The sequence below is a fragment of the Argentina anserina genome, unplaced genomic scaffold (genome assembly GCF_933775445.1).
Source record: "Argentina anserina unplaced genomic scaffold, drPotAnse1.1, whole genome shotgun sequence".
Taxonomy (NCBI): domain Eukaryota; kingdom Viridiplantae; phylum Streptophyta; class Magnoliopsida; order Rosales; family Rosaceae; genus Argentina; species Argentina anserina.
In genome coordinates this window covers 157,302-229,390 of record NW_026089443.1, presented here as the reverse complement: position 1 = coordinate 229,390, position 72,089 = coordinate 157,302, and positions in this window count along the sequence as shown.

Genomic DNA, 72,089 nt, shown 5'->3' with positions numbered 1-72,089 from the left:
GCGTATCTTTACTATTCCAATTCTGTATCTTTACATCGTTGGCGTATCTTTACTATTCCAATTGTGTATCTTTACATCGTTTGCGTATCTTTACTATTCCAATTGTGTATCTTTTCATTTCTCGTTTGAGTATCTTTCTGTAAGGCTTCTGATGCGAGTTTCTATTGAATTTGAGAGTTTTGCAAGTGTGGGAGTGTGTTTCTTTGAAACTGAGTATCTTTACTATTCTAATTGTGTATCTTTACATCGTTTGCGTATCGTTTCTATTCCAATTGTGTATCTTTTCATTTCTCGTTTGAGTATCTTTCTGTAAGGCTTCTGATGCGAGTTTCTATTGTATTTGAGAGTTTTGCAAGTGTGGGAGTGTGTTTCTTTCAAACTGAGTATCTTTACATCGTTTGCGTATCTTTACTATTCCAATTGTGTATCTTTACATCGTTTGCGTATCTTTACTATTCCAATTGTGTATCTTTTCATTTCTCGTTTGAGTATCTTTCTGTAAGGCTTCTGATGCGAGTTTCTATTGTATTTGAGAGTTTTGCAAGTGTGGGAGTGTGTTTCTTTCAAACTGAGTATCTTTACATCGTTTGCGTATCTTTACTGTTCCAATTGTGTATCTTTACATCGTTTGCGTATCTTTACTATTCCAATTGTGTATCTTTACATCGTTTGCGTATCTTTACTATTCCAATTGTGTATCTTTACATCGTTTGCGTATCTTTACTATTCCAATTGTGTATCTTTTCATTTCTCGTTTGAGTATCTTTCTGTAAGGCTTCTGATGCGAGTTTCTATTGTATTTGAGAGTTTTGCAAGTGTGGGAGTGTGTTTCTTTCAAACTGAGTATCTTTACATCGTTTGCGTATCTTTACTATTCCAATTGTGTATCTTTACATCGTTTGCGTATCTTTACTATTCCAATTGTGTATCTTTTCATTTCTCGTTTGAGTATCTTTCTGTAAGGCTTTCTGATGCGAGTTTCTATTGAATTTGAGAGTTTTGCAAGTGTGGGAGTGTGTTTCTTTTAAACTGAGTATCCTTACATCGTTTGCGTATCTTTACTATTCCAATTGTGTATCTTTACATCGTTTGCGTATCTTTACTATTCCAATTGTGTATCTTTTCATTTCTCGTTTGAGTATCTTTCTGTAAGGCTTTCGGATGCGAGTTTCTATTGAATTTGAGAGTTTTGCAAGTGTGGGAGTGTGTTTCTTTCAAACTGAGTATCTTTACATCGTTTGCGTATCTTTACTATTCCAATTGTGTATCTTTTCATTTCTCGTTTGAGTATCTTTCTGTAAGGCTTTCTGATGCGAGTTTCTATTGAATTTGAGAGTTTTGCAAGTGTGGGAGTGTGTTTCTTTCAAACTGAGTATCTTTACATCGTTTGCGTATCTTTACTGTTCCAATTGTGTATCTTTACATCGTTTGCGTATCTTTACTATTCCAATTCTGTATCTTTACATCGTTTGCGTATCTTTACTATTCCAATTGTGTATCTTTACATCGTTTGCGTATCTTTACTATTCCAATTGTGTATCTTTTCATTTCTCGTTTGAGTATCTTTCTGTAAGGCTTCTGATGCGAGTTTCTATTGAATTTAAGAGTTTTGCAAGTGTGGGAGTGTGTTTCTTTGAAACTGAGTATCTTTACTATTCTAATTGTGTATCTTTACATCGTTTGCGTATCTTTTCTATTCCAATTGTGTATCTTTTCATTTCTCGTTTGAGTATCTTTCTGTAAGGCTTCTGATGCGAGTTTCTATTGTATTTGAGAGTTTTGCAAGTGTGGGAGTGTGTTTCTTTCAAACTGAGTATCTTTACATCGTTTGCGTATCTTTACTATTCCAATTGTGTATCTTTACATCGTTTGCGTATCTTTACTATTCCAATTGTGTATCTTTTCATTTCTCGTTTGAGTATCTTTCTGTAAGGCTTCTGATGCGAGTTTCTATTGTATTTGAGAGTTTTGCAAGTGTGGGAGTGTGTTTCTTTCAAACTGAGTATCTTTACATCGTTTGCGTATCTTTAGTGTTCCAATTGTGTATCTTTACATCGTTTGCGTATCTTTACTATTCCAATTGTGTATCTTTACATCGTTTGCGTATCTTTACTATTCCAATTGTGTATCTTTACATCGTTTGCGTATCTTTACTATTCCAATTGTGTATCTTTTCATTTCTCGTTTGAGTATCTTTCTGTAAGGCTTCTGATGCGAGTTTCTATTGTATTTGAGAGTTTTGCAAGTGTGGGAGTGTGTTTCTTTCAAACTGAGTATCTTTACATAGTTTGCGTATCTTTACTATTCCAATTGTGTATCTTTATATCGTTTGCGTATCTTTACTATTCCAATTGTGTATCTTTTCATTTCTCGTTTGAGTATCTTTCTGTAAGGCTTTCTGATGCGAGTTTCTATTGAATTTGAGAGTTTTGCAAGTGTGGGAGTGTGTTTCTTTTAAACTGAGTATCCTTACATCGTTTGCGTATCTTTACTATTCCAATTGTGTATCTTTACATCGTTTGCGTATCTTTACTATTCCAATTGTGTATCTTTTCATTTCTCGTTTGAGTATCTTTCTGTAAGGCTTCTGATGCGAGTTTCTATTGTATTTGAGAGTTTTGCAAGTGTGGGAGTGTGTTTCTTTCAAACTGAGTATCTTTACATAGTTTGCGTATCTTTACTATTCCAATTGTGTATCTTTATATCGTTTGCGTATCTTTACTATTCCAATTGTGTATCTTTTCATTTCTCGTTTGAGTATCTTTCTGTAAGGCTTTCTGATGCGAGTTTCTATTGAATTTGAGAGTTTTGCAAGTGTGGGAGTGTGTTTCTTTTAAACTGAGTATCCTTACATCGTTTGCGTATCTTTACTATTCCAATTGTGTATCTTTACATCGTTTGCGTATCTTTACTATTCCAATTGTGTATCTTTTCATTTCTCGTTTGAGTATCTTTCTGTAAGGCTTTCGGATGCGAGTTTCTATTGAATTTGAGAGTTTTGCAAGTGTGGGAGTGTGTTTCTTTCAAACTGAGTATCTTTACATCGTTTGCGTATCTTTACTATTCCAATTGTGTATCTTTTCATTTCTCGTTTGAGTATCTTTCTGTAAGGCTTTCTGATTCGAGTTTCTATTGAATTTGAGAGTTTTGCAAGTGTGGGAGTGTGTTTCTTTCAAACTGAGTATCTTTACATCGTTTGCGTATCTTTACTATTCCAATTCTGTATCTTTACATCGTTTGCGTATCTTTACTATTCCAATTGTGTATCTTTACATCGTTTGCGTATCTTTACTATTCCAATTGTGTATCTTTTCATTTCTCGTTTGAGTATCTTTCTGTAAGGCTTCTGATGCGAGTTTCTATTGAATTTGAGAGTTTTGCAAGTGTGGGAGTGTGTTTCTTTGAAACTGAGTATCTTTACTATTCTAATTGTGTATCTTTACATCGTTTGCGTATCTTTTCTATTCCAATTGTGTATCTTTTCATTTCTCGTTTGAGTATCTTTCTGTAAGGCTTCTGATGCGAGTTTCTATTGTATTTGAGAGTTTTGCAAGTGTGGGAGTGTGTTTCTTTCAAACTGAGTATCTTTACATCGTTTGCGTATCTTTACTATTCCAATTGTGTATCTTTTCATTTCTCGTTTGAGTATCTTTCTGTAAGGCTTCTGATGCGAGTTTCTATTGTATTTGAGAGTTTTGCAAGTGTGGGAGTGTGTTTCTTTCAAACTGAGTATCTTTACATCGTTTGCGTATCTTTACTGTTCCAATTGTGTATCTTTACATCGTTTGCGTATCTTTACTATTCCAATTGTGTATCTTTACATCGTTTGCGTATCTTTACTATTCCAATTGTGTATCTTTTCATTTCTCGTTTGAGTATCTTTCTGTAAGGCTTTCTGATGCGAGTTTCTATTGAATTTGAGAGTTTTGCAAGTGTGGGAGTGTGTTTCTTTCAAACTGAGTATCTTTACATCGTTTGCGTATCTTTACTATTCCAATTCTGTATCTTTACATCGTTGGCGTATCTTTACTATTCCAATTGTGTATCTTTACATCGTTTGCGTATCTTTACTATTCCAATTGTGTATCTTTTCATTTCTCGTTTGAGTATCTTTCTGTAAGGCTTCTGATGCGAGTTTCTATTGAATTTGAGAGTTTTGCAAGTGTGGGAGTGTGTTTCTTTGAAACTGAGTATCTTTACTATTCTAATTGTGTATCTTTACATCGTTTGCGTATCGTTTCTATTCCAATTGTGTATCTTTTCATTTCTCGTTTGAGTATCTTTCTGTAAGGCTTCTGATGCGAGTTTCTATTGTATTTGAGAGTTTTGCAAGTGTGGGAGTGTGTTTCTTTCAAACTGAGTATCTTTACATCGTTTGCGTATCTTTACTATTCCAATTGTGTATCTTTACATCGTTTGCGTATCTTTACTATTCCAATTGTGTATCTTTTCATTTCTCGTTTGAGTATCTTTCTGTAAGGCTTCTGATGCGAGTTTCTATTGTATTTGAGAGTTTTGCAAGTGTGGGAGTGTGTTTCTTTCAAACTGAGTATCTTTACATCGTTTGCGTATCTTTACTGTTCCAATTGTGTATCTTTACATCGTTTGCGTATCTTTACTATTCCAATTGTGTATCTTTACATCGTTTGCGTATCTTTACTATTCCAATTGTGTATCTTTACATCGTTTGCGTATCTTTACTATTCCAATTGTGTATCTTTTCATTTCTCGTTTGAGTATCTTTCTGTAAGGCTTCTGATGCGAGTTTCTATTGTATTTGAGAGTTTTGCAAGTGTGGGAGTGTGTTTCTTTCAAACTGAGTATCTTTACATCGTTTGCGTATCTTTACTATTCCAATTGTGTATCTTTACATCGTTTGCGTATCTTTACTATTCCAATTGTGTATCTTTTCATTTCTCGTTTGAGTATCTTTCTGTAAGGCTTTCTGATGCGAGTTTCTATTGAATTTGAGAGTTTTGCAAGTGTGGGAGTGTGTTTCTTTTAAACTGAGTATCCTTACATCGTTTGCGTATCTTTACTATTCCAATTGTGTATCTTTACATCGTTTGCGTATCTTTACTATTCCAATTGTGTATCTTTTCATTTCTCGTTTGAGTATCTTTCTGTAAGGCTTTCGGATGCGAGTTTCTATTGAATTTGAGAGTTTTGCAAGTGTGGGAGTGTGTTTCTTTCAAACTGAGTATCTTTACATCGTTTGCGTATCTTTACTATTCCAATTGTGTATCTTTTCATTTCTCGTTTGAGTATCTTTCTGTAAGGCTTTCTGATGCGAGTTTCTATTGAATTTGAGAGTTTTGCAAGTGTGGGAGTGTGTTTCTTTCAAACTGAGTATCTTTACATCGTTTGCGTATCTTTACTATTCCAATTCTGTATCTTTACATCGTTTGCGTATCTTTACTATTCCAATTGTGTATCTTTACATCGTTTGCGTATCTTTACTATTCCAATTGTGTATCTTTTCATTTCTCGTTTGAGTATCTTTCTGTAAGGCTTCTGATGCGAGTTTCTATTGAATTTGAGAGTTTTGCAAGTGTGGGAGTGTGTTTCTTTGAAACTGAGTATCTTTACATCGTTTGCGTATCTTTACTATTCCAATTGTGTATCTTTACATCGTTTGCGTATCTTTACTATTCCAATTGTGTATCTTTTCATTTCTCGTTTGAGTATCTTTCTGTAAGGCTTTCGGATGCGAGTTTGTATTGAATTTGAGAGTTTTGCAAGTGTGGGAGTGTGTTTCTTTCAAACTGAGTATCTTTACATCGTTTGCGTATCTTTACTATTCCAATTGTGTATCTTTTCATTTCTCGTTTGAGTATCTTTCTGTAAGGCTTTCTGATGCGAGTTTCTATTGAATTTGAAAGTTTTGCAAGTGTGGGAGTGTGTTTCTTTCAAACTGAGTATCTTTACATCGTTTGCGTATCTTTACTATTCCAATTGTGTATCTTTTCATTTCTCGTTTGATTATCTTTCTGTAAGGCTTCTGATGCGAGTTTCTATTGAATTTGAGAGTTTTGCAAGTGTGGGAGTGTGTTTCTTTGAAACTGAGTATCTTTACTATTCTAATTGTGTATCTTTACATCGTTTGCGTATCTTTACTATTCCAATTGTGTATCTTTTCATTTCTCGTTTGAGTATCTTTCTGTAAGGCTTCTGATGCGAGTTTCTATTGTATTTGAGAGTTTTGCAAGTGTGGGAGTGTGTTTCTTTCAAACTGAGTATCTTTACATCGTTTGCGTATCTTTACTATTCCAATTGTGTATCTTTACATCGTTTGCGTATCTTTACTATTCCAATTGTGTATCTTTTCATTTCTCGTTTGAGTATCTTTCTGTAAGGCTTCTGATGCGAGTTTCTATTGTATTTGAGAGTTTTGCAAGTGTGGGAGTGTGTTTCTTTCAAACTGAGTATCTTTACATCGTTTGCGTATCTTTACTATTCCAATTGTGTATCTTTAAATCGTTTGCGTATCTTTACTATTCCAATTGTGTATCTTTTCATTTCTCGTTTGAGTATCTTTCTGTAAGGCTTCTGATGCGAGTTTCTATTGTATTTGAGAGTTTTGCAAGTGTGGGAGTGTGTTTCTTTCAAACTGAGTATCTTTACATCGTTTGCATATCTTTACTGTTCCAATTGTGTATCTTTACATCGTTTGCGTATCTTTACTATTCCAATTGTGTATCTTTTCATTTCTCGTTTGAGTATCTTTCTGTAAGGCTTCTGATGCGAGTTTCTATTGTATTTGAGAGTTTTGCAAGTGTGGGAGTGTGTTTCTTTCAAACTGAGTATCTTTACATCGTTTGCGTATCTTTACTATTCCAATTGTGTATCTTTACATCGTTTGCGTATCTTTACTATTCTAGTTGTGTATCTTTACATCGTTTGCGTATCTTTACTATTCCAATTGTGTATCTTTTCATTTTGATAGGAGCACGAAGTGTGACGTTCTTAATGTATATATGCCCTATTCTTATGCTTTGCTACTTCTTATTTAGTTGTTTAGGTTCATATTTGTCATATGTATGTTCTAGGTAGAGCTATTTCGAATTGAGATGATTTGATGATGAAATTGTGCTAAGTGTTAGAACTCCTGATTGAGCTAGGATTCCTTACTCGACTAGGACTCTACTTTCCTATTTTCATTCTTTCCTATTCCTTAATCGACGATTTCTTTTCAGGAAAGACAAATCATATTTGGAAAGAAAGGAGAGTTGCCGAGTTGCATTCCTAGTTGAACAAGGAAATCATATTCGAGTTGAAGAAGGAGAAGAGGAGGCCGGCCTAGCTACTCCTAGTTGGACCAAGAGATTGCCGTGCAGCCCTTAAAGAGATCTCCCTATTGGACTTGGTTTCCTACATCAAGTTGGATATGGAGTACATAAATCAAATCCATAACAAAGAGGATTTCAGTTTCCCAATTGGATTCCATTTCCTTTTGGCACGCAAGAAGGCTTCCTACACCTCTATATATAGAGGCCGGCCTCTCCATTCAGCAAGATCATCAACCCTACACAAAAACACAGCCATAAGCTCTGCCGAATTCATCCTTCACCATTCCAAGAAATCCTAAAACCGATTCCATCATTCCCCACCTATCAATAGCCTTCAAACACGCTTGTGAAGAAGGTTTCATCCATAGAAGTCTCGGCTACACTTGTGGATTGCTTGATTTATAAAGTGTAACCATGATTCACTCTTGTTTAATTTCGGTTTTGGTTTTGTTCTTGTTCATGGATGAAGTTGCGATTTGGTTAGTGTAGTCTTGTATCAATTTTGTCTATGAAATAGCTACTTGATTCAATTTATATAGAGGATTCGAAAATATGTTTTTGGTTTTATGATTTTCGGTTTTTGGTTTCTGCCGAGTACATGTGTGAACAATTTTCGATATCTATGTGTTATGACTATGCTTGTAGCATGATATTTAGGTTGTTGGATTAAAGACTTATGCTAAGAACATGTTTATTCTTGTTTATGTGATTTTCGAATTGCATGGTTGTTGGTTAAGTAAGTGACATACTTGATGAATTCAATGTGCATGACTTTGGGATTACATGATTAAGATGAACATGTTAGAATTTCGATTATGGCTGCTTGGTTGTGATTGAATGTGTCAAGTGTCTATGTGTTTAGGTTACTGCTTAGAACCCTAAATGCATGATCCATCCATGGTTGCTCAATGTATGTCTCGGCATGATTCTAAGAATGGACATAGAATTGTTCGATTCCCTCTATGTGAGTTGTTTTGGTGATTGTTTATGTGTTGGTTGGTTGATCACATGTATATATTAGTTTAGGTTTTATTTACTGTTTTTATGATTCAATCCAAAATCTATCTCAAACCTTAAAACCTTTATGAATTCGTGTAAGTATTGTGATCCTAAGCCCTGGCTGGATCCCCGGTTTGTGAACGATACCCTCTTGCTTTATACTACTATGATGTGTTCAGGGTTAAATATTGATGTCGAGTAATCGAGCACCCATCACATTTCTCGTTTGAGTATCTTTCTGTAATGCTTCTGATGCGAGTTTCTATTGTATTTGAGAGTTTTGCAAGTGTGGGAGTGTTTTTCTTTCAAACTGAGTATCTTTACATCGTTTGCGTATCTTTACTATTCCAATTGTGTATCTTTTCATTTCTCGTTTGAGTATCTTTCTGTAACGCTTTCAGATGCGAGTTTCTATTGAATTTGAGAGTTTTGCAAGTGTGGGAGTGTGTTTCTTTCAAACTGAGTATCTTTACATCGTTTGCGTATCTTTACTATTCCAATTGTGTATCTTTTCATTTCTCGTTTGAGTATCTTTCTGTAAGGCTTTCGGATGCGAGTTTCTATTGAATTTGAGAGTTTTGCAAGTGTGGGAGTGTGTTTCTTTCAAACTGAGTATCTTTACATCGTTTGCGTATCTTTACTATTCCAATTGTGTATCTTTTCATTTCTCGTTTGAGTATCTTTCTGTAAGGCTTTCTGATGCGAGTTTCTATTGAATTTGAGAGTTTTGCAAGTGTGGGAGTGTATTTCTTTCAAACTGAGTATCTTTACATCGTTTGCGTATCTTTACTATTCCAATTCTGTATCTTTACATCGTTTGCGTATCTTTACTATTCCAATTGTGTATCTTTTCATTTCTCGTTTGAGTATCTTTCTGTAAGGCTTCTGATGCGAGTTTCTATTGAATTTGAGAGTTTTGCAAGTGTGGGAGTGTGTTTCTTTGAAACTGAGTATCTTTACATCGTTTGCGTATCTTTACTATTCCAATTGTGTATCTTTTCATTTCTCGTTTGAGTATCTTTCTGTAAGGCTTTCTGATGCGAGTTTCTATTGAATTTGAGAATTTTGCAAGTGTGGGAGTGTGTTTCTTTCAAACTGATTATCTTTACATCGTTTGCGTATCTTTACTATTCCAATTGTGTATCTTTACATCGTTTGCGTATCTTTACTATTCCAATTGTGTATCTTTACATCGTTTGCGTATTTTTACTATTCCAATTGTGTATCTTTTCATTTCTCGTTTGAGTATCTTTCTGTAAGGCTTCTGATGCGAGTTTCTATTGAATTTGAGAGTTTTGCAAGTGTGGGAGTGTGTTTCTTTGAAACTGAGTATCTTTACATCGTTTGCGTATCTTTACTATTCCAATTGTGTATCTTTTCATTTCTCGTTTGAGTATCTTTCTGTAAGGCTTTCTGATGCGAGTTTCTATTGAATTTGAGAGTTTTGCAAGTGTGGGACTGTGTTTCTTTCAAACTGAGTATCTTTACATCGTTTGCGTATCTTTACTATTCCAATTGTGTATCTTTACATCGTTTGCGTATCTTTACTATTCCAATTGTGTATCTTTACATCGTTTGCGTATCTTTACTATTCCAATTGTGTATCTTTTCATTTCTCGTTTGAGTATCTTTCTGTAAGGCTTCTGATGCGAGTTTCTATTGAATTTGAGAGTTTCGCAAGTGTGGGAGTGTGTTTCTTTGAAACTGAGTATCTTTACATCGTTTGCGTATCTTTACTATTCCAATTCTGTATCTTTACATCGTTTGCGTATCTTTGAAACTGAGTTGTTTTGGTGATTGTTTATGTGTTGGTTGGTTGATCACATGTATATATTAGTTTAGGTTTTATTTACTGTTTTTATGATTCAATCCAAAATCTATCTCAAACCTTAAAACCTTTATGAATTCGTGTAAGTATTGTGATCCTAAGCCCTGGCTGGATCCCCGGTTTGTGAACGATACCCTCTTGCTTTATACTACTATGATGTGTTCAGGGTTAAATATTGATGTCGAGTAATCGAGCACCCATCACATTTCTCGTTTGAGTATCTTTCTGTAATGCTTCTGATGCGAGTTTCTATTGTATTTGAGAGTTTTGCAAGTGTGGGAGTGTTTTTCTTTCAAACTGAGTATCTTTACATCGTTTGCGTATCTTTACTATTCCAATTGTGTATCTTTTCATTTCTCGTTTGAGTATCTTTCTGTAAGGCTTTCTGATGCGACTTTCTATTGAATTTGAGAGTTTTGCAAGTGTGGGAGTGTGTTTCTTTCAAACTGAGTATCTTTACATCGTTTGCGTATCTTTACTATTCCAATTGTGTATCTTTACATCGTTTGCGTATCTTTACTATTCCAATTGTGTATCTTTTCATTTCTCGTTTGAGTATCTTTCTGTAAGGCTTCTGATGCGAGTTTCTATTGAATTTGAGAGTTTTGCAAGTGTGGGAGTGTGTTTCTTTCAAACTGAGTATCTTTACATAGTTTGCGTATCTTTACTATTCCAATTGTGTATCTTTACATCGTTTGCGTATCTTTACTATTCCAATTGTGTATCTTTTCATTTCTCGTTTGAGTATCTTTCTGTAAGGCTTCTGATGCGAGTTTCTATTGTATTTGAGAGTTTTGCAAGTGTGGGAGTGTGTTTCTTTCAAACTGAGTATATTTACATCGTTTGCGTATCTTTACTATTCCAATTGTGTATCTTTACATCGTTTGCGTATCTTTACTATTCCAATTGTGTATCTTTTCATTTCTCGTTTGAGTATCTTTCTGTAAGGCTTTCTGATGCGAGTTTCTATTGAATTTGAGAGTTTTGCAAGTGTGGGAGTGTGTTTCTTTTAAACTGAGTATCTTTACATCGTTTGCGTATCTTTACTATTCCAATTGTGTATCTTTACATCGTTTGCGGATCTTTACTATTCCAATTGTGTATCTTTTCATTTCTCGTTTGAGTATCTTTCTGTAAGGCTTCTGATGCGAGTTTCTATTGAATTTCAGAGTTTTGCAAGTGTGGGAGTGTGTTTCTTTCAAACTGAGTATCTTTACATCGTTTGCGTATCTTTACTATTCCAATTGTGTATCTTTTCATTTCTCGTTTGAGTATCTTTCTGTAAGGCTTTCTGATGCGACTTTCTATTGAATTTGAGAGTTTTGCAAGTGTGGGAGTGTGTTTCTTTCAAACTGAGTATCTTTACATCGTTTGCGTATCTTTACTATTCCAATTGTGTATCTTTACATCGTTTGCGTATCTTTACTATTCCAATTGTGTATCTTTTCATTTCTCGTTTGAGTATCTTTCTGTAAGGCTTCTGATGCGAGTTTCTATTGAATTTGAGAGTTTTGCAAGTGTGGGAGTGTGTTTCTTTCAAACTGAGTATCTTTACATAGTTTGCGTATCTTTACTATTCCAATTGTGTATCTTTACATCGTTTGCGTATCTTTACTATTCCAATTGTGTATCTTTTCATTTCTCGTTTGAGTATCTTTCTGTAAGGCTTCTGATGCGAGTTTCTATTGTATTTGAGAGTTTTGCAAGTGTGGGAGTGTGTTTCTTTCAAACTGAGTATATTTACATCGTTTGCGTATCTTTACTATTCCAATTGTGTATCTTTACATCGTTTGCGTATCTTTACTATTCCAATTGTGTATCTTTTCATTTCTCGTTTGAGTATCTTTCTGTAAGGCTTTCTGATGCGAGTTTCTATTGAATTTGAGAGTTTTGCAAGTGTGGGAGTGTGTTTCTTTTAAACTGAGTATCTTTACATCGTTTGCGTATCTTTACTATTCCAATTGTGTATCTTTACATCGTTTGCGTATCTTTACTATTCCAATTGTGTATCTTTTCATTTCTCGTTTGAGTATCTTTCTGTAAGGCTTCTGATGCGAGTTTCTATTGAATTTGAGAGTTTTGCAAGTGTGGGAGTGTGTTTCTTTCAAACTGAGTATCTTTACATCGTTTGCGTATCTTTACTATTCCAATTGTGTATCTTTTCATTTCTCGTTTAAGTATCTTTCTGTAAGGCTTTCTGATGCGACTTTCTATTGAATTTGAGAGTTTTGCAAGTGTGGGAGTGTGTTTCTTTCAAACTGAGTATCTTTACATCGTTTGCGTATCTTTACTATTCCAATTGTGTATCTTTACATCGTTTGCGTATCTTTACTATTCCAATTGTGTATCTTTTCATTTCTCGTTTGAGTATCTTTCTGTAAGGCTTCTGATGCGAGTTTCTATTGAATTTGAGAGTTTTGCAAGTGTGGGAGTGTGTTTCTTTCAAACTGAGTATCTTTACATAGTTTGCGTATCTTTACTATTCCAATTGTGTATCTTTACATCGTTTGCGTATCTTTACTATTCCAATTGTGTATCTTTTCATTTCTCGTTTGAGTATCTTTCTGTAAGGCTTCTGATGCGAGTTTCTATTGTATTTGAGAGTTTTGCAAGTGTGGGAGTGTGTTTCTTTCAAACTGAGTATATTTACATCGTTTGCGTATCTTTACTATTCCAATTGTGTATCTTTACATCGTTTGCGTATCTTTACTATTCCAATTGTGTATCTTTTCATTTCTCGTTTGAGTATCTTTCTGTAAGGCTTTCTGATGCGAGTTTCTATTGAATTTGAGAGTTTTGCAAGTGTGGGAGTGTGTTTCTTTCAAACTGAGTATCTTTACATCGTTTGCGTATCTTTACTATTCCAATTGTGTATCTTTACATCGTTTGCGTATCTTTACTATTCCAATTGTGTATCTTTACATCGTTTGCGTATCTTTACTATTCCAATTGTGTATCTTTTCATTTCTCGTTTGAGTATCTTTCTGTAAGGCTTCTGATGCGAGTTTCTATTGTATTTGAGAGTTTTGCAAGTGTGGGAGTGTGTTTCTTTCAAACTGAGTATCTTTACATCGTTTGCGTATCTTTACATCGTTTGCGTATCTTTACTATTCCAATTGTGTATCTTTTCATTTCTCGTTTGAGTATCTTTCTGTAAGGCTTTCTGATGCGAGTTTCTATTGAATTTGAGAGTTTTGCAAGTGTGGGAGTGTGTTTCTTTTAAACTGAGTATCCTTACATCGTTTGCGTATCTTTACTATTCCAATTGTGGATCTTTACATCGTTTGCGTATCTTTACTATTCCAATTGTTTATCTTTTCATTTCTCGTTTGAGTATCTTTCTGTAAGGCTTCAGATGCGAGTTTCTATTGTATTTGAGAGTTTTGCAAGTGTGGGAGTGTGTTTCTTTCAAACTGAGTATCTTTACTATTCCAATTGTGTATCTTTTCATTTCTTGTTTGAGTATCTTTACTATTCCAATTGTGTATCTTTTCATTTCTCGTTTGAGTATCTTTCTGTAAGGCTTCTGATGCGAGTTTCTATTGTATTTCAGAGTTTTGCAAATGTGGGAGTGTGTTTCTTTCAAACTGAGTATCTTTACATCGTTTGCGTATCTTTACTATTCCAAATGTGTATTTTTTCATTTCTCGTTTGAGTATCTTTCTGTAAGGCTTCTGATGCGAGTTATAGTATTTGAGAGTTTTCCAAGTGTGGGAGTGTGTTTCTTTCAAACTGGGTATCTTTACATCGTTTGCGTATCTTTACTATTCCAATTGTGGATCTTTACATCGTTTGCGTATCTTTACTATTCCAATTGTTTATCTTTTCATTTCTCGTTTGAGTATCTTTACTATTCCAATTGTGTATCTTTTCATTTCTCGTTTGAGTATCTTTCTGTAAGGCTTTCGGATGCGAGTTTCTATTGAATTTGAGAGTTTTGCAAGTGTGGGAGTGTGTTTCTTTCAAACTGAGTATCTTTACATCGTTTGCGTATCTTTACTATTCCAATTGTGTATCTTTTCATTTCTCGTTTGAGTATCTTTCTGTAAGGCTTTCTGATGTGAGTTTCTATTGAATTTGAGAGTTTTGCAAGTGTGGGAGTGTGTTTCTTTCAAACTGAGTATCTTTACATCGTTTGCGTATCTTTACTATTCCAATTGTGTATCTTTACATCGTTTGCGTATCTTTACTATTCCAATTGTGTATCTTTTCATTTCTCGTTTGAGTATCTTTCTGTAAGGCTTCTGATGCGAGTTTCTATTGTATTTCAGAGTTTTGCAAATGTGGGAGTGTGTTTCTTTCAAACTGAGTATCTTTACATCGTTTGCGTATCTTTACTATTCCAATTGTGTATCTTTACATCGTTTGCGTATCTTTACTATTCCAATTGTGTATCTTTTCATTTCTCGTTTTAGTATCTTTCTGTAAGGCTTCTGATGCGAGTTTCTATTGTATTTCAGAGTTTTGCAAATGTGGGAGTGTGTTTCTTTCAAACTGAGTATCTTTACATCGTTTGCGTATCTTTACTATTCCAAATGTGTATTTTTTCATTTCTCGTTTGAGTATCTTTCTGTAAGGCTTCTGATGCGAGTTATAGTATTTGAGAGTTTTCCAAGTGTGGGAGTGTGTTTCTTTCAAACTGGGTATCTTTACATCGTTTGCGTATCTTTACTATTCCAATTGTGGATCTTTACATCGTTTGCGTATCTTTACTATTCCAATTGTTTATCTTTTCGTTTCTCGTTTGAGTATCTTTCTGTAAGGCTTCACATGCGAGTTTCTATTGTATTTGACAGTTTTGCAAGTGTGGGAGTGTGTTTCTTTCAAACTGAGTATCTTTACATCGTTTGCGTATCTTTACTATTCCAATTGTGTATCTTTTCATTTCTCGTTTGAGTATCTTTCTGTAAGGCTTTCTGATGTGAGTTTCTATTGAATTTGAGAGTTTTGCAAGTGTGGGAGTGTGTTTCTTTCAAACTGAGTATCTTTACATCGTTTGCGTATCTTTACTATTCCAATTGTGTATCTTTACATCGTTTGCGTATCTTTACTATTCCAATTGTGTATCTTTTCATTTCTCGTTTGAGTATCTTTCTGTAAGGCTTCTGATGCGAGTTTCTATTGTATTTCAGAGTTTTGCAAATGTGGGAGTGTGTTTCTTTCAAACTGAGTATCTTTACATCGTTTGCGTATCTTTACTATTCCAAATGTGTATTTTTTCATTTCTCGTTTGAGTATCTTTCTGTAAGGCTTCTGATGCGAGTTATAGTATTTGAGAGTTTTCCAAGTGTGGGAGTGTGTTTCTTTCAAACTGGGTATCTTTACATCGTTTGCGTATCTTTACTATTCCAATTGTGGATCTTTACATCGTTTGCGTATCTTTACTATTCCAATTGTTTATCTTTTCATTTCTCGTTTGAGTATCTTTCTGTAAGGCTTCACATGCGAGTTTCTATTGTATTTGAGAGTTTTGCAAGTCTGGGAGTGTGTTTCTTTCAAACTGAGTATCTTTACATCGTTTGCGTATCTTTACTATTCCAATTGTGTATCTTTTCATTTCTTGTTTGAGTATCTTTACTATTCCAATTGTGTATCTTTTCATTTCTCGTTTGAGTATCTTTCTGTAAGGCTTTCGGATGCGAGTTTCTATTGAATTTGAGAGTTTTGCAAGTGTGGGAGTGTGTTTCTTTCAAACTGAGTATCTTTACATCGTTTGCGTATCTTTACTATTCCAATTGTGTATCTTTACATCGTTTGCGTATCTTTACTATTCCAATTGTGTATCTTTTCATTTCTTGTTTGAGTATCTTTACTATTCCAATTGTGTATCTTTTCATTTCTCGTTTGAGTATCTTTCTGTAAGGCTTTCGGATGCGAGTTTCTATTGAATTTGAGAGTTTTGCAAGTGTGGGAGTGTGTTTCTTTCAAACTGAGTATCTTTACATCGTTTGCGTATCTTTACTATTCCAATTGTGTATCTTTTCATTTCTCGTTTGAGTATCTTTCTGTAAGGCTTTCTGATGTGAGTTTCTATTGAATTTGAGAGTTTTGCAAGTGTGGGAGTGTGTTTCTTTCAAACTGAGTATCTTTACATCGTTTGCGTATCTTTACTATTCCAATTGTGTATCTTTACATCGTTTGCGTATCTTTACTATTCCAATTGTGTATCTTTTCATTTCTCGTTTGAGTATCTTTCTGTAAGGCTTCTGATGCGAGTTTCTATTGTATTTCAGAGTTTTGCAAATGTGGGAGTGTGTTTCTTTCAAACTGAGTATCTTTACATCGTTTGCGTATCTTTACTATTCCAATTGTGTATCTTTACATCGTTTGCGTATCTTTACTATTCCAATTGTGTATCTTTTCATTTCTCGTTTGAGTATCTTTCTGTAAGGCTTCTGATGCGAGTTTCTATTGTATTTCAGAGTTTTGCAAATGTGGGAGTGTGTTTCTTTCAAACTGAGTATCTTTACATCGTTTGCGTATCTTTACTATTCCAAATGTGTATTTTTTCATTTCTCGTTTGAGTATCTTTCTGTAAGGCTTCTGATGCGAGTTATAGTATTTGAGAGTTTTCCAAGTGTGGGAGTGTGTTTCTTTCAAACTGGGTATCTTTACATCGTTTGCGTATCTTTACTATTCCAATTGTGGATCTTTACATCGTTTGCGTATCTTTACTATTCCAATTGTTTATCTTTTCATTTCTCGTTTGAGTATCTTTCTGTAAGGCTTCAGATGCGAGTTTCTATTGTATTTGAGAGTTTTGCAAGTCTGGGAGTGTGTTTCTTTCAAACTGAGTATCTTTACATCGTTTGCGTATCTTTACTATTCCAATTGTGTATCTTTTCATTTCTTGTTTGAGTATCTTTACTATTCCAATTGTGTATCTTTTCATTTCTCGTTTGAGTATCTTTCTGTAAGGCTTTCGGATGCGAGTTTCTATTGAATTTGAGAGTTTTGCAAGTGTGGGAGTGTGTTTCTTTCAAACTGAGTATCTTTACATCGTTTGCGTATCTTTACTATTCCAATTGTGTATCTTTACATCGTTTGCGTATCTTTACTATTCCAATTGTGTATCTTTTCATTTCTTGTTTGAGTATCTTTACTATTCCAATTGTGTATCTTTTCATTTCTCGTTTGAGTATCTTTCTGTAAGGCTTTCGGATGCGAGTTTCTATTGAATTTGAGAGTTTTGCAAGTGTGGGAGTGTGTTTCTTTCAAACTGAGTATCTTTACATCGTTTGCGTATCTTTACTATTCCAATTGTGTATCTTTACATCGTTTGCGTATCTTTACTATTCCAATTGTGTATCTTTTCATTTCTCGTTTGAGTATCTTTCTGTAAGGCTTCTGATGCGAGTTTCTATTGTATTTCAGAGTTTTGCAAGTGTGGGAGTGTGTTTCTTTCAAACTGAGTATCTTTACATCGTTTGCGTATCTTTACTATTCCAATTGTGTATCTTTTTGATCGGTTCGATTACTCGAGATCAATATTAACCCTGTAAGCATCGTTAGTAGTATAAAGCAAGAGGGTATCGTTCACAAACCGGGGATCCAACCAGGGCATAGAATCACAAACATTTAACAACGAATTCATACGAGTTTAAAAGAGTTTGATATATAGGATCGGGTTGAAAGATAAAAACAGAAAATAAAACCTAAACTAATATATACATGTGATCAACCAACCAACACATAAACAATCACCAAAACAATTCACATAGAGAAATCGAAACAAGTCCTATGTCTCCCTTTTAGAGTCATGCCGAGATTAGCTCATGAACAACTAAGGTTGGATCATGCAATTTAAGTTCCAAATCAGTAACCTATATGCATAGACACTTAACACATTCAATTCTTGCCACTCGGCTTCATTGAAATCTAACATGTTCATCTTACCATACAATCCCAAAGCCATGCATATCGAATTCATCAAGTATGTCACCTACTTAACCCCCAATCATGCAATTTCGAAAATCATATAGAAAAGAATAAACATGTTCATAGCATAAGTCTTTAATCCAACAACCTAAATATCATGCTACAATCGCATACATAACACTTAGGAATCGAAATTGTTCATACATAGTACACGGCAGAAACCAAAAACAGAAAATCCATAAAACCAAAACATAAATTCGAATCTTTATATAAATTGAATCAAGTAGCAATTTCATAGACAAAATTGAAACAAGATTACACTACACAAATCACATACTCATCCAAGAACAAGAAAACCAAAAACCGAATTGAAACAAAGAGAGAATCATGGTTACACTTTATCAATCAATCGATTCTACAAGGTGTAGCCAAGACTTCTAGGGGAATGGAACCTCTTCTCAATCGTGCTTGAAGGCTATAGATGAAGGTGAAGAATGGTGGAATCGGGGTTAGGATTTCTTGGAAGGGTGAGGGATTGTTTGGGCAGAGCTTTGGCAAGTCTTGTGAGCAAGGTTGATGATGTTTTTCTGTGGAAATGAGGTGCTATATATAGAGGAAGAAACCCAAGGGAGGATGGCCACAAAGTCCACAAAGTTGAAACCAAATTGGTTGAGGTTTCCTAGATTCGGCAGATCTGACCTTTGTCCCTTGTTGTGGCCATAACTTTCTCTAGAAAATAGATATTGAGATGATTCCAACTGGTAATTTCAACTAGACTTCCGTGGCTTTTCATCCATATATCATGCACGTTCTCAATCATTCTGAGCTGTCCAGGGGAGCTCGTCAAAGTTGGATGACCTGCAGTGCTAGAATTCTGATTTCTATAAGGATTGCATATCTTCTTCCTCCTTTAATGCTGATTTCTTTTGCACAAATTTCTTCATTTGAATTAGGGAGGCAGCAAAAGTCTTAATTGTTACAGCCATGTTTGATTTTTCTTAGCTCTCCTCATTAAATTTGCTGCATGCCTTCTTTGACTTTCTTGCCTCTTCTCATTTAATTTGCTGCATGCCTTCTTTGACATTCTTTGGTGCTGGGATTTATGGAGATTCTGATCATATTTGTGCTCTATATGCAGGACAAACAAGGTCCCAAGTTTCCCTCAATACCCTTGGATCAAAAGCAAATCAATGGCTGAGATAATTCCGCCGAGTTCACTGGACCTCCGAGTAATGATTTGGTCATATCTCCCTGCAGGAATAAGATATTGATTTGATTCCACATCCTACAGAAACTAGACTCAAAATCTTTTTATCCATATAAGGTACGTCTTCTAACACAATCGGAGCTATCCAGGGGAGCCCGTCGAAGTTGGACTACGAATCTTGACAGCATTTTCATTCTTGCATTGATTGGGCTTTTAAGTGCAAATCTTCGCTTTCCTTGTGGAACTAGGATTGCTTTCCTTCTCCAACATGGATTTGTATTTCCTAATAAGAATAAGTATGTTAGAAACAAAGAAATATGAAAGGATGAATCCTACTCGAACAAGGAATCATATCTCAACAAGGATTATTAACACTTAGCACGATTTCATCATCAATTCACTCATAATTGATATAAGCTCTACCTAAACACTTATTCTTACAAAAGAAACTAAAACATAATAAATAAGAGGTAACAAAGAGTAAGAATAGGGCATAATCACATTAAGAACGTCACACTTTGTGCTCCTATCAACAACCCCACACTTGAACTTTGCTAGTCCCTTAGCAAATAATAGAAAAGGGAAACAAAAACATAAAACAAAAATCAAAACAACTAAACTAATGACTCAACTATAATGCCTTCAACATTTTGTCTCAACGATTTTCAAACTCATAGCATCAAGAATAACACTTAATCGAAATAGATAGAATGAATTTAATGGTTAATAAACATGTGATCTCGCAGAACAAGTAAGACATGGCAGAAACATAGGTGATATTAAGCTCAACATGTTCAAAACAAGTTCAAATTCAACTCACAAGGGATATGCACTCCAAATATTTTCTCTCAAGAACATGGCATATGCTTAAAAGCTTTTCACACATAAGAGTTATGAATACATAGTGAATTCGAAAACCTCATGAAAGATACCAATCATATGCACAAATGAACCCAAACCATATGCTTACTCATGAAACAAACTCCACAAATCAAGAGCTACTCATTATAAGAATCATGCGGATCTTTATAAAATGTACGCTTAGGCTCGGTAAGGATATCATTTTTTAGGTAAAAGGAATCACAAAGGTCATCCTCAAGACTTAGCAGAGCAATAATCATCCACCTTATGTCGCCATACTTCATAAAACAAGGGCCAATTTTATCATGTTGGACCCATTCTTCACTCTAAACATTGTGAAAACGAACAAAGGCTAAAGTACAACATTATTGAGCCTTCAACAAATATATCACAACTCCAAATTCACATCAAACATAGCTATGCCGTAACTTCTTTGTATATATATATTTTTTTTTTCTTTCAAGTCGTGTTCATGTATTTTTTGCTTTTTCTTCTCACGACACCTTTCTATTTTTTTTTCATTCTTTTCACCCTTTTTCATACGGCATAAGTACATACATAGCATAACCCCACACTTGAATTGAATCATCACTCCATATTAACCTCCAACAATCGGCTCTGCCAAGCTTTGAGAATAAAGTAGAGATATAACTATACTAAGCAAGGATATTAACATGTTGGTAATGAAAGAAAAGGTTTAACGTAGGCTCAAAGGGGTTCATACTAAGGTGTCCCAAGCAGGGCTCAAATAAGGCATACGGCTTTTTCGTATAAGTGGTGGAATTCCTAAAAAGATCCAACAGTCATTTTCAAAATCAGAGTATATTATGATAAAAGTTTTGAAAGTTTCACAATGTAAGTTCTAGCATTCTCTAGTTCATTGCAATTCTATGGCATATGAATTAATCAAAATAGATGTAATGAGGTTATATAGCCAAGAAACGATAGATTAAACTCTCCAAAGAAAGGCACATATATGGCTCGAAACTCACATAGGTTACATGAATTCAAACAAGTAGGGAACATGCTCATTATGTACCTAAGTTTCAAAATCCTCATCTACTACATGTTCGTACAATTTCTACACATTGATTAACCATCAAATTGCAATTAAGTTCAATTTCCAATCTTGTGATCATCTTTCAACCAATCATTCAAAGATCAACTCATCCTAGACAGTTAAAGGCATACCTATGACTCAAAACAAAACAAAAAATACAAATAAAATTTTATTTTTTTGATTTTATGACTCTAACATGTAAACCTTCCCCCACACTCGAATCATGCATTGTCCTCAATGAATGTCAAAAAATAAATAATGCAATGAAAGACTCATAGTGGAAAGAAACAACAACAAAAATAAAAACATGGGAAAAAGATGAGAAAATCTCCCCCATGTCGCGGTCCAACAGCTTGCATTCCATGCTTCATAACGTTTGAAAGTAATCTTCAATCAGTAAGACAACAGTGGGAATTGAAAGCTGATATTCTAGCTTTCCAAGCATATAAAGTACGTTTGCTAACTCCAAATGAGGAGAAAGTTATGCCCCTGCAAATTTGTCACGAAAAACAAGTTCATAGAATCAAAAACTGGAATGACCTTTACCTCTTTGTACCTGAATTCCATTAACTTAAGCAGCTGGAATGGAAACGTGGCCTGAATAAAAGTTGAAGATAACACAACAAGCTTTCAATCCATATATGGCACAACTGCCCAGTTAGGCCGAAAGTGCTCGCTGTTTTGCTGTTTCCGGACTGCAACTGCACGAGTTCTGAATTTCTGACACGACCTTGCTGCCTTCAAATTGCAACTGGGAATGATGTAGACCTCTAAATCCAGTTTTGTAAAAAGCTACAGAAACTAGACTCAAAGACCTTTGTTTCCATATAAAGCACATCTTCCAACGCCCTATGAGCTGGGAGATACAGTATGCCGAAGTCGACGGACTGTTTCTGCCAGATTCTGTTGAACGAAAATGTTTTGCTCCTCTTCACGTTTTCTCAAAAACTAACCTACACACGCACAAAACAAATCAAAAAGAAAAAAAAAACAATAAAACAATAACCAAAGAAAATAATAAATATAAAAGAAAACATATTGGGTTGCCTCCCAACAAGCGCTTAAGTTTAAAGTCTAATAGCTTAGACCGAGTTTTCCTTTCAATCATTTTGTAGGTGACACATTATGGGGTTTCTCTTCCGCCATTTTGTTGTCCAACCTTGTAGTATATTCTCGAGCTCATTGTTGGTCACCTCACTATAAACCTGTAGAATCTCAATTAAAATCATTAGTGTAAGTGGAAACTTACCAAACATAACATAGGACGTGAGATCCTTAAGAGACTATGTTCCTCTAGCCATATGATATTCCGTGGAATTTTAAAATGCAACATGAATGAGATGCAAAATGAATGCAATTAGAATGATATGATTAGGATGCAATGCAAAGGTTAGAGAAAACAGTTAGGAAGTTATTGATATACAAGTCACAAACATGTCAAAAGTCATTCAAATATAATAAGCACATGTTAAGGGGAAAAAGAAACAAAAACAAGCTTAACAACCAATCCAACATAATGTCAAATCTTATGTTTAAGTTCGTTTTAATTTCTCAACTCAAGAACCTAATAAAGTATCCACAATTACAATTAGTATATGTTACAACAAAATAAGATAAGGTCTCACAAGTTAGTTATTTAAGTTTATAAAGTTCACACAATTCACAAGTTCTTTTTGCTATTTCAATGATTGAATGAACGACTGATTCTAAGTTGTAAACCGAGGTGGACGTGCGGCCTAAGTATGGATGCCTATACACAAGTTTGAATCGTTGTTTCAGAAGGCCGGATAGTTAATTCAGAGATAGTGAACATGGTAGGACTCATTTGTTGAACTACGGAGGGTAAGCCCCCTATCGACTCCATCACCGAGATGTATGTCAGTCAATAGTTCTCTGAGATCCAATTTTGGTCCCATGCACCAGGGTAATGAAAGAGTGTACCCCTTACTCAGCTGGAAACAAACTTGTGTGTTAGACAAATTTCCAAGTGTTAATAAAAGCCGCCCTCAACCTCATGCAAAAATTTGGAAGAAAACATGAGGGGTTAAGGCTAATATTAACAAAATGGACTTTACCTATTCCGTTCGATTTACAACCTACAACAGTCATTCATTCAATCATAAAAAATAACAACCTAAAATAAAATTACTATATATTAGAACAAAGTAAGAAAAACATATACAAATTTACAATATGAACAGTAATTCGAAATTAAAAGATTGGGATCCATAATGATGAATCCCCGGCAACGGCGCCATTTGGCCGGTTTCGATTACTCGAGATCAATATTAACCCTGTAAGCATCGTTAGTAGTATAAAGCAAGAGGGTATCGTTCACAAACCGGGGATCCAACCAGGGCATAGAATCACAAACATTTAACAACGAATTCATACGAGTTTAAAAGAGTTTGATATATAGGATCGGGTTGAAAGATAAAAACAGAAAATAAAACCTAAACTAATATATACATGTGATCAACCAACCAACACATAAACAATCACCAAAACAATTCACATAGAGAAATCGAAACAAGTCCTATGTCTCCCTTTTAGAGTCATGCCGAGATTAGCTCATGAACAACTAAGGTTGGATCATGCAATTTAAGTTCCAAATCAGTAACCTATATGCATAGACACTTAACACATTCAATTCTTGCCACTCGGCTTCATTGAAATCTAACATGTTCATCTTACCATACAATCCCAAAGCCATGCATATCGAATTCATCAAGTATGTCACCTACTTAACCCCCAATCATGCAATTTCGAAAATCATATAGAAAAGAATAAACATGTTCATAGCATAAGTCTTTAATCCAACAACCTAAATATCATGCTACAATCGCATACATAACACTTAGGAATCGAAATTGTTCATACATAGTACACGGCAGAAACCAAAAACAGAAAATCCATAAAACCAAAACATAAATTCGAATCTTTATATAAATTGAATCAAGTAGCAATTTCATAGACAAAATTGAAACAAGATTACACTACACAAATCACATACTCATCCAAGAACAAGAAAACCAAAAACCGAATTGAAACAAAGAGAGAATCATGGTTACACTTTATCAATCAATCGATTCTACAAGGTGTAGCCAAGACTTCTAGGGGAATGGAACCTCTTCTCAATCGTGCTTGAAGGCTATAGATGAAGGTGAAGAATGGTGGAATCAGGGTTAGGATTTCTTGGAAGGGTGAGGGATTGTTTGGGCAGAGCTTTGGCAAGTCTTGTGAGCAAGGTTGATGATGTTTTTCTGTGGAAATGAGGTGCTATATATAGAGGAAGAAACCCAAGGGAGGATGGCCACAAAGTCCACAAAGTTGAAACCAAATTGGTTGAGGTTTCCTAGATTCGGCAGATCTGACCTTTGTCCCTTGTTGTGGCCATAACTTTCTCTAGAAAATAGATATTGAGATGATTCCAACTGGTAATTTCAACTAGACTTCCGTGGCTTTTCATCCATATATCATGCACGTTCTCAATCATTCTGAGCTGTCCAGGGGAGCTCGTCAAAGTTGGATGACCTGCAGTGCTAGAATTCTGATTTCTATAAGGATTGCATATCTTTTGCATTAATTGCATATCTTCTTCCTCCTTTAATGCTGATTTCTTTTGCACAAATTTCTTCATTTGAATTAGGGAGGCAGCAAAAGTCTTAATTGTTACAGCCATGTTTGATTTTTCTTAGCTCTCCTCATTAAATTTGCTGCATGCCTTCTTTGACTTTCTTGCCTCTTCTCATTTAATTTGCTGCATGCCTTCTTTGACATTCTTTGGTGCTGGGATTTATGGAGATTCTGATCATATTTGTGCTCTATATGCAGGACAAACAAGGTCCCAAGTTTCCCTCAATACCCTTGGATCAAAAGCAAATCAATGGCTGAGATAATTCCGCCGAGTTCACTGGACCTCCGAGTAATGATTTGGTCATATCTCCCTGCAGGAATAAGATATTGATTTGATTCCACATCCTACAGAAACTAGACTCAAAATCTTTTTATCCATATAAGGTACGTCTTCTAACGCAATCGGAGCTATCCAGGGGAGCCCGTCGAAATTGGACTACGAATCTTGACAGCATTTTCATTCTTGCATTGATTGGGCTTTTAAGTGCAAATCTTCGCTTTCCTTGTGGAACTAGGATTGCTTTCCTTCTCCAACATGGATTTGTATTTCCTAATAAGAATAAGTATGTTAGAAACAAAGAAATATGAAAGGGTGAATCCTACTCGAACAAGGAATCATATCTCAACAAGGATTATTAACACTTAGCACGATTTCATCATCAATTCACTCATAATTGATATAAGCTCTACCTAAACACTTATTCTTACAAAAGAAACTAAAACATAATAAATAAGAGGTAACAAAGAGTAAGAATAGGGCATAATCACATTAAGAACGTCACACTTTGTGCTCCTATCACTTTTCATTTCTCGTTTGAGTATCTTTCTGTAAGGCTTCTGATGCGAGTTATAGTATTTGAGAGTTTTCCAAGTGTGGGAGTGTGTTTCTTTCAAACTGGGTATCTTTACATCGTTTGCGTATCTTTACTATTCCAATTGTTTATCTTTTCATTTCTCGTTTGAGTATCTTTCTGTAAGGCTTCAGATGCGAGTTTCTATTGTATTTGAGAGTTTTGCAAGTGTGGGAGTGTGTTTCTTTCAAACTGAGTATCTTTACATCGTTTGCGTATCTTTACTATTCCAATTGTGTATCTTTTCATTTCTTGTTTGAGTATCTTTACTATTCCAATTGTGTATCTTTTCATTTCTCGTTTGAGTATCTTTCTGTAAGGCTTTCGGATGCGAGTTTCTATTGAATTTGAGAGTTTTGCAAGTGTGGGAGTGTGTTTCTTTCAAACTGAGTATCTTTACTATTCCAATTGTGTATCTTTTCATTTCTTGTTTGAGTATCTTTACTATTCCAATTGTGTATCTTTTCATTTCTCGTTTGAGTATCTTTCTGTAAGGCTTCAGATGCGAGTTTCTATTGTATTTGAGAGTTTTGCAAGTCTGGGAGTGTGTTTCTTTCAAACTGAGTATCTTTACATCGTTTGCGTATCTTTACTATTCCAATTGTGTATCTTTACATCGTTTGCGTATCTTTACTATTCCAATTGTGTATCTTTTTATTTCTCGTTTGAGTATCTTTCTGTAAGGCTTCTGATGCGAGTTTCTATTGAATTTGAGAGTTTTTCAAGTGTGGGAGTGTGTTTCTTTCAAACTGAGTATCTTTACATCGTTTGCGTATCTTTACTATTCCAATTGTGTATCTTTACATCGTTTGCGTATCTTTACTATTCCAATTGTGTATCTTTTCATTTCTCGTTTGAGTATCTTTCTGTAAGGCTTCTGATGCGAGTTTCTATTGTATTTGAGAGTTTTGCAAGTGTGGGAGTGTGTTTCTTTCAAACTGAGTATCTTTACATCGTTTGCGTATCTTTACTATTCCAATTGTGTATCTTTTCATTTCTTGTTTGAGTATCTTTACTATTCCAATTGTGTATCTTTTCATTTCTCGTTTGAGTATCTTTCTGTAAGGCTTTCGGATGCGAGTTTCTATTGAATTTGAGAGTTTTGCAAGTGTGGGAGTGTGTTTCTTTCAAACTGAGTATCTTTACTATTCCAATTGTGTATCTTTTCATTTCTTGTTTGAGTATCTTTACTATTCCAATTGTGTATCTTTTCATTTCTCGTTTGAGTATCTTTCTGTAAGGCTTCAGATGCGAGTTTCTATTGTATTTGAGAGTTTTGCAAGTCTGGGAGTGTGTTTCTTTCAAACTGAGTATCTTTACATCGTTTGCGTATCTTTACTATTCCAATTGTGTATCTTTACATCGTTTGCGTATCTTTACTATTCCAATTGTGTATCTTTTTATTTCTCGTTTGAGTATCTTTCTGTTATGCATCTGATGCGAGTTTCTATTGAATTTGAGAGTTTTTCAAGTGTGGGAGTGTGTTTCTTTCAAACTGAGTATCTTTACATCGTTTGCGTATCTTTACTATTCCAATTATGTATCTTTACATCGTTTGCGTATCTTTACTATTCCAATTGTGTATCTTTTCATTTCTCGTTTGAGTATCTTTCTGTAAGGCTTCTGATGCGAGTTTCTATTGTATTTGAGAGTTTTGCAAGTGTGGGAGTGTGTTTCTTTCAAACTGAGTATCTTTACATCGTTTGCGTATCTTTACTATTCCAATTGTGTATCTTTACATCGTTTGCGTATCTTTACTATTCCAATTGTGTATCTTTTCATTTCTCGTTTGAGTATCTTTCTGTAAGGCTTCTGATGCGAGTTTCTATTGTATTTGAGAGTTTTGCAAGTGTGGGAGTGTGTTTCTTTCAAACTGAGTATCTTTACATCGTTTGCGTATCTTTACTATTCCAATTGTGTATCTTTTCATTTCTTGTTTGAGTATCTTTACTATTCCAATTGTGTATCTTTTCATTTCTCGTTTGAGTATCTTTCTGTAAGGCTTTCGGATGCGAGTTTCTATTGAATTTGAGAGTTTTGCAAGTGTGGGAGTGTGTTTCTTTCAAACTGAGTATCTTTACTATTCCAATTGTGTATCTTTTCATTTCTTGTTTGAGTATCTTTACTATTCCAATTGTGTATCTTTTCATTTCTCGTTTGAGTATCTTTCTGTAAGGCTTCAGATGCGAGTTTCTATTGTATTTGAGAGTTTTGCAAGTCTGGGAGTGTGTTTCTTTCAAACTGAGTATCTTTACATCGTTTGCGTATCTTTACTATTCCAATTGTGTATCTTTACATCGTTTGCGTATCTTTACTATTCCAATTGTGTATCTTTTTATTTCTCGTTTGAGTATCTTTCTGTAAGGCATCTGATGCGAGTTTCTATTGAATTTGAGAGTTTTTCAAGTGTGGGAGTGTGTTTCTTTCAAACTGAGTATCTTTACATCGTTTGCGTATCTTTACTATTCCAATTATGTATCTTTACATCGTTTGCGTATCTTTACTATTCCAATTGTGTATCTTTTCATTTCTCGTTTGAGTATCTTTCTGTAAGGCTTCTGATGCGAGTTTCTATTGTATTTGAGAGTTTTGCAAGTGTGGGAGTGTGTTTCTTTCAAACTGAGTATCTTTACATCGTTTGCGTATCTTTACTATTCCAATTGTGTATCTTTTCATTTCTTGTTTGAGTATCTTTACTATTCCAATTGTGTATCTTTTCATTTCTCGTTTGAGTATCTTTCTGTAAGGCTTTCTGATGCGAGTTTCTATTGAATTTGAGAGTTTTGCAAGTGTGGGAGTGTGTTTCTTTCAAACTGAGTATCTTTACTATTCCAATTGTGTATCTTTTCATTTCTTGTTTGAGTATCTTTACTATTCCAATTGTGTATCTTTTCATTTCTCGTTTGAGTATCTTTCTGTAAGGCTTCAGATGCGAGTTTCTATTGTATTTGAGAGTTTTGCAAGTCTGGGAGTGTGTTTCTTTCAAACTGAGTATCTTTACATCGTTTGCGTATCTTTACTATTCCAATTGTGTATCTTTACATCGTTTGCGTATCTTTACTATTCCAATTGTGTATCTTTTTATTTCTCGTTTGAGTATCTTTCTGTAAGGCTTCTGATGCGAGTTTCTATTGAATTTGAGAGTTTTTCAAGTGTGGGAGTGTGTTTCTTTCAAACTGAGTATCTTTACATCGTTTGCGTATCTTTACTATTCCAATTGTGTATCTTTACATCGTTTGCGTATCTTTACTATTCCAATTGTGTATCTTTTCATTTCTCGTTTGAGTATCTTTCTGTAAGGCTTCTGATGCGAGTTTCTATTGTATTTGAGAGTTTTGCAAGTCTGGGAGTGTGTTTCTTTCAAACTGAGTATCTTTACATCGTTTGCGTATCTTTACTATTCCAATTGTGTATCTTTTCATTTCTCGTTTGAGTATCTTTCTGTATGGCTTCTGATGCGAGTTTCTATTGTATTTGAGAGTTTTGCAAGTGTGGGAGTGTGTTTCTTTCAAACTGAGTATATTTACATCGTTTGCGTATCTTTACTATTCCAATTGTGTATCTTTTCATTTCTCGTTTTAGTATCTTTCTGTAAGGCTTTCTGATGCGAGTTTCTATTGAATTTGAGAGTTTTGCAAGTGTGGGAGTGTGTTTCTTTTAAACTGAGTATCTTTACATCGTTTGCGTATCTTTACTATTCCAATTGTGTATCTTTACATCGTTTGCGTATCTTTACTATTCCAATTGTGTATCTTTTCATTTCTCGTTTGAGTATCTTTCTGTAAGGCTTCTGATGCGAGTTTCTATTGAATTTGAGAGTTTTGCAAGTGTGGGAGTGTGTTTCTTTGAAACTGAGTATCTTTACATCGTTTGCGTATCTTTACTATTCCAATTGTGTATCTTTTCATTTCTCGTTTGAGTATTTTTCTGTAAGGCTTTCTGATGCGAGTTTCTATTGAATTTGGGAGTTTTGCAAGTGTGGGAGTGTGTTTCTTTTAAACTGAGTATCTTTACATCGTTTGCGTATCTTTACTATTCCAATTGTGTATCTTTACATCGTTTGCGTATCTTTACTATTCCAATTGTGTATCTTTTCATTTCTCGTATGAGTATCTTTCTGTAAGGCTTTCTGATGCGAGTTTCTATTGAATTTGAGAGTTTTGCAAGTGTGGGAGTGTGTGTCTTTCAAACTGAGTATCTTTACATCGTTTGCGTAGCTTTACTATTCCAATTGTGTATCTTTACATCGTTTGCGTATCTTTACTATTCCAATTGTGTATCTTTACATCGTTTGCGTATCTTTACTATTCCAATTGTGTATCTTTACATCGTTTGCGTATCTTTACTATTCCAATTGTGTATCTTTTCATTTCTCGTTTGAGTATCTTTCTGTAAGGCTTCTGATGAGAGTTTATATTGAATTTGAGAGTTTTGCAAGTGTGGGAGTGTGTTTCTTTCAAACTGAGTATCTTTACATCGTTTGCGTATCTTTACTATTCCAATTGTGTATCTTTTCATTTCTCGTTTTAGTATCTTTCTGTAAGGCTTCTGATGCTAGTTTCTATTGAAAACTGAGAGTTTTGCAAGTGTGGGAGTGTGTTTCTTTGAAACTGAGTATCTTTACATCGTTTGCGTATCTTTACTATTCCAATTGTGTATCTTTTCATTTCTCGTTTGAGTATCTTTCTGTAAGGTTTTCTGATGCGAGTTTCTATTGAATTTGAGAGTTTTGCAAGTGTGGGAGTGTGTTTCTTTTAAACTGAGTATCTTTACATCGTTTGCGTATCTTTACTATTCCAATTGTGTATCTTTACATCGTTTGCGTACCTTTACTATTCTAATTGTGTATCTTTACATCGTTTGCGTATCTTTACTATTCTAATTGTGTATCTTTACATCGTTTGCGTATCTTTACTATTCCAATTGTGTATCTTTTCATTTCTCGTTTGAGTATCTTTCTGTAAGGCTTTCTGATGCGAGTTTCTATTGAATTTGAGAGTTTTGCAAGTGTGGGAGTGTGTTTCTTTTAAACTGAGTATCTTTACATCGTTTGCTTATCTTTACTATTCCAATTGTGTATCTTTACATCGTTTGCGTATCTTTACTATTCCAATTGTGTATCTTTTCATTTCTCGTTTGAGTATCTTTCTGTAAGGCTTCTGATGCGAGTTTCTATTGAATTTGAGAGTTTTGCAAGTGTGGGAGTGTGTTTCTTTTAAACTGAGTATCTTTACATCGTTTGCGTATCTTTACTATTCCAATTGTGTATCTTTACATCGTTTGCGTATCTTTACTATTCCAATTGTGTATCTTTTCATTTCTCGTTTGAGTATCTTTCTGTAAGGCTTCTGATGAGAGTTTATATTGAATTTGAGAGTTTTGCAAGTGTGGGAGTGTGTTTCTTTCAAACTGAGTATCTTTACATCGTTTGCGTATCTTTACTATTCCAATTGTGTATCTTTTCATTTCTCGTTTTAGTATCTTTCTGTAAGGCTTTCTGATGCGAGTTTCTATTGAATTTGAGAGTTTTGCAAGTGTGGGAGTGTGTTTCTTTTAAACTGAGTATCTTTACATCGTTTGCGTATCTTTACTATTCCAATTGTGTATCTTTACATCGTTTGCGTATCTTTACTATTCCAATTGTGTATCTTTTCATTTCTCGTTTGAGTATCTTTCTGTAAGGCTTCTGATGCGATTTTCTATTGAATTTGAGAGTTTTGCAAGTGTGGGAGTGTGTTTCTTTCAAACTGAGTATCTTTACATCGTTTGCGTATCTTTACTATTTCAATTGTGTATCTTTATATCGTTTGCGTATCTTTACTATCCCAATTGTGTATCTTTTAATTTCTCGTTTGAGTATCTTTCTTTAAGGCTTCTGATGCGAGTTTCTATTGAATTTGAGAGTTTTGCAAGTGTGGGAGTGTGTTTCTTTCAAACTGAGTATCTTTACATCGTTTGCGTATCTTTACTATTCCAATTGTGTATCTTTTCATTTCTCGTTTTAGTATCTTTCTGTAAGGCTTTCTGATGCGAGTTTCTATTGAATTTGAGAGTTTTGCAAGTGTGGGAGTGTGTTTCTTTTAAACTGAGTATCTTTACATCGTTTGCGTATCTTTACTATTCCAATTGTGTATCTTTACATCGTTTGCGTATCTTTACTATTCCAATTGTGTATCTTTTCATTTCTCGTTTGAGTATCTTTCTGTAAGGCTTCTGATGCGAGTTTCTTTTGAATTTGAGAGTTTTGCAAGTGTGGGAGTGTGTTTCTTTCAAACTGAGTATCTTTACATCGTTTGCGTATCTTTACTATTTCAATTGTGTATCTTTACATCGTTTGCGTATCTTTACTATTCCAATTGTGTATCTTTTAATTTCTCGTTTGAGTATCTTTCTGTAAGGCTTCTGATGCGAGTTTCTATTGAATTTGATAGTTTTGCAAGTGTGGGAGTGTGTTTCTTTCAAACTGAGTATCTTTACATCGTTTGCGTATCTTTGCTATTCCAATTGTGTATCTTTACATCGTTTGCGTATCTTTACTATTTTAATTGTGTATCTTTACATCGTTTGCGTATCTTTACTATTCCAATTGTGTATCTTTTCATTTCTCGTTTGAGTATCTTTCTGTAAGGCTTCTGATGCGAGTTTCTATTGAATTTGAGAGTATTGCAAGAGTGGGAGTGTGTTTCTTTGAAACTGAGTATCTTTACATCGTTTGCGTATCTTTACTATTCCAATTGTGTATCTTTACATCGTTTGCGTATCTTTACTATTCCAATTGTGTATCTTTTAATTTCTCGTTTAAGTATCTTTCTGTAAGGCTTCTGATGCGAGTTTCTATTGAATTTGAGAGTTTTGCAAGTGTGGGAGTGTGTTTCTTTCAAACTGAGTATCTTTACATCGTTTGCGTATCTTTACTATTCCAATTGTGTATCTTTTCATTTCTCGTTTTAGTATCTTTCTGTAAGGCTTTCTGATGCGAGTTTCTATTGAATTTGAGAGTTTTGCAAGTGTGGGAGTGTGTTTCTTTTAAACTGAGTATCTTTACATCGTTTGCGTATCTTTACTATTCCAATTGTGTATCTTTACATCGTTTGCGTATCTTTACTATTCCAATTGTGTATCTTTTCATTTCTCGTTTGAGTATCTTTCTGTAAGGCTTCTGATGCGAGTTTCTATTGAATTTGAGAGTTTTGCAAGTGTGGGAGTGTGTTTCTTTCAAACTGAGTATCTTTACATCGTTTGCGTATCTTTACTATTTCAATTGTGTATCTTTACATCGTTTGCGTATCTTTACTATTCCAATTGTGTATCTTTTAATTTCTCGTTTGAGTATCCTTCTGTAAGGCTTCTGATGCGAGTTTCTATTGAATTTGAGAGTTTTGCAAGTGTGGGAGTGTGTTTCTTTCAAACTGAGTATCTTTACATCGTTTGCGTATCTTTACTATTCCAATTGTGTATCTTTTCATTTCTCGTTTGAGTATCTTTCTGTAAGGCTTTCTGATGCGAGTTTCTATTGAATTTGAGAGTTTTGCAAGTGTAGGAGTGTGTTTCTTTCAAACTGAGTATCTTTACATCGTTTGCGTATCTTTACTATTCCAATTGTGTATCTTTACATCGTTTGCGTATCTTTACTATTCCAATTGTGTATCTTTTAATTTCTCGTTTGAGTATCTTTCTGTAAGGCTTCTGATGCGAGTTTCTATTGAATTTGAGAGTTTTGCAAGTGTGGGAGTGTGTTTCTTTCAAACTGAGTATCTTTACATCGTTTGCGTATCTTTACTATTCCAATTGTGTATCTTTACATCGTTTGCGTATCTTTACTATTCCAATTGTGTATCTTTTCATTTCTCGTTTGAGTATCTTTCTGTAAGGCTTCTGATGCGAGTTTCTATTGAATTTGAGAGTTTTGCAAGTGTGGGAGTGTGTTTCTTTTAAACTGAGTATCTTTACATCGTTTGCGTATCTTTACTATTCCAATTGTGTATCTTTACATCGTTTGCGTATCTTTACTATTCCAATTGTGTATCTTTTCATTTCTCGTTTCAGTATCTTTCTGTAAGGCTTCTGATGCGAGTTTCTATTGAATTTGAGAGTTTTGCAAGTGTGGGAGTGTGTTTCTTTCAAACTGAGTATCTTTACATCGTTTGCGTATCTTTACTATTCCAATTGTGTATCTTTACATCGTTTGCGTATCTTTACTATTCCAATTGTGTATCTTTTAATTTCTCGTTTGAGTATCTTTCTGTAAGGCTTCTGATGCGAGTTTCTATTGAATTTGAGAGTTTTGCAAGTGTGGGAGTGTGTTTCTTTCAAACTGAGTATCTTTACATCGTTTGCGTATCTTTACTATTCCAATTGTGTATCTTTACATCGTTTGCGTATCTTTACTATTCCAATTGTGTATCTTTTCATTTCTCGTTTCAGTATCTTTCTGTAAGGCTTCTGATGCGAGTTTCTATTGAATTTGAGAGTTTTGCAAGTGTGGGAGTGTGTTTCTTTCAAACTGAGTATCTTTACATCGTTTGCGTATCTTTACTATTCCAATTGTGTATGTTTTCATTTCTCGTTTGAGTATCTTTCTGTAAGGCTTCTGATGCGAGTTTCTATTGTATTTGAGAGTTTTGCAAGTGTGGGAGTGTGTTTCTTTCAAACTGAGTATCTTTACATCGTTTGCGTATCTTTACTATTCCAATTGTGTATCTTTTCATTTCTCGTTTGAGTATCTTTCTGTAAGCCTTCTGATGCGAGTTTCTATTGTATTTGAGAGTTTTGCAAGTGTGGGAGTGTGTTTCTTTCAAACTGAGTATCTTTACATCGTTTGCGTATCTTTACTATTCCAATTGTGTATCTTTTCATTTCTCGTTTGAGTATCTTTCTGTAAGGCTTCTGATGCGAGTTTCTATTGTATTTGAGAGTTTTCCAAGTGTGGGAGTGTGTTTCTTTCAAACTGAGTATCTTTACATCGTTTGCGTATCTTTACTATTCCAATTGTGTATCTTTTCATTTCTCGTTTGAGTATCTTTCTGTAAGGCTTCTGATGCGAGTTTCTATTGTATTTGAGAGTTTTCCAAGTGTGGGAATGTGTTTCTTTCAAACTGAGTATCTTTACATCGTTTGCGTATCTTTACTATTCCAATTGTGTATCTTTTCATTTCTCGTTTGAGTATCTTTCTGTAAGGCTTCTGATGCGAGTTTCTATTGTATTTGAGAGTTTTGCAAGTGTGGGAGTGTGTTTCTTTCAAACTGAGTATCTTTACATCGTTTGCGTATCTTTACTATTCCAATTGTGTATCTTTTCATTTCTCGTTTGAGTATCTTTCTGTAAGGCTTCTGATGCGAGTTTCTATTGTATTTGAGAGTTTTCCAAGTGTGGGAGTGTGTTTCTTTCAAACTGAGTATCTTTACATCGTTTGCGTATCTTTACTATTCCAATTGTGTATCTTTTCATTTCTCGTTTGAGTATCTTTCTGTAAGGCTTCTGATGCGAGTTTCTATTGTATTTGAGAGTTTTGCAAGTGTGGGAGTGTGTTTCTTTCAAACTGAGTATCTTTACATCGTTTGCGTATCTTTACTATTCCAATTGTGGATCTTTACATCGTTTGCGTATCTTTACTATTCCAATTGTGGATCTTTACATCGTTTGCGTATCTTTACTATTCCAATTGTGGATCTTTACATCGTTTGCGTATCTTTACTATTCCAATTGTGTTTCTTTTCATTTCTCGTTTGAGTATCTTTCTGTAAGGCTTTCGGATGCGAGTTTCTATTGAATTTGAGAGTTTTGCAAGTGTGGGAGTGTGTTTCTTTCAAACTGAGTATCTTTACATCGTTTGCGTATCTTTACTATTCCAATTGAGTATCTTTACATCGTTTGCGTATCTTTACTATTCCAATTGAGTATCTTTACATCGTTTGCGTATCTTTACTATTCCAATTGTGTATCTTTACATCGTTTGCGTATCTTTACTATTCCAATTGTGTATCTTTTCATTTCTCGTTTGAGTATCTTTCTGTAAGACTTTCGGATGCGAGTTTCTATTGAATTTGAGAGTTTTGCAAGTGTGGGAGTGTGTTTCTTTCAAACTGAGTATCTTTACATCGTTTGCGTATCTTTACTATTCCAATTGTGTATCTTTACATCGTTTGTGTATCTTTACTATTCCAATTGTGTATCTTTTCATTTCTCGTTTGAGTATCTTTCTGTAAGGCTTCTGATGCGAGTTTCTATTGTATTTGAGAGTTTTGCAAATGTGGGAGTGTGTTTCTTTCAAACTGAGTATCTTTACATCGTTTGCGTATCTTTACTATTCCAATTGTGTATCTTTTCATTTCTCGTTTGAGTATCTTTCTGTAAGGCTTCTGATGCGAGTTATAGTATTTGAGAGTTTTCCAAGTGTGGGAGTGTGTTTCTTTCAAACTGAGTATCTTTACATCGTTTGCGTATCTTTACTATTCCAATTGTGTATCTTTTCATCGTTAGCGTATCTTTACTATTCCAATTGTGTATCTTTACATCGTTTGCGTATCTTTACTATTCCAATTATGTATCTTTTCATTTCTCGTTTGAGTATCTTTCTGTAAGGCTTCTGATGCGAGTTTCTATTGAATTTGAGAGTTTTGCAAGTGTGGGAGTGTGTTTCTTTCAAACTGAGTATCTTTACATCGTTTGCGTATCTTTACTATTCCAATTGTGTATCTTTACATCGTTTGCGTATCTTTACTATTCCAATTGTGTATCTTTTCATTTCTCGTTTGAGTATCTTTCTGTAAGGCTTCTGATGCAAGTTTCTATTGAATTTGAGAGTTTTGCAAGTGTGGGAGTGTGTTTCTTTCAAACTGAGTATCTTTACATCGTTTGCGTATCTTTACTATTCCAATTGTGTATCTTTACATCGTTTGCGTATCTTTACTATTCCAATTGTGTATCTTTTCATTTCTCGTTTGAGTATCTTTCTGTAAGGCTTCTGATGCGAGTTTCTATTGTATTTGAGAGTTTTCCAAGTGTGGGAGTGTGTTTCTTTCAAACTGAGTATCTTTACATCGTTTGCGTATCTTTACTATTCCAATTGTGTATCTTTTCATTTCTCGTTTGAGTATCTTTCTGTAAGGCTTCTGATGCGAGTTTCTATTGTATTTGAGAGTTTTCCAAGTGTGGGAGTGTGTTTCTTTCAAACTGAGTATCTTTACATCGTTTGCGTATCTTTACTATTCCAATTGTGTATCTTTTCATTTCTCGTTTGAGTATCTTTCTGTAAGGCTTCTGATGAGAGTTTCTATTGAATTTGTGAGTTTTGCAAGTGTGGGAGTGTGTTTCTTTTAAACTGAGTATCTTTACATCGTTTGCGTATTTTTACTATTCCAATTGTGTATCTTTTCATTTCTCGTTTGAGTATCTTTCTGTAAGGCTTCTGATGCGAGTTTCTATTGAATTTGAGAGTGTTGCAAGTGTGGGAGTGTGTTTCTTTCAAACTGAGTATCTTTACATCGTTTGCGTATCTTTACTATTCCAATTGTGTATGTTTTCATTTCTCGTTTGAGTATCTTTCTGTAAGGCTTCTGATGCGAGTTTCTATTGTATTTGGGAGTTTTGCAAATGTGGGAGTGTGTTTCTTTCAAACTGAGTATCTTTACATCGTTTGCGTATCTTTACTATTCCAATTGTGTATCTTTTCATTTCTCGTTTGAGTATCTTTCTGTAAGGCTTCTGATGCGAGTTTCTATTGTATTTGAGAGTTTTGCAAGTGTGGGAGTGTGTTTCTTTTAAACTGAGTATCTTTACATCGTTTGCGTATCTTTACTATTCCAATTGTGTATCTTTACATCGTTTGTGTATCTTTACTATTTCAATTGTGTATCTTTTCATTTCTCGTTTGAGTATCTTTCTGTAAGGCTTCTGATGCGAGTTTCTATTGAATTTGAGAGTTTTGCAAGTGTGGGAGTGTGTTTCTTTCAAACTGAGTATCTTTACATCGTTTGCGTATCTTTACTATTCCAATTGTGTATCTTTTCATTTCTCGTTTGAGTATCTTTCTGTAAGGCTTCTGATGCGAGTTTCTATTGTATTTGAGAGTTTTGCAAGTGTGGGAGTGTGTTCCTTTCAAACTGAGTATCTTTACATCGTTTGCGTATCTTTACTATTCCAATTGTGTATCTTTTCATTTCTCGTTTGAGTATCTTTCTGTAAGGCTTCTGATGCGAGTTTCTATTGTATTTGAGAGTTTTGCAAGTGTGGGAGTGTGTTTCTTTCAAACTGAGTATCTTTACATCGTTTGCGTATCTTTACTATTCCAATTGTGTATCTTTTCATTTCTCGTTTGAGTATCTTTCTGTGAGGCTTCTTATGCGAGTTTCTATTGTATTTGAGAGTTTTCCAAGTGTGGGAGTGTGTTTCTTTCAAACTGAGTATCTTTACATCGTTTGCGTATCTTTACTATTCCAATTGTGTATCTTTACATCGTTTGCGTATCTTTACTATTCCAATTGTTTATTTTTTCATTTCTCGTTTGAGTATCTTTCTGTAAGGCTTCTGATGCGAGTTTCTATTGTATTTGAGAGTTTTGCAAGTGTGGGAGAGTGTTTCTTTCAAACTGAGTATCTTTACATCGTTTGCGTAGCTTTACTATTCCAATTGTGTATCTTTACATCGTTTGCGTATCTTTACTATTCCAATTGTGTATCTTTTCATTTCTCGTTTGAGTATCTTTCTGTAAGGCTTCTGATGCGAGTTTCTATTGTATTTGAGAGTTTTGCAAATGTGGGAGTGTGTTTATTTGAAACTGAGTATCTTTACATCGTTTGCGTATCTTTACTATTCCAATTGTGTATCTTTTCATTTCTCGTTTGAGTATCTTTCTGTAAGGCTTCTGATGCGAGTTTCTATTGAATTTGAGAGTTTTGCAAGTGTGGGAGTGTGTTTCTTTCAAACTGAGTGATAGGAGCACTTTGTGCTACGTTCTTAATATGTTTTTACCTCCATTTGTACTTTGCTTAACCCTTATTGTTGTAATATTGAGTCATTGAGTCACAATAGGAGTCTTGGATGGTTATGGATGTGTTTTTGTGCTTAAACGAGTTTAAAACGTAGAAAGATGATCTTTACATCGTTTGCGTATCTTTACTATTCCAATTGTGTATCTTTACATCGTTTGCGTATCTTTACTATTCCAATTGTGTATCTTTTAATTTCTCGTTTGAGTATCTTTCTGTAAGGCTTCTGATGCGAGTTTCTATTGAATTTGAGAGTTTTGCAAGTGTGGGAGTGTGTTTCTTTCAAACTGAGTATCTTTACATCGTTTGCGTATCTTTACTATTCCAATTGTGTATCTTTACATCGTTTGCGTATCTTTACTATTCCAATTGTGTATCTTTTCATTTCTCGTTTGAGTATCTTTCTGTAAGGCTTCTGATGCGAGTTTCTATTGTATTTGAGAGTTTTGCAAGTGTGGGAGTGTGTTTCTTTCAAACTGAGTATCTTTACATCGTTTGCGTATCTTTACTATTCCAATTGTGTATCTTTTCATTTCTCGTTTGAGTATCTTTCTGTAAGGCTTCTGATGCGAGTTTCTATTGTATTTGAGAGTTTTCCAAGTGTGGGAGTGTGTTTCTTTCAAACTGAGTATCTTTACATCGTTTGCGTATCTTTACTATTCCAATTGTGTATCTTTTCATTTCTCGTTTGAGTATCTTTCTGTAAGGCTTCTGATGCGAGTTTCTATTGTATTTGAGAGTTTTCCATGTGTGGCAGTGTGTTTCTTTCAAACTGAGTATCTTTACATCGTTTGCGTATCTTTACTATTCCAATTGTGTATCTTTTCATTTCTCGTTTGAGTATCTTTCTGTAAGGCTTCTGATGCGAGTTTCTATTGTATTTGAGAGTTTTGCAAGTGTGGGAGTGTGTTTCTTTCAAACTGAGTATCTTTACATCGTTTGCGTATCTTTACTATTCCAATTGTGTATCTTTTCATTTCTCGTTTGAGTATCTTTCTGTAAGGCTTCTGATGCGAGTTTCTATTGTATTTGAGAGTTTTCCAAGTATGGGAGTGTGTTTCTTTCAAACTGAGTATCTTTACATCGTTTGCGTATCTTTACTATTCCAATTGTGTATCTTTTCATTTCTCGTTTGAGTATCTTTCTGTAAGGCTTCTGATGCGAGTTTCTATTGTATTTGAGAGTTTTGCAAGTGTGGGAGTGTGTTTCTTTCAAACTGAGTATATTTACATCGTTTGCGTATCTTTACTATTCCAATTGTGTATCTTTACATCGTTTGCGTATCTTTACTATTCCAATTGTGTATCTTTTCATTTCTCGTTTGAGTATCTTTCTGTAAGGCTTCTGATGCGAGTTTCTATTGTATTTGAGAGTTTTGCAAGTGTGGGAGTGTGTTTCTTTCAAACTGAGTATCTTTACATCGTTTGCGTATCTTTACTATTCCAATTGTGTATCTTTTCATTTCTCGTTTGAGTATCTTTCTGTAAGGCTTCTGATGCGAGTTTCTATTGTATTTGAGAGTTTTCCAAGTGTGGGAGTGTGTTTCTTTCAAACTGAGTATCTTTACATCGTTTGCGTATCTTTACTATTCCAATTGTGTATCTTTTCATTTCTCGTTTGAGTATCTTTCTGTAAGGCTTCTGATGCGAGTTTCTATTGTATTTGAGAGTTTTCCAAGTGTGGGAGTGTGTTTCTTTCAAACTGAGTATCTTTACATCGTTTGCGTATCTTTACTATTCCAATTGTGTATCTTTTCATTTCTCGTTTGAGTATCTTTCTGTAAGGCTTCTGATGCGAGTTTCTATTGTATTTGAGAGTTTTGCAAGTGTGGGAGTGTGTTTCTTTCAAACTGAGTATCTTTACATCGTTTGCGTATCTTTACTATTCCAATTGTGTATCTTTTCATTTCTCGTTTGAGTATCTTTCTGTAAGGCTTCTGATGCGAGTTTCTATTGTATTTGAGAGTTTTCCAAGTGTGGGAGTGTGTTTCTTTCAAACTGAGTATCTTTACATCGTTTGCGTATCTTTACTATTCCAATTGTGTATCTTTTCATTTCTCGTTTGAGTATCTTTCTGTAAGGCTTCTGATGCGAGTTTCTATTGTATTTGAGAGTTTTGCAAGTGTGGGAGTGTGTTTCTTTCAAACTGAGTATATTTACATCGTTTGCGTATCTTTACTATTCCAATTGTGTATCTTTACATCGTTTGCGTATCTTTACTATTCCAATTGTGTATCTTTTCATTTCTCGTTTGAGTATCTTTCTGTAAGGCTTCTGATGCGAGTTTCTATTGTATTTGAGAGTTTTGCAAGTGTGGGAGTGTGTTTCTTTCAAACTGAGTATCTTTACATCGTTTGCGTATCTTTACTATTCCAATTGTGTATCTTTTCATTTCTCGTTTGAGTATCTTTCTGTAAGGCTTCTGATGCGAGTTTCTATTGTATTTGAGAGTTTTGCAAGTGTGGGAGTGTGTTTCTTTTAAACTGAGTATCTTTACATCGTTTGCGTATCTTTACTATTCCAATTGTGTATCTTTACATCGTTTGTGTATCTTTACTATTTCAATTGTGTATCTTTTCATTTCTCGTTTGAGTATCTTTCTGTAAGGCTTCTGATGCGAGTTTCTATTGAATTTGAGAGTTTTGCAAGTGTGGGAGTGTGTTTCTTTCAAACTGAGTATCTTTACATCGTTTGCGTATCTTTACTATTCCAATTGTGTATCTTTTCATTTCTCGTTTGAGTATCTTTCTGTAAGGCTTCTGATGCGAGTTTCTATTGTATTTGAGAGTTTTGCAAGTGTGGGAGTGTGTTCCTTTCAAACTGAGTATCTTTACATCGTTTGCGTATCTTTACTATTCCAATTGTGTATCTTTTCATTTCTCGTTTGAGTATCTTTCTGTAAGGCTTCTGATGCGAGTTTCTATTATATTTGAGAGTTTTGCAAGTGTGGGAGTGTGTTTCTTTCAAACTGAGTATCTTTACATCGTTTGCGTATCTTTACTATTCCAATTGTGTATCTTTTCATTTCTCGTTTGAGTATCTTTCTGTGAGGCTTCTTATGCGAGTTTCTATTGTATTTGAGAGTTTTCCAAGTGTGGGAGTGTGTTTCTTTCAAACTGAGTATCTTTACATCGTTTGCGTATCTTTACTATTCCAATTGTGTATCTTTACATCGTTTGCGTATCTTTACTATTCCAATTGTTTATTTTTTCATTTCTCGTTTGAGTATCTTTCTGTAAGGCTTCTGATGCGAGTTTCTATTGTATTTGAGAGTTTTGCAAGTGTGGGAGAGTGTTTCTTTCAAACTGAGTATCTTTACATCGTTTGCGTAGCTTTACTATTCCAATTGTGTATCTTTACATCGTTTGCGTATCTTTACTATTCCAATTGTGTATCTTTTCATTTCTCGTTTGAGTATCTTTCTGTAAGGCTTCTGATGCGAGTTTCTATTGTATTTGAGAGTTTTGCAAATGTGGGAGTGTGTTTATTTGAAACTGAGTATCTTTACATCGTTTGCGTATCTTTACTATTCCAATTGTGTATCTTTTCATTTCTCGTTTGAGTATCTTTCTGTAAGGCTTCTGATGCGAGTTTCTATTGAATTTGAGAGTTTTGCAAGTGTGGGAGTGTGTTTCTTTCAAACTGAGTATCTTTACATCGTTTGCGTATCTTTACTATTCCAATTGTGTATCTTTACATCGTTTGCGTATCTTTACTATTCCAATTGTGTATCTTTTAATTTCTCGTTTGAGTATCTTTCTGTAAGGCTTCTGATGCGAGTTTCTATTGAATTTGAGAGTTTTGCAAGTGTGGGAGTGTGTTTCTTTCAAACTGAGTATCTTTACATCGTTTGCGTATCTTTACTATTCCAATTGTGTATCTTTACATCGTTTGCGTATCTTTACTATTCCAATTGTGTATCTTTTCATTTCTCGTTTGAGTATCTTTCTGTAAGGCTTCTGATGCGAGTTTCTATTGTATTTGAAAGTTTTGCAAATGTGGGAGTGTGTTTATTTGAAACTGAGTATCTTTACATCGTTTGCGTATCTTTACTATTCCAATTGTGTATCTTTTCATTTCTCGTTTGAGTATCTTTCTGTAAGGCTTTCTGATGCGAGTTTCTATTGAATTTGAGAGTTTTGCAAGTGTGGGAGTGTGTTTCTTTTAAACTGAGTATCTTTACATCGTTTGCGTATCTTTACTATTCCAATTGTGTATCTTTACATCGTTTGCGTATCTTTACTATTCCAATTGTGTATCTTTACATCGTTTGCGTATCTTTACTATTCCAATTGTGTATCTTTTAATTTCTCGTTTGAGTATCTTTCTGTAAGGCTTCTGATGCGAGTTTCTATTGAATTTGAGAGTTTTGCAAGTGTGGGAGTGTGTTTCTTTCAAACTGAGTATCTTTACATCGTTTGCGTATCTTTACTATTCCAATTGTGTATCTTTACATCGTTTGCGTATCTTTACTATTCCAATTGTGTATCTTTTCATTTCTCGTTTGAGTATCTTTCTGTAAGGCTTCTGATGCGAGTTTCTATTGTATTTGAGAGTTTTGCAAGTGTGGGAGTGTGTTTATTTGAAACTGAGTATCTTTACCTCGTTTGCGTATCTTTACTATTCCAATTGTGTATCTTTTCATTTCTCGTTTGAGTATCTTTCTGTAAGGCTTTCTGATGCGAGTTTCTATTGAATTTGAGAGTTTTGCAAGTGTGGGAGTGTGTTTCTTTTAAACTGAGTATCTTTACATCGTTTGCGTATCTTTACTATTCCAATTGTGTATCTTTACATCGTTTGCGTATCTTTACTATTCCAATTGTGTATCTTTTCATTTCTCGTTTGAGTATCTTTCTGTAAGGCTTCTGATGCGAGTTTCTATTGAATTTGAGAGTTTTGCAAGTGTGGGAGTGTGTTTCTTTCAAACTGAGTATCTTTACATCGTTTGCGTATCTTTACTATTCCAATTGTGTATCTTTACATCGTTTGCGTATCTTTACTATTCCAATTGTGTATCTTTTCATTTCTCGTTTCAGTATCTTTCTGTAAGGCTTCTGATGCGAGTTTCTATTGAATTTGAGAGTTTTGCAAGTGTGGGAGTGTGTTTCTTTCAAACTGAGTATCTTTACATCGTTTGCGTATCTTTACTATTCCAATTGTGTATGTTTTCATTTCCCGTTTGAGTATCTTTCTGTAAGGCTTCTGATGCGAGTTTCTATTGTATTTGAGAGTTTTGCAAGTGTGGGAGTGTGTTTCTTTCAAACTGAGTATCTTTACATCGTTTGCGTATCTTTACTATTCCAATTGTGTATCTTTTCATTTCTCGTTTGAGTATCTTTCTGTAAGGCTTCTGATGCGAGTTTCTATTGTATTTGAGAGTTTTCCAAGTGTGGGAGTGTGTTTCTTTCAAACTGAGTATCTTTACATCGTTTGCGTATCTTTACTATTCCAATTGTGTATCTTTTCATTTCTCGTTTGAGTATCTTTCTGTAAGGCTTCTGATGCGAGTTTCTATTGTATTTGAAAGTTTTGCAAATGTGGGAGTGTGTTTATTTGAAACTGAGTATCTTTACATCGTTTGCGTATCTTTACTATTCCAATTGTGTATCTTTTCATTTCTCGTTTGAGTATCTTTCTGTAAGGCTTTCTGATGCGAGTTTCTATTGAATTTGAGAGTTTTGCAAGTGTGGGAGTGTGTTTCTTTTAAACTGAGTATCTTTACATCGTTTGCGTATCTTTACTATTCCAATTGTGTATCTTTACATCGTTTGCGTATCTTTACTATTCCAATTGTGTATCTTTACATCGTTTGCGTATCTTTACTATTCCAATTGTGTATCTTTTAATTTCTCGTTTGAGTATCTTTCTGTAAGGCTTCTGATGCGAGTTTCTATTGAATTTGAGAGTTTTGCAAGTGTGGGAGTGTGTTTCTTTCAAACTGAGTATCTTTACATCGTTTGCGTATCTTTACTATTCCAATTGTGTATCTTTACATCGTTTGCGTATCTTTACTATTCCAATTGTGTATCTTTTCATTTCTCGTTTGAGTATCTTTCTGTAAGGCTTCTGATGCGAGTTTCTATTGTATTTGAGAGTTTTGCAAATGTGGGAGTGTGTTTATTTGAAACTGAGTATCTTTACCTCGTTTGCGTATCTTTACTATTCCAATTGTGTATCTTTTCATTTCTCGTTTGAGTATCTTTCTGTAAGGCTTTCTGATGCGAGTTTCTATTGAATTTGAGAGTTTTGCAAGTGTGGGAGTGTGTTTCTTTTAAACTGAGTATCTTTACATCGTTTGCGTATCTTTACTATTCCAATTGTGTATCTTTACATCGTTTGCGTATCTTTACTATTCCAATTGTGTATCTTTTCATTTCTCGTTTGAGTATCTTTCTGTAAGGCTTCTGATGCGAGTTTCTATTGAATTTGAGAGTTTTGCAAGTGTGGGAGTGTGTTTCTTTCAAACTGAGTATCTTTACATCGTTTGCGTATCTTTACTATTCCAATTGTGTATCTTTACATCGTTTGCGTATCTTTACTATTCCAATTGTGTATCTTTTCATTTCTCGTTTCAGTATCTTTCTGTAAGGCTTCTGATGCGAGTTTCTATTGAATTTGAGAGTTTTGCAAGTGTGGGAGTGTGTTTCTTTCAAACTGAGTATCTTTACATCGTTTGCGTATCTTTACTATTCCAATTGTGTATGTTTTCATTTCCCGTTTGAGTATCTTTCTGTAAGGCTTCTGATGCGAGTTTCTATTGTATTTGAGAGTTTTGCAAGTGTGGGAGTGTGTTTCTTTCAAACTGAGTATCTTTACATCGTTTGCGTATCTTTACTATTCCAATTGTGTATCTTTTCATTTCTCGTTTGAGTATCTTTCTGTAAGGCTTCTGATGCGAGTTTCTATTGTATTTGAGAGTTTTCCAAGTGTGGGAGTGTGTTTCTTTCAAACTGAGTATCTTTACATCGTTTGCGTATCTTTACTATTCCAATTGTGTATCTTTTCATTTCTCGTTTGAGTATCTTTCTGTAAGGCTTCTGATGCGAGTTTCTATTGTATTTGAGAGTTTTCCAAGTGTGGGAGTGTGTTTCTTTCAAACTGAGTATCTTTACATCGTTTGCGTATCTTTACTATTCCAATTGTGTATCTTTTCATTTCTCGTTTGAGTATCTTTCTGTAAGGCTTCTGATGCGAGTTTCTATTGTATTTGAGAGTTTTGCAAGTGTGGGAGTGTGTTTCTTTCAAACTGAGTATCTTTACATCGTTTGCGTATCTTTACTATTCCAATTGTGTATCTTTTCATTTCTCGTTTGAGTATCTTTCTGTAAGGCTTCTGATGCGAGTTTCTATTGTATTTGAGAGTTTTCCAAGTGTGGGAGTGTGTTTCTTTCAAACTGAGTATCTTTACATCGTTTGCGTATCTTTACTATTCCAATTGTGTATCTTTTCATTTCTCGTTTGAGTATCTTTCTGTAAGGCTTCTGATGCGAGTTTCTATTGTATTTGAGAGTTTTGCAAGTGTGGGAGTGTGTTTCTTTCAAACTGAGTATATTTACATCGTTTGCGTATCTTTACTATTCCAATTGTGTATCTTTACATCGTTTGCGTATCTTTACTATTCCAATTGTGTATCTTTTCATTTCTCGTTTGAGTATCTTTCTGTAAGGCTTCTGATGCGAGTTTCTATTGTATTTGAGAGTTTTGCAAGTGTGGGAGTGTGTTTCTTTCAAACTGAGTATCTTTACATCGTTTGCGTATCTTTACTATTCCAATTGTGGATCTTTACATCGTTTGCGTATCTTTACTATTCCAATTGTGTATCTTTTCATTTCTCGTTTGAGTATCTTTCTGTAAGGCTTCGGATGCGTGTTTCTATTGAATTTGAGAGTTTTGCAAGTGTGGGAGTGTGTTTCTTTCAAACTCAGTATCTTTACATCGTTTGCGTATCTTTACTATTCCAATTGTGTATCTTTACATCGTTTGTGTATCTTTACTATTCCAATTGTGTATCTTTTCATTTCTCGTTTGAGTATCTTTCTGTAAGGCTTCTGATGCGAGTTTCTATTGAATTTGAGAGTTTTGCAAGTGTGGGAGTGTGTTTCTTTTAAACTGAGTATCTTTACATCGTTTGCGTATCTTTACTATTCCAATTGTGTATCTTTAAATCGTTTGCGTATCTTTCTGTAAGGCTTCTGATGCGAGTTTCTATTGAATTTGAGAGTGTTGCAAGTGTGGGAGTGTGTTTCTTTCAACCTGAGTATCTTTACATCGTTTGCGTATCTTTACTATTCCAATTGTGTATCTTTACATCGTTTGCGTATCTTTACTATTCCAATTGTGTATCTTTTCATTTCTCGTTTGAGTATCTTTCTGTAAGGCTTCTGATGCGAGTTTCTATTGTATTTGAGAGTTTTGCAAGTGTGGGAGTGTGTTTCTTTCAAACTGAGTATCTTTACATCGTTTGCGTATCTTTACTATTCCAATTGTGGATCTTTACATCGTTTGCGTATCTTTACTATTCCAATTGTGTATCTTTTCATTTCTCGTTTGAGTATCTTTCTGTAAGGCTTCGGATGCGTGTTTCTATTGAATTTGAGAGTTTTGCAAGTGTGGGAGTGTGTTTCTTTCAAACTCAGTATCTTTACATCGTTTGCGTATCTTTACTATTCCAATTGTGTATCTTTACATCGTTTGTGTATCTTTACTATTCCAATTGTGTATCTTTTCATTTCTCGTTTGAGTATCTTTCTGTAAGGCTTCTTATGCGAGTTTCTATTGTATTTGAGAGTTTTGCAAGTGTGGGAGTGTGTTTCTTTCAAACTGAGTATCTTTACATCGTTTGCGTATCTTTACTATTCCAATTGTGTATGTTTTCATTTCTCGTTTGAGTATCTTTCTGTAAGGCTTCTGATGCGAGTTTCTATTGAATTTGTGAGTTTTGCAAGTGTGGGAGTGTGTTTCTTTTAAACTGAGTATCTTTACATCGTTTGGTTATCTTTACTATTCCAATTGTGTATCTTTTCATTTCTCGTTTGAGTATCTTTCTGTAAGGCTTCTGATGCGAGTTTCTATTGAATTTGAGAGTGTTGCAAGTGTGGGAGTGTGTTTCTTTCAAACTGAGTATCTTTACATCGTTTGCGTATCTTTACTATTCGAATTGTGTATGTTTTCATTTCTCGTTTGAGTATCTTTCTGTAAGGCTTCTGATGCGAGTTTCTATTGTATTTGAGAGTTTTGCAAATGTGGGAGTGTGTTTCTTTCAAACTGAGTATCTTTACATCGTTTGCGTATCTTTACTATTCCAATTGTGTATCTTTTCATTTCTCGTTTGAGTATCTTTCTGTAAGGCTTCTGATGCGAGTTTCTATTGTATTTGAGAGTTTTGCAAGTGTGGGAGTGTGTTTCTTTTAAACTGAGTATCTTTACATCGTTTGCGTATCTTTACTATTCCAATTGTGTATCTTTACATCGTTTGTGTATCTTTACTATTTCAATTGTGTATCTTTTCATTTCTCGTTTGAGTATCTTTCTCTAAGGCTTCTGATGCGAGTTTCTATTGAATTTGAGAGTTTTGCAAGTGTGGGAGTGTGTTTCTTTCAAACTGAGTATCTTTACATCGTTTGCGTATCTTTACTATTCCAATTGTGTATCTTTTCATTTCTCGTTTGAGTATCTTTCTGTAAGGCTTCTGATGCGAGTTTCTATTGTATTTGAGAGTTTTGCAAGTGTGGGAGTGTGTTTCTTTCAAACTGAGTATCTTTACATCGTTTGCGTATCTTTACTATTCCAATTGTGTATCTTTACATCGTTTGCGTATCTTTACTATTCCAATTGTGTATCTTTTCATTTCTCGTTTGAGTATCTTTCTGTAAGGCTTCTGATGCGAGTTTCTATTGTATTTGAGAGTTTTCCAAGTGTGGGAGTGTGTTTCTTTCAAACTGAGTATCTTTACATCGTTTGCGTATCTTTACTATTCCAATTGTGTATCTTTACATCGTTTGCGTATCTTTACTATTCCAATTGTGTATCTTTTCATTTCTCGTTTGAGTATCTTTCTGTAAGGCTTCTGATGCGAGTTTCTATTGTATTTGAGAGTTTTCCAAGTGTGGGAGTGTGTTTCTTTCAAACTGAGTATCTTTACATCGTTTGCGTATCTTTACTATTCCAATTGTGTATCTTTACATCGTTTGCGTATCTTTACTATTCCAATTGTTTATCTTTTCATTTCTCGTTTGAGTATCTTTCTGTAAGGCTTCTGATGCGAGTTTCTATTGTATTTGAGAGTTTTGCAAGTGTGGGAGAGTGTTTCTTTCAAACTGAGTATCTTTACATCGTTTGCGTATCTTTACTATTCCAATTGTTTATCTTTTCATTTCTCGTTTGAGTATCTTTCTGTAAGGCTTCTGATGCGAGTTTCTATTGTATTTGAGAGTTTTCCAAGTGTGGGAGTGTGTTTCTTTCAAACTGAGTATCTTTACATCGTTTGCGTATCTTTACTATTCCAATTGTGTATCTTTACATCGTTTGCGTATCTTTACTATTCCAATTGTGTATCTTTTCATTTCTCGTTTGAGTATCTTTCTGTAAGGCTTCTGATGCGAGTTTCTATTGTATTTGAGAGTTTTGCAAGTGTGGGAGTGTGTTTCTTTCAAACTGAGTATCTTTACATCGTTTGCGTATCTTTACTATTCCAATTGTGTATCTTTACATCGTTTGCGTATCTTTACTATTCCAATTGTGTATCTTTTCATTTCTCGTTTGAGTATCTTTCTGTAAGGCTTCTGATGCGAGTTTCTATTGTATTTGAGAGTTTTCCAAGTGTGGGAGTGTGTTTCTTTCAAACTGAGTATCTTTACATCGTTTGCGTATCTTTACTATTCCAATTGTGTATCTTTACATCGTTTGCGTATCTTTACTATTCCAATTGTGTATCTTTTCATTTCTCGTTTGAGTATCTTTCTGTAAGGCTTCTGATGCGAGTTTCTATTGTATTTGAGAGTTTTCCAAGTGTGGGAGTGTGTTTCTTTCAAACTGAGTATCTTTACATCGTTTGCGTATCTTTACTATTCCAATTGTGTATCTTTACATCGTTTGCGTATCTTTACTATTCCAATTGTTTATCTTTTCATTTCTCGTTTGAGTATCTTTCTGTAAGGCTTCTGATGCGAGTTTCTATTGTATTTGAGAGTTTTGCAAGTGTGGGAGAGTGTTTCTTTCAAACTGAGTATCTTTACATCGTTTGCGTATCTTTACTATTCCAATTGTGTATCTTTACATCGTTTGCGTATCTTTACTATTCCAATTGTGTATCTTTACATCGTTTGCGTATCTTTACTATTCCAATTGTGTATCTTTACATCGTTTGTGTATCTTTACTATTTCAATTGTGTATCTTCTCATTTCTCGTTTGAGTATCTTTCTCTAAGGCTTCTGATGCGAGTTTCTATTGAATTTGAGAGTTTTGCAAGTGTGGGAGTGTGTTTCTTTCAAACTGAGTATCTTTACATCGTTTGCGTATCTTTACTATTCCAATTGTGTATCTTTTCATTTCTCGTTTGAGTATCTTTCTGTAAGGCTTCTGATGCGAGTTTCTATTGTATTTGAGAGTTTTGCAAGTGTGGGAGTGTGTTTCTTTCAAACTGAGTATCTTTACATCGTTTGCGTATCTTTACTATTCCAATTGTGTATCTTTACATCGTTTGCGTATCTTTACTATTCCAATTGTGTATCTTTTCATTTCTCGTTTGAGTATCTTTCTGTAAGGCTTCTGATGCGAGTTTCTATTGTATTTGAGAGTTTTCCAAGTGTGGGAGTGTGTTTCTTTCAAACTGAGTATCTTTACATCGTTTGCGTATCTTTACTATTCCAATTGTGTATCTTTACATCGTTTGCGTATCTTTACTATTCCAATTGTGTATCTTTTCATTTCTCGTTTGAGTATCTTTCTGTAAGGCTTCTGATGCGAGTTTCTATTGTATTTGAGAGTTTTCCAAGTGTGGGAGAGTGTTTCTTTCAAACTGAGTATCTTTACATCGTTTGCGTATCTTTACTATTCCAATTGTGTATCTTTACATCGTTTGCGTATCTTTACTATTCCAATTGTGTATCTTTACATCGTTTGCGTATCTTTACTATTCCAATTGTGTATCTTTTCATTTCTCGTTTGAGTATCTTTCTGTAAGGCTTTCTGATGCGAGTTTCTATTGAATTTGAGAGTTTTGCAAGTGTGGGAGTGTGTTTCTTTTAAACTGAGTATCTTTACATCGTTTGCGTATCTTTACTATTCCAATTGTGTATCTTTAAATCGTTTGCGTATCTTTCTGTAAGGCTTCTGATGCGAGTTTCTATTGAATTTGAGAGTGTTGCAAGTGTGGGAGTGTGTTTCTTTCAACCTGAGTATCTTTACATCGTTTGCGTATCTTTACTATTCCAATTGTGTATCTTTTCATTTCTCGTTTGAGTATCTTTCTGTAAGGCTTCTGATGCGAGTTTCTATTGAATTTGAGAGTTTTGCAAGTGTGGGAGTGTGTTTCTTTCAAACTGAGTATCTTTACATCGTTTGCGTATCTTTACTATTCCAATTGTGTATCTTTTCATTTCTCGTTTGAGTATCTTTCTGTAAGGCTTCTGATGCGAGTTTCTATTGTATTTGAGAGTTTTCCAAGTGTGGGAGTGTGTTTCTTTCAAACTGAGTATCTTTACATCGTTTGCGTATCTTTACTATTCCAATTGTGTATCTTTTCATTTCTCGTTTGAGTATCTTTCTGTAAGGCTTCTGATGCGAGTTTCTATTGTATTTGAGAGTTTTGCAAGTGTGGGAGTGTGTTTCTTTCAAACTGAGTATATTTACATCGTTTGCGTATCTTTACTATTCCAATTGTGTATCTTTACATCGTTTGCGTATCTTTACTATTCCAATTGTGTATCTTTTCATTTCTCGTTTGAGTATCTTTCTGTAAGGCTTCTGATGCGAGTTTCTATTGTATTTGAGAGTTTTGCAAGTGTGGGAGTGTGTTTCTTTCAAACTGAGTATCTTTACATCGTTTGCGTATCTTTACTATTCCAATTGTGGATCTTTACATCGTTTGCGTATCTTTACTATTCCAATTGTGTATCTTTTCATTTCTCGTTTGAGTATCTTTCTGTAAGGCTTCGGATGCGTGTTTCTATTGAATTTGAGAGTTTTGCAAGTGTGGGAGTGTGTTTCTTTCAAACTCAGTATCTTTACATCGTTTGCGTATCTTTACTATTCCAATTGTGTATCTTTACATCGTTTGTGTATCTTTACTATTCCAATTGTGTATCTTTTCATTTCTCGTTTGAGTATCTTTCTGTAAGGCTTCTTATGCGAGTTTCTATTGTATTTGAGAGTTTTGCAAGTGTGGGAGTGTGTTTCTTTCAAACTGAGTATCTTTACATCGTTTGCGTATCTTTACTATTCCAATTGTGTATGTTTTCATTTCTCGTTTGAGTATCTTTCTGTAAGGCTTCTGATGCGAGTTTCTATTGAATTTGTGAGTTTTGCAAGTGTGGGAGTGTGTTTCTTTTAAACTGAGTATCTTTACATCGTTTGGGTATCTTTACTATTCCAATTGTGTATCTTTTCATTTCTCGTTTGAGTATCTTTCTGTAAGGCTTCTGATGCGAGTTTCTATTGAATTTGAGAGTGTTGCAAGTGTGGGAGTGTGTTTCTTTCAAACTGAGTATCTTTACATCGTTTGCGTATCTTTACTATTCGAATTGTGTATGTTTTCATTTCTCGTTTGAGTATCTTTCTGTAAGGCTTCTGATGCGAGTTTCTATTGTATTTGAGAGTTTTGCAAATGTGGGAGTGTGTTTCTTTCAAACTGAGTATCTTTACATCGTTTGCGTATCTTTACTATTCCAATTGTGTATGTTTTCATTTCTCGTTTGAGTATCTTTCTGTAAGGCTTCTGATGCGAGTTTCTATTGTATTTGAGAGTTTTGCAAGTGTGGTAGTGTGTTTCTTTTAAACTGAGTATCTTTACATCGTTTGCGTATCTTTACTATTCCAATTGTGTATCTTTACATCGTTTGTGTATCTTTACTATTTCAATTGTGTATCTTTTCATTTCTCGTTTGAGTATCTTTCTCTAAGGCTTCTGATGCGAGTTTCTATTGAATTTGAGAGTTTTGCAAGTGTGGGAGTGTGTTTCTTTCAAACTGAGTATCTTTACATCGTTTGCGTATCTTTACTATTCCAATTGTGTATATTTTCATTTCTCGTTTGAGTATCTTTCTGTAAGGCTTCTGATGCGAGTTTCTATTGTATTTGAGAGTTTTGCAAGTGTGGGAGTGTGTTTCTTTCAAACTGAGTATCTTTACATCGTTTGCGTATCTTTACTATTCCAATTGTGTATCTTTACATCGTTTGCGTATCTTTACTATTCCAATTGTGTATCTTTTCATTTCTCGTTTGAGTATCTTTCTGTAAGGCTTCTGATGCGAGTTTCTATTGTATTTGAGAGTTTTCCAAGTGTGGGAGTGTGTTTCTTTCAAACTGAGTATCTTTACATCGTTTGCGTATCTTTACTATTCCAATTGTGTATCTTTACATCGTTTGCGTATCTTTACTATTCCAATTGTGTATCTTTTCATTTCTCGTTTGAGTATCTTTCTGTAAGGCTTCTGATGCGAGTTTCTATTGTATTTGAGAGTTTTCCAAGTGTGGGAGTGTGTTTCTTTCAAACTGAGTATCTTTACATCGTTTGCGTATCTTTACTATTCCAATTGTGTATCTTTACATCGTTTGCGTATCTTTACTATTCCAATTGTTTATCTTTTCATTTCTCGTTTGAGTATCTTTCTGTAAGGCTTCTGATGCGAGTTTCTATTGTATTTGAGAGTTTTGCAAGTGTGGGAGAGTGTTTCTTTCAAACTGAGTATCTTTACATCGTTTGCGTATCTTTACTATTCCAATTGTGTATCTTTACATCGTTTGCGTATCTTTACTATTCCAATTGTGTATCTTTACATCGTTTGCGTATCTTTACTATTCCAATTGTGTATCTTTTCATTTCTCGTTTGAGTATCTTTCTGTAAGGCTTTCTGATGCGAGTTTCTATTGAATTTGAGAGTTTTGCAAGTGTGGGAGTGTGTTTCTTTTAAACTGAGTATCTTTACATCGTTTGCGTATCTTTACTATTCCAATTGTGTATCTTTAAATCGTTTGCGTATCTTTCTGTAAGGCTTCTGATGCGAGTTTCTATTGAATTTGAGAGTTTTGCAAGTGTGGGAGTGTGTTTCTTTCAACCTGAGTATCTTTACATCGTTTGCGTATCTTTACTATTCCAATTGTGTATCTTTTCATTTCTCGTTTGAGTATCTTTCTGTAAGGCTTCTGATGCGAGTTTCTATTGAATTTGAGAGTTTTGCAAGTGTGGGAGTGTGTTTCTTTCAAACTGAGTATCTTTACATCGTTTGCGTATCTTTACTATTCCAATTGTGTATCTTTTCATTTCTCGTTTGAGTATCTTTCTGTAAGGCTTCTGATGCGAGTTTCTATTGTATTTGAGAGTTTTCCAAGTGTGGGAGTGTGTTTCTTTCAAACTGAGTATCTTTACATCGTTTGCGTATCTTTACTATTCCAATTGTGTATCTTTTCATTTCTCGTTTGAGTATCTTTCTGTAAGGCTTCTGATGCGAGTTTCTATTGTATTTGAGAGTTTTGCAAGTGTGGGAGTGTGTTTCTTTCAAACTGAGTATATTTACATCGTTTGCGTATCTTTACTATTCCAATTGTGTATCTTTACATCGTTTGCGTATCTTTACTATTCCAATTGTGTATCTTTTCATTTCTCGTTTGAGTATCTTTCTGTAAGGCTTCGGATGCGTGTTTCTATTGAATTTGAGAGTTTTGCAAGTGTGGGAGTGTGTTTCTTTCAAACTCAGTATCTTTACATCGTTTGCGTATCTTTACTATTCCAATTGTGTATCTTTACATCGTTTGTGTATCTTTACTATTCCAATTGTGTATCTTTTCATTTCTCGTTTGAGTATCTTTCTGTAAGGCTTCTTATGCGAGTTTCTATTGTATTTGAGAGTTTTGCAAGTGTGGGAGTGTGTTTCTTTCAAACTGAGTATCTTTACATCGTTTGCGTATCTTTACTATTCCAATTGTGTATGTTTTCATTTCTCGTTTGAGTATCTTTCTGTAAGGCTTCTGATGCGAGTTTCTATTGAATTTGTGAGTTTTGCAAGTGTGGGAGTGTGTTTCTTTTAAACTGAGTATCTTTACATCGTTTGGGTATCTTTACTATTCCAATTGTGTATCTTTTCATTTCTCGTTTGAGTATCTTTCTGTAAGGCTTCTGATGCGAGTTTCTATTGAATTTGAGAGTGTTGCAAGTGTGGGAGTGTGTTTCTTTCAAACTGAGTATCTTTACATCGTTTGCGTATCTTTACTATTCGAATTGTGTATGTTTTCATTTCTCGTTTGAGTATCTTTCTGTAAGGCTTCTGATGCGAGTTTCTATTGTATTTGAGAGTTTTGCAAATGTGGGAGTGTGTTTCTTTCAAACTGAGTATCTTTACATCGTTTGCGTATCTTTACTATTCCAATTGTGTATCTTTTCATTTCTCGTTTGAGTATCTTTCTGTAAGGCTTCTGATGCGAGTTTCTATTGTATTTGAGAGTTTTGCAAGTGTGGGAGTGTGTTTCTTTTAAACTGAGTATCTTTACATCGTTTGCGTATCTTTACTATTCCAATTGTGTATCTTTACATCGTTTGTGTATCTTTACTATTTCAATTGTGTATCTTTACATCGTTTGCGTATCTTTACTATTCCAATTGTGTATCTTTACATCGTTTGTGTATCTTTACTATTTCAATTGTGTATCTTTTCATTTCTCGTTTGAGTATCTTTCTCTAAGGCTTCTGATGCGAGTTTCTATTGAATTTGAGAGTTTTGCAAGTGTGGGAGTGTGTTTCTTTCAAACTGAGTATCTTTACATCGTTTGCGTATCTTTACTATTCCAATTGTGTATCTTTTCATTTCTCGTTTGAGTATCTTTCTGTAAGGCTTCTGATGCGAGTTTCTATTGTATTTGAGAGTTTTGCAAGTGTGGGAGTGTGTTTCTTTCAAACTGAGTATCTTTACATCGTTTGCGTATCTTTACTATTCCAATTGTGTATCTTTACATCGTTTGCGTATCTTTACTATTCCAATTGTGTATCTTTTCATTTCTCGTTTGAGTATCTTTCTGTAAGGCTTCTGATGCGAGTTTCTATTGTATTTGAGAGTTTTCCAAGTGTGGGAGTGTGTTTCTTTCAAACTGAGTATCTTTACATCGTTTGCGTATCTTTACTATTCCAATTGTGTATCTTTACATCGTTTGCGTATCTTTACTATTCCAATTGTGTATCTTTTCATTTCTCGTTTGAGTATCTTTCTGTAAGGCTTCTGATGCGAGTTTCTATTGTATTTGAGAGTTTTCCAAGTGTGGGAGTGTGTTTCTTTCAAACTGAGTATCTTTACATCGTTTGCGTATCTTTACTATTCCAATTGTGTATCTTTACATCGTTTGCGTATCTTTACTATTCCAATTGTTTATCTTTTCATTTCTCGTTTGAGTATCTTTCTGTAAGGCTTCTGATGCGAGTTTCTATTGTATTTGAGAGTTTTGCAAGTGTGGGAGAGTGTTTCTTTCAAACTGAGTATCTTTACATCGTTTGCGTATCTTTACTATTCCAATTGTGTATCTTTACATCGTTTGCGTATCTTTACTATTCCAATTGTGTATCTTTACATCGTTTGCGTATCTTTACTATTCCAATTGTGTATCTTTTCATTTCTCGTTTGAGTATCTTTCTGTAAGGCTTTCTGATGCGAGTTTCTATTGAATTTGAGAGTTTTGCAAGTGTGGGAGTGTGTTTCTTTTAAACTGAGTATTTTTACATCGTTTGCGTATCTTTACTATTCCAATTGTGTATCTTTAAATCGTTTGCGTATCTTTCTGTAAGGCTTCTGATGCGAGTTTCTATTGAATTTGAGAGTGTTGCAAGTGTGGGAGTGTGTTTCTTTCAACCTGAGTATCTTTACATCGTTTGCGTATCTTTACTATTCCAATTGTGTATCTTTTCATTTCTCGTTTGAGTATCTTTCTGTAAGGCTTCTGATGCGAGTTTCTATTGAATTTGAGAGTGTTGCAAGTGTGGGAGTGTGTTTCTTTCAAACTGAGTATCTTTACATCGTTTGCGTATCTTTACTATTCCAATTGTGTATGTTTTCATTTCTCGTTTGAGTATCTTTCTGTAAGGCTTCTGATGCGAGTTTCTATTGTATTTGAGAGTTTTGCAAATGTGGGAGTGTTATTCTTTCAAACTGAGTATCTTTACATCGTTTGCGTATCTTTACTATTCCAATTGTGTATCTTTTCATTTCTCGTTTGAGTATCTTTCTGTAAGGCTTCTTATGCGAGTTTCTATTGTATTTGAGAGTTTTCCAAGTGTGGGAGTGTGTTTCTTTCAAACTGAGTATCTTTACATCGTTTGCGTATCTTTACTATTCCAATTGTGTATCTTTACATCGTTTGCGTATCTTTACTATTCCAATTGTGTATCTTTTCATTTCTCGTTTGAGTATCTTTCTGTAAGGCTTTCTGATGCGAGTTTCTATTGAATTTGAGAGTTTTGCAAGTGTGGGAGTGTGTTTCTTTTAAACTGAGTATCTTTACATCGTTTGCGTATCTTTACTATTCCAATTGTGTATCTTTACATCGTTTGCGTATCTTTACTATTCCAATTGTGTATCTATTCATTTCTCGTTTGCGTATCTTTACTATTCCAATTGTGTATCTTTACATCGTTTGCGTATCTTTACTATTCCAATTGTGTATATTTTCATTTCTCGTTTGAGTATCTTTCTGTAAGGCTTCTGATGCGAGTTTCTATTATATTTGAGAGTTTTGCAAGTGTGGGAGTGTGTTTCTTTCAAACTGAGTATCTTTACATCGTTTGCGTATCTTTACTATTCCAATTGTGTATCTTTTCATTTCTCGTTTGAGTATCTTTCTGTAAGGCTTCTTATGCGAGTTTCTATTGTATTTGAGAGTTTTCCAAGTGTGGGAGTGTGTTTCTTTCAAACTGAGTATCTTTACATCGTTTGCGTATCTTTACTATTCCAATTGTGTATCTTTACATCGTTTGCGTATCTTTACTATTCCAATTGTGTATCTTTTCATTTCTCGTTTGAGTATCTTTCTGTAAGGCTTTCTGATGCGAGTTTCTATTGAATTTGAGAGTTTTGCAAGTGTGGGAGTGTGTTTCTTTTAAACTGAGTATCTTTACATCGTTTGCGTATCTTTACTATTCCAATTGTGTATCTTTACATCGTTTGCGTATCTTTACTATTCCAATTGTGTATCTATTCATTTCTCGTTTGAGTATCTTTCTATAAGGCTTCTGATGCGAGTTTCTATTGAATTTGAGAGTTTTGCAAGTGTGGGAGTGTGTTTCTTTCAAACTGAGTATCTTTACATCGTGTGCGTATCTTTACTATTCCAATTGTGTGTCTTTACATCGTTTGCGTATCTTTACTATTCCAATTGTGTATCTTTTCATTTCTCGTTTGAGTATCTTTCTGTATGGCTTCTGATGCGAGTTTCTATTGTATTTGAGAGTTTTCCAAGTGTGGGAGTGTGTTTCTTTCAAACTGAGTATCTTTACATCGTTTGCGTATCTTTACTATTCCAATTGTGTATCTTTTCATTTCTCGTTTGAGTATCTTTCTGTAAGGCTTTCTGATGCGAGTTTCTATTGAATTTGAGAGTTTTGCAAGTGTGGGAGTGTGTTTCTTTCAAACTGAGTATCTTTACATCGTTTGCGTATCTTTACTATTCCAATTGTGTATCTTTACATCGTTTGCGTATCTTTACTATTCCAATTGTTTATCTTTTCATTTCTCGTTTGAGTATCTTTCTGTAAGGCTTCTGATGCGAGTTTCTATTGTATTTGAGAGTTTTGCAAGTGTGGGAGAGTGTTTCTTTCAAACTGAGTATCTTTACATCGTTTGCGTATCTTTACTATTCCAATTGTGTATCTTTTCATATCTCGTTTGAGTATCTTTCTATAAGGCTTCTGATGCGAGTTTCTATTGAATTTGAGAGTTTTGCAAGTGTGGGAGTGTGTTTCTTTCAAACTGAGTATCTTTACATCGTTTGCGTATCTTTACTATTCCAATTGTGTATCTTTACATCGTTTGCGTATCTTTACTATTCCAATTGTGTATCTTTTCATTTCTCGTTTGAGTATCTTTCTGTAAGGCTTCTGATGCGAGTTTCTATTGTATTTGAGAGTTTTCCAAGTGTGGGAGTGTGTTTCTTTCAAACTGAGTATCTTTACATCGTTTGCGTATTTTTACTATTCCAATTGTGTATCTTTACATCGTTTGCGTATCTTTACTATTCCAATTGTGTATCTTTACATCGTTTGCGTATCTTTACTATTCCAATTGTGTATCTTTTCATTTCTCGTTTGAGTATCTTTCTATAAGGCTTCTGATGCGAATTTCTATTGAATTTGAGAGTTTTGCAAGTGTGGGAGTGTGTTTCTTTCAAACTGAGTATCTTTACATCGTTTGCGTATCTTTACTATTCCAATTGTGTATCTTTACATCGTTTGCGTATCTTTACTATTCCAATTGTGTATCTTTTCATTTCTCGTTTGAGTATCTTTCTGTAAGGCTTCTGATGCGAGTTTCTATTGTATTTGAGAGTTTTCCAAGTGTGGGAGTGTGTTTCTTTCAAACTGAGTATCTTTACATCGTTTGCGTATCTTTACTATTCCAATTGTGTATCTTTACATCGTTTGCGTATCTTTACTATTCCAATTGTTTATCTTTTCATTTCTCGTTTGAGTATCTTTCTGTAAGGCTTCTGATGCGAGTTTCTATTGTATTTGAGAGTTTTGCAAGTGTGGGAGAGTGTTTCTTTCAAACTGAGTATCTTTACATCGTTTGCGTATCTTTACTATTCCAATTGTGTATCTTTTCATTTCTCGTTTGAGTATCTTTCTGTAAGGCTTTCTGATGCGAGTTTCTATTGAATTTGAGAGTTTTGCAAGTGTGGGAGTGTGTTTCTTTTAAACTGAGTATCTTTACATCGTTTGCGTATCTTTACTATTCCAATTGTGTATCTTTACATCGTTTGCGTATCTTTACTATTCCAATTGTGTATCTTTTCATTTCTCGTTTGAGTATCTTTCTATAAGGCTTCTGATGCGAGTTTCTATTGAATTTGAGAGTTTTGCAAGTGTGGGAGTGTGTTTCTTTCAAACTGAGTATCTTTACATCGTTTGCGTATCTTTACTATTCCAATTGTGTATCTTTACATCGTTTGCGTATCTTTACTATTCCAATTGTGTATCTTTACATCGTTTGCGTATCTTTACTATTCCAATTGTGTATCTTTTCATTTCTCGTTTGAGTATCTTTCTGTAAGGCTTCTGATGCGAGTTTCTATTGTATTTGAGAGTTTTGCAAGTGTGGGAGTGTGTTTCTTTCAAACTGAGTATCTTTACATCGTTTGCGTATCTTTACTATTCCAATTGTGTATCTTTTCATTTCTCGTTTGAGTATCTTTCTGTAAGGCTTCTGATGCGAGTTTCTATTGTATTTGAGAGTTTTGCAAGTGTGGGAGTTTGTTTCTTTTAAACTGAGTATCTTTACATCGTTTGCGTATGTTTACTATTCCAATTGTGTATCTTTTCATTTCTCGTTTGAGTATCTTTCTGTAAGGCTTCTGATGCGAGTTTCTATTGTATTTGAGAGTTTTGCAAGTGTGGGAGTGTGTTTCTTTCAAACTGAGTATCTTTACATCGTTTGCGTATCTTTACTATTCCAACTGTGTATCTTTTCATTTCTCGTTTGAGTATCTTTCTGTAAGGCTTCTGATGCGAGTTTCTATTGTATTTGAGAGTTTTCCAAGTGTGGGAGTGTGTTTCTTTCAAACTGAGTATCTTTACATCGTTTGCGTATCTTTACTATTCCAATTGTGTATCTTTACATCGTTTGCGTATCTTTACTATTCCAATTGTTTATCTTTTCATTTCTCGTTTGAGTATCTTTCTGTAAGGCTTCTGATGCGAGATTCTATTGTATTTGAGAGTTTTGCAAGTGTGGGAGAGTGTTTCTTTCAAACTGAGTATCTTTACATCGTTTGCGTATCTTTACTATTCCAATTGTGTATCTTTACATCGTTTGCGTATCTTTACTATTCCAATTGTGTATCTTTTCATTTCTCGTTTGAGTATCTTTCTGTAAGGCTTCTGATGCGAGTTTCTATTGTATTTGAGAGTTTTGCAAGTGTGGGAGTGTGTTTCTTTCAAACTGAGTATCTTTACATCGTTTGCGTATCTTTACTATTCCAAATGTGTATCTTTTCATTTCTCGTTTGAGTATCTTTCTGTAAGGCTTCTGATGCGAGTTTCTATTGTATTTGAGTGTTTTGCAAGTGTGGGAGTGTGTTTCTTTCAAACTGAGTATCTTTACATCGTTTGCGTATCTTTACGATTCCAATTGTGTATCTTTTCATTTCTCGTTTAAGTATCTTTCTGTAGGCTTTCTGATGCGAGTTTCTATTGAATTTGAGAGTTTTGCAAGTGTGGGAGTGTGTTTCTTTCAAACTGAGTATCTTTACATCGTTTGCGTATCTTTACTATTCCAAATGTGTATCTTTTCATTTCTCGTTTGAGTATCTTTCTGTAAGGCTTTCTGATGCGAGTTTCTATTGAATTTGAGAGTTTTGCAAGTGTGGGAGTGTGTTTCTTTCAAACTGAGTATCTTTACATCGTGTGCGTATCTTTACGATTCCAATTGTGTATCTTTACATCGTTTGCGTATCTTTACTATTCCAATTGTGTATCTTTTCGTTTCTCGTTTGAGTATCTTTCTGTAAGGCTTCTGATGCGAGTTTCTATTGTATTTGAGAGTTTTGCAAGTGTGGGAGTGTGTTTCTTTCAAACTGAGTATCTTTACATCGTTTGCGTCTCTTTACTATTCCAATTGTGTATCTTTACATCGTTTGCGTATCTTTACTATACCAATTGTGTATCTTTTCATTTCTCGTTTGAGTATCTTTCTGTAAGGCTTCTGATGCGAGTTTCTATTGTATTTGAGAGTTTTGCAAGTGTGGGAGTGTGTTTCTTTCAAACTGAGTATCTTTACATCGTTTGCGTATCTTTACTATTCCAATTGTGTATGTTTACATCGTTTGCGTATCTTTACTATTCCAATTGTGTATCTTTCATTTCTCGTTTGAGTATCTTTCTGTAAGGCTTCTGATGCGAGTTTCTATTGTATTTGAGAGTTTTGCAAGTGTGGGAGTGTGTTTCTTTCAAACTGAGTATCTTTACATCGTTTGCGTATCTTTACTATTCCAATTGTGTATCTTTTCATTTCTCGTTTGAGTATCTTTCTGTAAGGCTTCTGATGCGAGTTTCTATTGTATTTGAGAGTTTTGCAAGTGTGGGAGTGTGTTTCTTTTAAACTGAGTATCTTTACATCGTTTGCGTATCTTTACTATTCCAATTGTGTATCTTTTCATTTCTCGTTTGAGTATATTTCTGTAAGGCTTCTGATGCGAGTTTCTATTGAATTTGAGAGTTTTGCAAGTGTGGGTGTGTGTTTCTTTCAAACTGAGTATCTTTACATCGTTTGCGTATCTTTACTTTTCCAATTGTGTATCTTTACATCGTTTGCGTATCTTTACTATTCCAATTGGGTATCTTTTCATTTCTCGTTTGAGTATCTTTCTGTAAGGCTTTCTGATGCGAGTTTCTATTGAATTTGAGAGTTTTGCAAGCGTGGGAGTGTGTTTCTTTTTAAACTGAGTAGCTTTACATCGTTTGCGTATGTTTACTATTCCAATTGTGTATCTTTACATCGTTTGCGTATCTTTACTATTCCAATTGTGTATCTTTTCATTTCTCGTTTGAGTATCTTTCTGTAAGGCTTCTGATGCGAGTTTCTATTGTATTTGAGAGTTTTGCAAGTGTGGGAGTTTGTTTCTTTTAAACTGAGTATCTTTACATCGTTTGCGTATGTTTACTATTCCAGTTGTGTATCTTTTCATTTCTCGTTTGAGTATCTTTCTGTAAGGCTTCTGATGCGAGTTTCTATTGTATTTGAGAGTTTTGCAAGTGTGGGAGTGTGTTTCTTTCAAACTGAGTATCTTTACATCGTTTGCGTATCTTTACTATTCCAATTGTGTATCTTTTCATTTCTCGTTTGAGTATCTTTCTGTAAGGCTTCTGATGCGAGTTTCTATTGTATTTGAGAGTTTTGCAAGTGTGGGAGAGTGTTTCTTTCAAACTGAGTATCTATACATCGTTTGCGTATCTTTACTATTGCAATTGTGTATCTTTACATCGTTTGCGTATCTTTACTATTCCAAGTGTGTATCTTTTCATTTCTCGTTTGAGTATCTTTCTGTAAGGCTTTCGGATGCGAGTTTCTATTGAATTTGAGAGTTTTCCAAGTGTGGGAGTGTGTTTCTTTCAAACTGAGTATCTTTACATCGTTTGCGTATCTTTACTATTCCAATTGTGTATCTTTACATCGTTTGCGTCTCTTTACTATTCCAATTGTGTATCTTTACATCGTTTGCGTATCTTTACTATACCAATTGTGTATCTTTTCATTTCTCGTTTGAGTATCTTTCTGTAAGGCTTCAGATGCGAGTTTCTATTGAATTTGAGAGTTTTGCAAGTGTGGGAGTGTGTTTCTTTCAAACTAAGTATCTTTACATCGTTTGCGTATGTTTACTATTCCAATTGTGTATCTTTACATCGTTTGCGTATCTTTACTATTCCAATTGTGTATCTTTTCATTTCTCGTTTGAGTATCTTTCTGTAAGGCTTCTGATGCGAGTTTCTATTGAATTTGAGAGTTTTGCAAGTGTGGGAGTGTGTTTCTTTCAAACTGAGTATCTTTACATCGTTTGCGTCTCTTTACTATTCCAATTGTGTATCTTTACATTGTTTGCGTATCTTTACTATTCCAATTGTGTATCTTTTCATTTCTCGTTTGAGTATCTTTCTGTAAGGCTTTCTGATGCGAGTTTCTATTGAATTTGAGAGTTTTGCAAGTGTGGGAGTGTGTTTCTTTCAAACTGAGTATCTTTACATCGTTTGCGTATCTTTACTATTCCAATTGTGTATCTTTACATCGTTTGCGTATCTTTACTATTCCAATTGTGTATCTTTTCATTTCTCGTTTGAGTATCTTTCTGTAAGGCTTCAGATGCGAGTTTCTATTGAATTTGAGAGTTTTGCAAGTGTGGGAGTGTGTTTCTTTCAAACTAAGTATCTTTACATCGTTTGCGTATGTTTACTATTCCAATTGTGTATCTTTACATCGTTTGCGTATCTTTACTATTCCAATTGTGTATCTTTTCATTTCTCGTTTGAGTATCTTTCTGTAAGGCTTCTGATGCGAGTTTCTATTGAATTTGAGAGTTTTGCAAGTGTGGGAGTGTGTTTCTTTCAAACTGAGTATCTTTACATCGTTTGCGTCTCTTTACTATTCCAATTGTGTATCTTTTCATTTCTCGTTTGAGTATCTTTCTGTATGGCTTTCTGATGCGAGTTTCTATTGAATTTGAGAGTTTTGCAACTGTGGGAGTGTGTTTCTTTCAAACTGAGTATCTTTACATCGTTTGCGTATCTTTACTATTCCAATTGTGTATCTTTACATCGTTTGCGTATCTTTACTATTCCAATTGTGTATCTTTTCATTTCTCGTTTGAGTATCTTTCTGTAAGGCTTCTGATGCGAGTTTCTATTGTATTTGAGAGTTTTGCAAGTGTGGGAGTGTGTTTCTTTCAAACTGAGTATCTTTACATCGTTTGCGTATCTTTACTATTCCAAATGTGTATCTTTTCATTTCTCGTTTGAGTATCTTTCTGTAAGGCTTCTGATGCGAGTTTCTATTGTATTTGAGTGTTTTGCAAGTGTGGGAGTGTGTTTCTTTCAAACTGAGTATCTTTACATCGTTTGCGTATCTTTACGATTCCAATTGTGTATCTTTTCATTTCTCGTTTAAGTATCTTTCTGTAGGCTTTCTGATGCGAGTTTCTATTGAATTTGAGAGTTTTGCAAGTGTGGGAGTGTGTTTCTTTCAAACTGAGTATCTTTACATCGTTTGCGTATCTTTACTATTCCAAATGTGTATCTTTTCATTTCTCGTTTGAGTATCTTTCTGTAAGGCTTTCTGATGCGAGTTTCTATTGAATTTGAGAGTTTTGCAAGTGTGGGAGTGTGTTTCTTTCAAACTGAGTATCTTTACATCGTGTGCGTATCTTTACGATTCCAATTGTGTATCTTTACATCGTTTGCGTATCTTTACTATTCCAATTGTGTATCTTTTCGTTTCTCGTTTGAGTATCTTTCTGTAAGGCTTCTGATGCGAGTTTCTATTGTATTTGAGAGTTTTGCAAGTGTGGGATGATAGAGCGTTCGTTTAGAACGTCTATAAAATACCCTGAAAAACATCATCGTTAGTATAGAATAAGCAGGGATCGTTCAGTCCGGGGAATCAAAAGGGCCTCAACACTTATCATGTTATTGGGGGATTTGATTTGGATTCTAAAACTACAACGTAAAATAAATCCTAAATTACTTTTATACAATTGATCAACCATTCATCACATAACCAAAACACGAATTCTACTCAAGAAACATGTATGACACGTATAGAACAACATATAGGCAGCAAGTATTTTCGATTATTTCTAAGTCCATTTCAATTCCAATTCTAATTAGAGTCCGAAGCGGTTCATCTAATCGTTAAGACTTCTTAATTATTTAGAATCAACGAAGCGTTCAATCCTAAACATATGCTAAAGAGAGTTCAACATAACGAAGCGTTCTAGTTAAACAACAAAGTAGCACATAAGCACATTAAGTCGAATTGGAGACATGTTACACAAGCATGGCGTCACTCATCTTGATTAAACATGCAAATTCCTAGAACTATCACAGCCCTATATAAGTATCCATAATTGAAACACGAAGCGCATATTCAATCGATGAACACTTTGGTGAATTAAATCTCAACCTTAGGAGAACCATGGCCTTGGCTTCCTCAAGCATTGATTTAGATGTACAAATTCAAGGAATTAATTGAAATAAAACCTAAATTAATTTCGAAATCCTACTGCCCATAGATGCTACACACGACATACAAACATATTTCATGAGTTCATGCAATCAAAACATAAAACCAAAGAAGTCTGAATTTATGTTGTTCATATATGAAACCAAAAATAACATCCAATGATTCATACAATGAATTCGAAATTTGCAGAAAATAAAAAGAAAGATTACAAGTCATGGATGAATCACACATTAGAAACCTTCTAGGATGGAGCAAGGATGAATTCGAATTGGTGGAGGAGGAAGATGAGGACGGCTTGGTGATGATGGATGAAGGTTTTTGACTTGAATTTTCTGGATGTTTTTGGGCAGCAATTCAGCTTTGTTTGTGAGAGAATGGAGATGGTGAATTGTGAGGGAGGCCATGCCTTTTATAGAGGAAGGAGGAGAGGAGGGGCTGCTAGGGTTTTGAATGGGCTGATCCATGTATTTCCTTTTTTTTCTTTTCTTTCCTTCTCGATTGAATGATGATCATCTTTGTTGGTCACATGCATTCTCCCTTCTTCTAGACCACATGCATTCTTCAGAATTATCTCTTTGTTCTCTCCTTCCTTTTTCTTCTTTTGTTTCCTTCTTTTCTTATTCTTTCCATTTAATGGCCGGATGAACCTTCCCTCCTTTAAGGCTGCATACTTCTTCCTTTTCATCTTATTCAGAAACTAAATTACTTCTTTCTTTTTTCTCCTTTTGTTTCCTTCTTCTCCTCTTTCTTTCCATAATTTCCAAGCCATTATCTCTCATTTAATTCTGAAAATAAGGAAAGGAAATAATAAATATAAATCACATATGTTACAGAAATATCGAATAATAAAAATCCTAACCAAACTAGGTTTCCTAGTTCGACAAGGAATACTACTCTATAGCACTCTCGACAATTTCTGCATTTTACACCCGTTTTAGCACCAAAAGGGAACGAACGTCACTAAAGACTCCTAACTCGACTCAATGACTCTATACTACAATAATAAGGGCTAAGTAAAGTACAAATGGAAGTAAAAATATGTTAAGAACGTCGCACAAAGTGCGCTTATCAACTACCCCACACTTGGCTTTTGCTAGTCCCTTAGCAAAACTAAACAAAACAAATATAAAACACTATTGCCCCTAAATGATTGCCTCAGAATCTCAAAACACATAGCTTTCAAGTTTAAGCATTTACATGTAAGCACATAAATTCCAAGTTTCATAAACATGCTTCATAGTATGAAAAAGTAAGAAATGAGACAATAGGCACATAACATGTTTAGTCAATCCAATCCTCCTCAGAAGGCATACTCTCTTATTTTCACTCAGATTCATGATTATGATTCACACACAAGTATATGCAAGAGAAAGGATAATAAAGTATCAAATAGCTTGCATATTTCATCAAATGAAGGCACTTTGTGAATAACAAAAGGAAAACCTCATGTAACAACTAAGTGCACAAATGGACCAAAACCATATGCTCAACTCTTGTGATCATCTCCACAAACCAAGTTTTGCTCATTTTAAGAATCATTAGGATCATTAGATAAGGGTGAATGTTTAGGCTTAGCTAAAGGCATGGAATATCAAGGAATCACAAAGGTAATCCTATAGACTTAGCAGAGTAAACACCATCCTTATGACACCACACACCATCAAGGGCCAAATATAACAAGTTGGGCCCAATCATCATTATAAACGCCAAAGTGAAAATGGACAAAGGTCAAATAAACATTTGTAGACCTTCAATTTCAACTCAACTCCAAATTACAAATGGAAGATCACATCTTTTCTTTTCTTTTTCTTGTATTGCCGAATTCTATACACGCATTTTTTTCCTTTTTCAATCATTTTTTTTTTCTTTCGGCATTTGCTTAAAAGCTTATTCTCTCTTTTTTTCATGTCTTCCACCCCACACTTATTTCATACATCATCACATAAGCATCTCAACAAAAGTTCTGCCAAGTCTATAGGACAAGGTAGTGGTAACTATACTAAGCATGGAGATAACATAGGTGATGAAGAAAAAGCTCAATGTAGGCTCAAATTGGGTTCAACTAAGGGGTCCCAAACAGGGCACATATAGGGATACATGGCTGTTTGGCTAAAGTGGTGGTAATCCTAGAAATGATCCATAAATCCCTTTCAAAATCAGAGCATTTTATGATTTAAAAGTTTCAATAATCACAAAAGATGAGTTCTAGTAAATTCTAGAGTCCATTAAAAGCTATGGCACATAGTCATTGAATGTAAAGAATAATGAGGTTCATATAACAACCACGAAATTTCATATTATCACTCAAGAAGAAAGCATATATAGGCTCAAAAACTCACAGGTTGTTATGGACTTAAACTAACCAAACATGTATGTCATATTACATTCAATCAAAATCTCACATGTTCATACCAAATCGACATTATCAATGAAACTTACAATTCAATTCTTATAGAATGCAAAACCATCATCTATGCATTTTAGAGATATAATCATCTTAGACTTTAGGGGCATTCTAAGACTCAAAACAACACATTTTTTCGTTTTTTTTTTAAACATTTTTTCAATTTTTTTTTCGTTTTTCTCATGAAATCAAAACAAAAATCAGCAAACAATATCATGCAACCCTACCCCACACTTAGAAAATTACATTGTCCTCAATGTAAGCTCAATAATCAGAATGTAATTCATAAGTATAGACTAAGATCACACATCAACACATATACAATTCAACCATAAGAGTGAAGGGATAAGAAAATTCAAACTCCCGTAGACGACTCCTCCACAAGTACGGTTGAAATGGGTTGCCTCCCATGCAGCGCTTAATGTTTATAGTCCTTTGGCCTAGACTCTTCACTTCTTTTCAAGTTGCAGGCGACGCCACTTGGAGTTGTACACCTCCAAATTTGTGCCTCTTTGACATGACTATCAAAACTTGATACACGTTCATCCACTCTTAAACTACATCGCATCAAGAAAAAGAACATTAGAAGAGTGAACATGGGAACTCAAAGAATAAGTTAGTATAATGTTAATGATTAAATAAAAGTTGGTATGAGTAAAATTAAATGCAAATCACGAATCAAAAGTTAGAGTGTGGTGGAACTCCGCTTCTTGCAACACTTGTCGTCCTTCCCAAGTCATTGAGAGCTTCAATCAACTGTTAACAATAGAATTCTCCAACTCTTTCTTCAAATCCCTATCTGGCAACTAAGGTATACAAAGACACACACAATGTTAGCGATTAAGTATAAAATGAAATAAAAGAAATGTTAGCAATTGAATACAAATATAGTTAAACTTAAAGACAATGTTTTTCTTTTTGTTTCGAAATCTACAAGTGTATGAGTGTCACTAAGTCTAATTGATTTTATTCACACATATTCCTAACTTTTAAGGTACGTGGAGCAGAGGAGCTAACTGTGCAATGGACTGAAACAGCCCCCGGTAAGGGTCTTGCTTTATCCGATATACCTTAAAAATTAGAATATCATTTTGTTTTGAAACTATATACATCTATTTATACAAAGTTATTTTCTAAGTTATAAAGTGAGGTGGACGTGCGGCCTAAGTACGTCGTCTAGACACAAACTCATTCCTTTGTTTCAGAAGGCTGGATAGCTAGAATCAGAGATAGTCACAAGGCAGGACTCATTTGTTGGACACCACGGGGGCCACAACCTCGAAAGGATGCTTTCCCAATCGACTCCATCACCGAGATGTATGTCAGTCTATGGGCCTCTGAGATCCAATTTTGTAAACCTTGAACCAGGAGGAGAGGAGGGGCTGCTAGGGTTTTGAATGGGCTGATCCATGTATTTCCTTTTTTTTCTTTTCTTTCCTTCTCGATTGAATGATGATCATCTTTGTTGGTCACATGCATTCTCCCTTCTTCTAGACCACATGCATTCTTCAGAATTATCTCTTTGTTCTCTCCTTCCTTTTTCTTCTTTTGTTTCCTTCTTTTCTTATTCTTTCCATTTAATGGCCGGATGAACCTTCCCTCCTTTAAGGCTGCATACTTCTTCCTTTTCATCTTATTCAGAAACTAAATTACTTCTTTCTTTTTTCTCCTTTTGTTTCCTTCTTCTCCTCTTTCTTTCCATAATTTCCAAGCCATTATCTCTCATTTAATTCTGAAAATAAGGAAAGGAAATAATAAATATAAATCACATATGTTACAGAAATATCGAATAATAAAAATCCTAACCAAACTAGGTTTCCTAGTTCGACAAGGAATACTACTCTATAGCACTCTCGACAATTTCTGCATTTTACACCCGTTTTAGCACCAAAAGGGAACGAACGTCACTAAAGACTCCTAACTCGACTCAATGACTCTATACTACAATAATAAGGGCTAGGTAAAGTACAAATGGAAGTAAAAATATGTTAAGAACGTCGCACAAAGTGCGCTTATCATGGGAGTGTGTTTCTTTCAAATTGTGTATCTTTATATCGTTTGCGTATCTTTACTATTCCAATTGTGTATCTTTACATCGTTTGCGTATCTTTACTATTCCAATTGTGTATCTTTTCATTTCTCGTTTGAGTATCTTTCTGTAAGGCTTTCTGATGCGAGTTTCTATTGAATTTGAGAGTTTTGCAAGTGTGGGAGTGTGTTTCTTTCAAACTGAGTATCTTTACATCGTTTGCGTATCTTTACTATTCCAATTGTGTATCTTTTCATTTCTCGTTTGAGTATCTTTCTGTAAGGATTCAGATGCGAGTTTCTATTGAATTTGAGAGTTTTGCAAGTGTGGGAGTGTGTTTCTTTCAAACTAAGTATCTTTACATCGTTTGCGTATGTTTACTATTCCAATTGTGTATCTTTACATCGTTTGCGTATATTTACTATTCTAATTGTGTATCTTTTCATTTCTCGTTTGAGTATCTTTCTGTAAGGCTTCTGATGCGAGTTTCTATTGTATTTGAGAGTTTTGCAAGTGTGGGAGTGTGTTTCTTTCAAACTGAGTATCTTTACATCGTTTGCGTATCTTTACTATTCCAATTGTGTATCTTTACATCGTTTGCGTATCTTTACTATTCCAATTGTGTATCTTTTCATTTCTCGTTTGAGTATCTTTCTGTAAGGCTTCAGATGCGAGTTTCTATTGAATTTGAGAGTTTTGCAAGTGTGGGAGTGTGTTTCTTTCAAACTAAGTATCTTTACATCGTTTGCGTATGTTTACTATTCCAATTGTGTATCTTTACATCGTTTGCGTATCTTTACTATTCCAATTGTGTATCTTTTCATTTCTCGTTTGAGTATCTTTCTGTAAGGCTTCTGATGCGAGTTTCTATTGAATTTGAGAGTTTTGCAAGTGTGGGAGTGTGTTTCTTTCAAACTGAGTATCTTTACATCGTTTGCGTCTCTTTACTATTCCAATTGTGTATCTTTACATCGTTTGCGTATCTTTACTATACCAATTGTGTATCTTTTCATTTCTCGTTTGAGTATCTTTCTGTAAGGCTTCTGATGCGAGTTTCTATTGTATTTGAGAGTTTTGCAAGTGTGGAAGTGTGTTTCTTTCAAACTGAGTATCTTTACATCGTTTGCGTATCTTTACTATTCCAATTGTGTATCTTTACATTGTTTGCGTATCTTTACTATTCCAATTGTGTATCTTTTCATTTCTCGTTTGAGTATCTTTCTGTAAGGCTTTCTGATGCGAGTTTCTATTGAATTTGAGAGTTTTGCAAGTGTGGGAGTGTGTTTCTTTCAAACTGAGTATCTTTACATCGTTTGCGTATCTTTACTATTCCAATTGTGTATCTTTACATCATTTGCGTATCTTTACTATTCCAATTGTGTATCTTTTCATTTCTCGTTTGAGTATCTTTCTGTAAGGCTTTCTGATGCGAGTTTCTATTGAATTTGAGAGTTTTACAAGTGTGGGAGTGTGTTTCTTTCAAACTGAGTATCTTTACATCGTTTGCGTATCTTTACTATTCCAATTGTGTATCTTTTCATTTCTCGTTTGCGTATCTTTACTATTCCAATTGTGTATCTTTTCATTTCTCGTTTGAGTATCTTTCTGTAAGGCTTCTGATGCGAGTTTCTATTGTATTCGAGAGTTTTGCAAGTGTGGGAGTGTGTTTCTTTCAAACTGAGTATCTTTACATCCTTTGCGTATCTTTACTATTGAAATTGTATATCTTTTCATTTCTCGTTTGAGTATCTTTCTGTATGGCTTTCTGATGCGAGTTTCTATTGAATTTGAGAGTTTTGCAAGTGTGGGAGTGTGTTTCTTTCAAACTGAGTATCTTTACATCGTTTGCGTATCTTTACTATTCCAATTGTGTATCTTTACATCGTTTGCGTATCTTTACTATTCCAATTGTGTATCTTTTCATTT